The following is a 60,948-nucleotide window of genomic DNA, read 5'->3' as shown; positions in this document are numbered from 1 at the left end:
AGCCGGCATGGCCGCCGCCGCCGCCCGCTTTGTGTGCAGCGCGCGGGCCCCAGCCGCCCGCGCCTCGCCCGGCCCGCGGGGCCGCCGCTGACCCGCCCCGACTCTAAGCTCGGCGCCCGCCGGGCCGGCCCCGCCTCCCTCCTCCTGCCCTTCCCCTCCCCCCCGTCCTCCTGCCGCCGGGCGGGCGGGCAGCAGCCGCCCTCCGTGCTCTGCTCGCGCGCTCCTCGCCGCGCGCCCGCCCGCCCTCGCACCCGAGCCAGCCTGCCTGCCTGCCGTACTGGCGGCGGCGGGCTCGAGGCCGCCCCGATGCCCGAGCCAGGCCCCAGGATGAACGGCTTCTCGCTGGGCGAGCTGTGCTGGCTCTTCTGCTGCCCGCCCTGCCCGAGCCGCATCGCCGCCAAGCTGGCCTTCCTGCCGCCCGAGCCCACCTACACGGTGCTGGCGCCCGAGCAGCGCGGCCCCGGCGCCCCCGCCCCGGCCTCGGCCGCCGCCGCCGCCGCCACCGCCGCGGCCCAGCCGGCGCCGCAGCAGCCCGAGGAGGGCGCGGGCTCGGGGCCCGGCGCGTGCAGCCTGCACCTGAGTGAGCGCGCCGACTGGCAGTACTCGCAGCGCGAGCTGGACGCCGTCGAGGTCTTCTTCTCGCGCACGGCCCGGGACAACCGGCTCGGCTGCATGTTCGTGCGCTGCGCGCCCTCCAGCCGCTACACGCTGCTCTTCTCGCACGGCAACGCCGTGGACCTCGGCCAGATGTGCAGCTTCTACATCGGCCTCGGCTCGCGCATCAACTGCAACATCTTCTCCTACGACTACTCGGGCTACGGCGTCAGCTCGGGCAAGCCCTCCGAGAAGAACCTCTACGCCGACATCGACGCCGCGTGGCAGGCGCTACGCACCCGGTGAGCCCGGCGGCGGTCGCCAGGCCTGGCCTGCCACTGCGGGGAGGCGGGCGGGGGGGTCCCCTGGGGGCCTCTGGGGCGGCCTGAGAGGAAAGGGGCCCCTCGTCCGGGGCTGTGGGCGAGCAGAGACCCCCCCACCCCACCCGCCGCCCCGCGGCCGCCGTGGATTCTCTTTTCTTCTCGCTCCCTGGCTTTCTCTCACCCCCTCCAAAAACTCCGCCAGCCCTCGGGTTCCTGGAGAGTTCGGACTCGGAGGATTTTGCCTGCTTTGGCGCGCCCGGGTGCCCCCGATCCACCGGCTGGGTCTTTTGTGGTTCTGGTTACCGCAAGTGGCAACGTTGGGGTGCTTAAATACCGGGCAGAAACAGCTTGGTTCGCGTTTAGTTTGTGTGAGCTGGCAGCCAGAGGCTGGAGGTCCTCAGGCTGAAGTGACCTTGGGGAAGGCGCGCGAGTCTCATACCTCTGTTTCCTTCCTTGTAAAATCAGGGGGCGAGACGGGAAGACTTCCAAAAGACGTTCCGGTTGTAAAGTGCTCGGCGGGGCCGTGTCTGGGCATCCGTGGAGTCAGCCGCAGGGTCGGGTGGTGTGAAGTTTGCCTCCTGGTGGGGCTGAGTAGCTGGCACTGCGGGCAGGGAGTTAGCTCGTGCCTGTGGGCCTGGCACCTTCCTCAGAGCCTCAGTAAAAACCCAGGATGAGTTGGAATCTTACGGTACAGGGTTTGGGGAATCTCTTGACCTTGAGTTAGCATTCACAGGAGAACTACAAAGTATTTTATCGAGGGAGGGCCTTTTTTGTGCAAGGCAGAAATTGGGGGCGTGGTTTCGGGGCTAGACCTAGTAAGACCAGCAAACAAAACTTGAGTGTTAGTCCGAGTGAGGCAGAAGTCTGGTAAGTGGGCAAGTCGTGTCACCTGTTCGTGCTCCGGTTTGGGTATCTATGATTTTGCCCCAGCCACCTGGTACCAGGGATGGTGAAAATACCTGAGATCATGTCTCCTATGACATCCGATTGCTTCAGATGAAAGAGTCCCCAGAATAAGTTTAATTGGCACTGTTATGGCTATTGACACGTATAGTCTTTATCTAAGATGTGATTGCTCGGCTCATACAGACTGCCAACATTAGTGCTTTTTGTCTTCATTCCTGTTCATACATACGCTCATAAATTACCCTGTGCCTTTCTGGGAAGATGACTTGTCCAACAGGGAAGTACTTAGGATTCAATATGTTGCTTATTCACGTTCTCCTGAAGTCCTGAAGGAGTTCATTTGGATGATAGCTTTTTGAAAGTGGTTTAGGCTGAGATGGTACCATAGGCAGAGACACTGAGTCAGAATCTACAAGTTAAAAAGCCACCTGTTCCAGTAAAGGGTTTCAAAAGTATGTGTGTCACACACAATCAATAGATTGCTAGAATTTGCTGTTGGTAAAGGTATTAAAAATAAGGGTTGGCATTAGATCTTTTTAAAGTGAAACATTAAAATCCTACCTTGAATAGGTCTTATGATAAAATTTCTGCAGAACACTGTTCCTGTATGTGCCTGTCTGGATTAGAATGAAATCCTTTCAGATATGCGTGTCTGGATTAGAATGAAATCCTTTCAGATGTAAGGCTAACCCTTTGCCCTGAATATGCAGGTGTGTCTGTGTTACAACATATGTGAGGCATAGTTATTTCCTGGAGACTTGTCATATTTAATTTAATTAAGGGCATTGTTTTAGGTAAGGTTAAATTTTGAATTATGTGCTGGTATAGCTTAACTTTGCCCAGGATTTATTTAACTTTATACCAGAACTCATGTCTAGATTGAGTTACTCACCTGTAAAATAGGTTAGAACTTAAAGGCTAAGTGAGAATCTTAGGATTTGAAGAAACCTTTCAAATCTTCTTGTCCTGTGCTTTTCAAACTTTTTTGGATTGTGACCCCACAATAAGAAACACATTTTACATCTAGATCAAGCGCACACATACACATCTGTGTCTATATATCAGAAGCAAATGTCTCACAAAACAATATTTTTGCCTGTGGGCAATACACATGCAGACTATGCTTTTTTTTTTTTAAATAAATATATTTATTTATTTTTGACTGTGTTGGGTCTTTGTTGCTGCGGCGAGGTTTCTCTAGTTGCGGCGTGCGAGGTTTCTCTAGTTGTGGCGAGCGGGGGCTACTCTTCGTTGTGGTGCGTGGGCTTCTCATTGCAGGGGCTTCTCTTGTTGCGGAGCACAGGCTGTAGGCACACGGGCTTCAGTAGTTGTGGCACACAGGCTCAGTAGTTGTGGCTCGCGGGCTCTAGAGCGCAGGCTCCGTAGTTGTGGCGCACGGCCTTAGTTGCTCCGCAGCATGTGGGATCTTCCCGGACCAGGGTTCGAACCCATGTCCCCTGCATTGGCAGGCAGATCCTTAACCACTGTGCCACCAGGGCAGTCCCACTATGTTCTGTTTTATTTCATATTTTTTTTTTAAAGAAGAAGAAAAAGAATGCTGGTTGTGAAGGACTAAGTTGATTTCCCATATCATTTATGGACACTGTCCTTATGCACCCTCATTTGATGGAGAACTGGGGAAGAGCAGTAGGTCTCTTGACTGCTAGTTTAGTACTCTTTCCACACCATGCAGTCCTATTTATCAGATTTCTCTAGAGGTGCATTAACCTCTCTAGAGGTCTCAGTTATTCTAATAGGCTAGGAGTTACTTGACTCAGAAGCTAGGCAGTCCCTTAACCACCTCCTCTCGGCTCTCTGTAGTTTTTCTGCTCTAACCTTGTCTGGAAGATGCCCTCTTCTCTGCCCATGTACAGCTCCGTTCAGGTCATTGCCACGGCAGCAGGACCTCCCCTCCCTGCCCCATGTACCCATTGTTCTGCGGCTGCCTCAGATCCCGTTTTCCACCCCCAGCCTTCATGTCTTCCTTGGGGATCTTTCTCTTTTCTGATCTCCTGATGATGAGAGACACTCAGAACACTGCTCCGAACACTGATTGGAGAGCCCACCCTATCCTAAATCATCTCCATCTCTGCACTCAGGTGTTATTCCCCCAGGAGGAATGTAAGGTGTGTGTGTGTCAGTGCTGTGCATCCCCCAAAGTACCCAGCCCAGTACTTGCCCTCCCTCCTCATACTCACACCCGGCCTTTTGTATATGCCCCTTTCCTATGCCCTGAATTCTCTATCCTGACTGGATCCTGACTGGGTTCTTGGACCCTTGGTATTCCTGTGCACCTGGTACTCAGCTCCTTTACCTGCACTTATCACACTGTGTTGCTGTGTCCTGTTGTGTGACTGCATCCCACTAAGTTGAAAGTTCCTTGAGGGCAAGGACTCCCTGTCTTCTGTTTTCCCAACAACTGGCAAAGTGCCTTAAGATAAGAGACATTCATTAAATGTTTGTTTAATGGGTTGCACATATGGGTGCCCCATAAATAGATGGGATAGATTCAAATTTTCCTAATTTTCTTACAAAGAGTTGCATCTATTTTACCTCTAGGGTTTGGTATCATGGGCATAACCACAGGCAAAGAAAGGGGTTACAATGTGTTGGCTTGAGGTCTGATCCACTTTGTATCTATTATATGCCCATGTTTGCAACATTGAAGTATCTGTATTGAACAGAAGAGTCTAACAGTAACCCTTTTGTATTTCTCTTCATCCTTTCTCCATTACTATCTGTGCGTGCTCCAGTGAGCTGCCCAGTCCTTGATGGAGGACTTCAAACACAAATACTACCTAGTATTTCCATGGGTAAAGGTAGCAAATTCCCTAAATGATGAGCAGTAGAGTGGGCCAGTAATCTAAAATAAGGGTTTGGGGAGGAAGTAAATTCTAAGGCAAAAAGGTGGTCATTGCTCTTTGGCCAAGAGATGATTATTTTAAGCATTTGAGAAATGACTGAAAAGGGTGTAGAAGAGAGGTGGGATTTGAAAGAGCCAGGGAGAGCATGGACTCAGCATGGAAGAAGTAAGTTGGTGTTTTATTAGGTTCGTACAGCTGTAGCAAAGTACCATAGACTGGGTGGCTTAAAAGCAACAAAAATTTCTCAGTTCTGGAGGCTGGAAGTCTGAGATCAGGGTGCCAGCATTGTCAGGCTCTGGTGAGAACCCTGTTTCTGGTTGCGGACTTCTCATCGTTTTCTCACACGGTGGAAGGGGCAAGGGAGCTTTCTTGGGCTGGTTTATAAGGGCACTAATCCCATTCATATGGGTTCCACCTTCATGACCTAGTCACCTTTCAAAAACCCCACCTCCTAATAACATCACCCTGTGGGTTAGGTTTCAACATATGGGACATGTGCGTGCGCACGCACACACACACACACACACAATATTCAGCCTACCGGCAGTTGGTTTTATTTATTTTATTTATTTTTAATTAATTAATTTATTTTTTGGCTGCATTGGGTCTTTGTTGCTGTGCGCAGCCTTTCTCTAGTTGCGGCGAGCGGGGGCTACTCTTCGTTGCGATGCGCAGGCTTCTCATTGCGGTGGCTTCTCTTGTTGCAGTTGCAGAGCACAGGCTGTAGGCGCACGGGCTTCAGTAGCTGTGGCACGTAGGCTTAGTACTTGTAGCTTGTGGGCTCTAGAGTAGTTGCAGTGCACAGCTTAGTGGCTTAATTGCTCAGTGGCTTGTGGGACCTTCCCGTACCAGGGCTCGAACCCGTGTCCCCTGCATTGGCAGGTGGATTCTTTTTTTTTTGCGGTACGCGGGCCTCTCACTGTTATGGCCCCTCCCGTTGTGGAGCACAGGCTCCCGTCGCGCAGGCTCAGCGGCCATGGCTCACGGGCCCAGCCGCTCCGCGGCATGTGGGATCCTCCCGGACCAGGGCACGAACCCGTGTCCCCTGCATCGGCAGGCGGACTCTCAACCACTGCGCCACCAGGGAAGCCCGGCAGGTGGATTCTTAACCTCCATGCCACCAGGGAAGCCCCTCGGCAGTTGGTTTTAGAACAGAGAGAGACAGTTGAGAATCTAAACATGGTGGAGGCCTTGAAGGTTAGGGCATGTTTTACATTTGAGTTACTAATACACTTTATAAGCATGTTGTGACTCCAGGCGATTGAGGGAATGAATTGGAATCACTTAGAAATATCTGTAGAAAGGACACTGTGAAAATCAATGTCGCCTAATTGGAGGGTAGTGTCGTCATTTGAGCTGGTGTGATTAATTTGTGCAGTAAAGGCTGCCTGTTGGTTAAGGTGGGATTAGGTAGGCGGATTAAGCCTCCTCAGCACACATCCTTCAGGGGTCTTCTCGGATGTGAGCTGATTTAGGCTGCAGAATTGGGACCTGTGATTCAAGAGGGAGTGAATCAAGCTGATTCGAAGGTGTAAACCCAAACAAGCAAATAACCCAGAGGATGAGGTGTAAGTCAGACAGAATTTTGGCTGGAACATTTTAATCTAGAGAAACAGGAGAGTAGAGGCATTTATGATTCAATATGTTATTAGTGTTTCCCATCACCATTCACAGAAGTTGTTTTGTGCAATGACTGTGGACGAGAGAGGCATTTGGTAACACTGGCAGAGAAATTGACCTAATCAGATCAGAGAGAGGAAGGTAAATAAGAACTTGCAGGGAATTCCTTGGCGGTCTCTTGGTTAGGACTCTGCGCTTTCATTGCCAGGACCAGGGTTTGATCCCTGATCAGGGAACTAAGATGTAAGATCCCGCAAGCCGAGAGGCTGGGGTTAAGAAAAGAACTTTAAATGCCTAGGTACAAAAGGCAAGTTACAAGATACTTACTATTTCTTTCACTCATTCATTCTTTCAGCTAATAAACCATTAACCGTTGAACACACATATATTGATACTGTGATTGTACCAGACACTAAGGTTTGCTTGAGTATCGTTAATCTCAAACTGTTTCTTTTTTTTGTGAAAGGATGGACTAAATTTTAGAGGCATTTTGAATATGTAGCCATGTGTTGCTCTTTTATAACTTTTGCATCTCTGATTCATAGGATCCATACTTGGAAAATCCCTAAGTCATGGGAAGGCTGTCGTGGATGTCCTCAGGTAGTGAGAGCCTTGAAAAGCACCTTCTTCTGTTGGTTGTGAATGTTGTCTACAGTTATGACTCAGGATGGGTTTCTCCTGGGAGCAGCAAAACAGTTACTACTTTCCCGAGAGTGTTGAATGTAATGACCTAACTTCTTTATTCTCAGTTTTCTCAGAGGGAATTAATTCCACGGTGCCATTAAAGGAAGAATGCTCACGGTCTCTTCCCGAGTTTGACCGATTAGCGACAAGGAAAACAGAATGTGTTATGAACAATGTGTTATGTGAACGCACAATGATCTTTCTAGAATGGAAATAGAATATCAGCTTGCAGTTCAAGGCAGTCAGTGTGAAAATATCCCATCAGGAAGAACGCAACTCCTAAGAAGAGACCTTTTGAAACTGACATTGGTGACGTGTGTTTTGGGGGTTCACTTAGAGCCTTTTCTTTAATGTCCCCACCGCCCTTCTCCAGTGCCCTCGGGCTGTACCTGGTTCTTCAGGCTGCCCTCGCCATGCCATCAGGCAGGATTTCTTCCTCTAGCACAACCAGAATCCGCGCTGTCACCCCTATCCCACCAAAGCTTACTTTCCCATGGTTCTATTTTTTGAGGGACCTTACTTTCCTCTAGTAACCCAGATGCCAAAGATCTGACAAGCCTTTCCATGTTTCTGTGTTAATGGTCAATAACTGCTTAATGGGTTTTCTCTTCCTGTTTTTATTTAGGGCAATCTTGGAGGCTCAGTTTTCTAAAATTCAGTCTGAAAACTCTACTAGTGCAATAGCATATTGGTGGAAGAGCCCCCTCTTTTTTTTTTAAATTTTCTGAAGAAGTCTTTAGAATGATACTGTCGTGAGGTCACTTAGAGCGAACCCTTAAGTTCACTCCCGACCTTCTGCTACTGCTTGCACTTCCCTCCCTCTCTCCAAATTTAGTAACTACTGTACCCATATTAATAACCCCGCATAAGACTCCAGAGTCTGGCTTCGGGAATTTTACTGTTCATCGTGGTAGCAGATTTACCTTCTCTATTGGATCTTGCTTACGCTAGTGTTGGAGGCCATAAATCTGCTCCATTTTAAGAAGCTTCATGTACATAGAGAATGGACTTGAGGACACGGGGAGGGGGAAGGGGAAGCTAGGATGAAGTGAGAGAGGGGCATTGACATATACGCACTACCAAGTGTAAAATTGATAGCTAGTGGGAAGCAGCCGCATAACACAGGGAGATCAGCTCGGTGCTTTGTGACCACCTAGAGGGGTGGGATAGGGAGGGTGGGAGGGAGACGCAAGAGGGAGGGGCTATGGGGATATATGTATATGTATAGCTGATTCATTTTGTGATACAGCAGAAACTAACACACCATTGTAAAGCAATTCTACTCCAATAGAGATGTTAAAAAAGAAAAGAAAAGAAAAGAAGCTTCAGGTACAAGAATCCAAAGTCTCAACACAGATACACTTAGGAGATCGTGAATTGGATATCAGAATGATTTTTTTTTCAGGATTGCTTTAAATAATAGGTTTGCTGATTTGTAAAAGACTTAATTTGCGAAAATTAGACGTACACAAAACTTTTTGGACTAGGGAACTTAGTTCTAATTCCAGCAGTCCATCTAATCCATGATGTCACTTCCTGCAGGGAGACGCTCCACACTAATGGGCTTTACATTCCATTGTTTTAAAAGCAAGGGATTCAACTACAGTTAAGTCCGCTACATACGAACCCTCAAGTTGCGAGCTTTCAAAGATGCGAATGTGCATCTGGTTCTAGCAAGGAACCAGAACCTGTGCCATCCACGTCAGGTGTGAGTGACGTTGCAGCTCGCCCTCCGTCTCCTGTCGCTGACGATCCTTCAGCTCTACCATCCCCCACCTCCTCTCCCTCCTCCAGTCAGTAACTCTTCTTGCCTGTTCACTCGATGCCAGCCCCTGCATGCCAGCTGTTGTACTGTGCTACTGTACTTTTCAAGGTACCGTGCTGTAAGAGTCAAAATGTTTTCTTTATTTTTTGCGTTACTTTTATGTATTATTTGTGTGAAAAGTATTATAAACCTATTCCAGTGCAGTACTATAGAGTCAACTGTGTTAGTTGGGGACCTAGGCTAACTTTGTTGGACTTATGAACAAGTTGGACGTGTTTCGAACATGCTCTCAGACCGGAACTGGTTCATATGTAGGGACTTACTGTACATGGCTTCTGAGGTGCCTTCTTTACGTAAGGCTGTGTTTCATGATTTTCAGAGGAAGTGCCTCATGTTTTTGAATTTGCTTTCCCTGACTACACGGAGAAACTTGGTGGATTCAAGTCTCTACAGTGGATCTCAACCCTGGCTGCCCTTCAGCAGTTCCTGGTAGATTTTATCTTAGTGTGTGTGTGTGTGTGTATCTAGACACATGCATGTGTGTGTGTCTGTACATATATATGAGTGAGCATGTATTCATTCACATGTGTGTGCCTCTGTACGTGCACATGTGCAGCCAGGGTTGAGATGCAAGCACCTAGAAACTATAGTTAAAGACTGGCCACAATTACAATTGGTTAACACTTGAAGAAAAGAGTATGCTAGGGATGATTTTTTTATACGCGTATGTAGATGGTTTTAGTTGAAGGTCTTTGGTGGCCAGGAACCTGCTAGCGTGGACCAAGTCGGGGAGTAGTTGTTGAGAGGACACAGCCATGTTCATACTTGCAAGATTCCTGAGCCTCCCGGGGACTGAAGCTGGGGACTCGAAAGCCGTCTTGGCCCTTGGCCCTCACGCTCTCAGCTTCCTCTGTGTGAGCTGGTGCCTCCCAGCTCCTTCTCTCTGCATGCCTGGTCCATTGCTCTTTCTACAACAAGCCTCTTCCCTGTTCCTGGTCTCTGCGCATCACTTCACCCCAGCTGTGTTTACCCCCGACTCAGCTGCCCAGGAGCTGGTCTCCCTCTGGCTTCTAGATGCCTCGTTCCCATTCTTATTCTTTTGTAAAAAATTTTTATTGGAGTATATTTGATTTACAACAATGTGTTAGTATCAGGTGTACAGAAAAGTGAATCAGCCATACATATACATATATCCACTCTTTTTTAAGATTCTTTTCCCATATAGGCCATTAGAGAGCACCGAGTAGAGTTCCCTGTGCTATACAGTAGGTTCCCATTCATTATCTACTTTATATATAGTAGCGTCGTTCCATTCTTGATTCCCCCAGTTGTACCCCAGGATAGTGATGGCCGGGGCCGAGGCAGTGTAAGTGAACAGGGCTGCTCCCTCCCTGGGGATAAGGTGGGGCTGTGGCTGGGATGAGCACTGCCCCGCACAGCCATCACTAGCACTTCTGGAGGGGGTTGCCCGGGGCCGTCTCCACTCTTCACTCAGCCCCTGTGTGCCCCAGCCTGTGACTGGCCAGAGAGCACGGACCTTGAAGAATAGATCATAATTAAGAGACCTTAAACCAGGTCAGTAGACCAGTGACATGGTTGCCTCGTGACCTGCGTGTGGCTCCCTTTGTGAGCCTGGAAACGGAAGATTGTGGAAAAACAGGGCTCTCCTCTCGTGTTGCCTCCCCCCTCTCTGCCCTTTAGCAGATGCACCATCCGCCCTGCAACGGGGGCTGCTGTGCAAACGGTCTGTGGTGTGGACGGAATTCTGCACCGCCCTTGGGGCAAAGGAGACAGGGAGGCGGTGGGTGAAGGGGGCGGGGAGAGGGAGGCCCCCAGCTCTGCAGGGGCCAGTGGACTCCTGTGTCACCGAGTCACAAGAGATCCCCACCTTGAAATGATTTAATGATTCAGTTCTTCACTGAGATGATATACTGCTGGAACCGATTTGTGGCTCTTACATCAGAGTAGCTCAGGCAAGGTTAACCCCAAGGGTAACCTGAAGAGGAGTGTAGCTGCCAGCCTTCACTTTCTCTGATGTTTTTAATGGTCATGGGCAGAGGTTTTGGAGTCACACACCTGAGTTTAGGTCCTGCCTGGGCCACTTATTAACTGCTTGACCTGAGGCAAGTTTCCTAACCTTTCTGAACCTCAGTTAAAGTAATAACAGTGGTGGTCGTAGGGGCGCAAAATTGGCCACTGCAACGTGTGTCTCTTTGGCAGAAGGATTATCTGAGGCTGATTATTTGAAGAAACTGCAGCCACGGGAGAAAGCTTTGGAAAACCCCAGTAGAAGTTACCTTTCTGTAAGAGACATTTACACGTATAAGGGAAATCTCCATTTGTAAGGGTGTCTCCCCAGCTGCTCCAGGAAGGTGGAGGGAGGGGGCGTGACCTTATCTCTAGAAGCTCTTATCAGTGCAGAAGGTGAGGACTTAAATCTGCATAACAACCGCACCTTTGTTTCCTCTGCTTTTCCTGGTGACCTCCCAGAGCTGATCCCCACTGCAGTCTTGTTTTGCTTTAGCTGAAGACGATATCTAAGGTGCAGACTTCTGCCATTTCGGAGACTTACTCAGTTTTCCTGGGTCTTCCCCATATATGCATGTTATTAAACTTTTGTTTGCTTTTCTCCTGTTAATCTGTCTTCTTTCAATTTAATTAGCAGACCAGGCAAAGAACCTAGAAAGGAAGAAGGGAAAACTTTTCTGCCCCCTACATGGTAATAATAATAACCGTAACAATAACAACAGCGACCTCAGGTCAGATGCTCTAGCACACGAGGCTTTCCGAATAGTCAGGGGACAAAAAATGGGAAGCTGTTGTTGTTTAAGATCGTTGAGAGCATTAGAGCTGTAATCACCAAATGCTCAGATCACGCTGTAGACCAGACGCTTAGATCAGGTGTTAAAGAAATTGCTCCCTTCCCCCTTCTCCATACATGTAAATAATACCCCGGGCGAGGGAGCTTGATGGGCGTGGCTATAGAGGAACTGTAAAGGAGTTTTAGTTTTATTTGCAGCTAAGGGGGAAAGAGGCTCTTTGAATTTGTTCCTCTGACCTCGAGGACTCTATGTATGATGTTTTGGCTCCGGGGAGTGGTGTGCATTAGTATTTTAAATCGGATAGCACTTCATCTACCAAGGTGTTTATATCCCCAAAGGAGACCTTAAAAGGAGAAGAAACCTTACCTGTAATCCAACACCTTGCAATTACTTTGCAAACGCTTCCTGCTTTGCTCCCTTCCCTCTGCCCTGCTGTTTCCAGGCTTAGCTGCTCAGGAGCTGAGCTTGTGTTCTGGGCGGAACCAGAGACTGCCTCAGACACAGTCAGGGATGGGGAGAACGAGGAAGTGGAACTCCCTCTTTCTCCACCACTTAGGACATTCTGGTTGCTCTTTTTTTTTTTTTTTTTTTTTTTTTTGCCGTACGCGGGCCTCTCACTGTTGTGGCCTCTCGCGCTGCGGAGCACAGGCTCCGGACGCGCAGGCTCAGCGGCCATGGCTCACGGGCCCAGCCGCTCCGCGGCATGTGGGATCTTCCCGGACCGGGGCACGAACCCGCGTCCCCTGCATCGGCAGGCGAACTCTCAACCACTGGGCCACCAGGGAAGCCCTCTGGCTGCTCTTTTTTAATGGGACAGCCTTCAGTAGATAAGAGTTATCTTTTTTTTCCTAAAGTTGGCCCAGGGACCTGAATGCACATTTCCTCCTAAAATATGAATGCTCCGTGACGCCTTGTACCTCAGATCCCTGTTGAGTTTTCAAGGCTGTGTGAAATGGAGCTCATTGATGACTTCTACAATATTGATTTACTTCAGAGTGTTAAAGGACCGTGGCACCATGGTGAAACTGGAGACCTCTGTTTCCAGGAAGTCTAGGTCATTCACATTCAATGCTCAGACTGTTAACTGTTGCAGGACATTGACTTGCTGAATCACCGAGAGGAGCCCTACCTCAAGGTTACTTGTTAACCGAGTCAAATGAAAAAGGAGCACGACGAACCTCCAGTGCTGATTATTAGTTTGTTCCTTCAGTTTACATTTTTAAACGGTTAAAACGAAACCTGGGCAGTTACGCTGGGGGGAAAACATAAAGCAAGCCTGTATTCAGAATATATCTACAAAGAGTGAGTTTCCAGACGGTAATTATAACTCTGCCGGCCAACACCTCTGTTATTATAGTTGGTAATCTCATGAGAATTCCAGCTTACCCAAAACTGTTCTAAGTGATGGTCACAGACAGAACCAGACCACGTGCAGTGATAATTATATTGACTGCGAAGGTCTGTGATACCAGAGCAAGATTCTTGTGCGCTGGTTTAACTAAAACAGTTTGAGTTATCCCTAGTGTCATAAATAATGCAAGGATATTTCAGAATCTCTGTTTTTGGTTGCTATGTTGTTTAACGATTACTATTATCATAACATTCATACCATTTAAATTTACTTACATGTATATATACATACATGTAACCATTTACGTGTTTAATCATTTCTAAACATTTCATATAACAAGGCTACATAAAATGATTTTTTTAATCTTCTTTTAAATAAATTTATTTATTTTTTATTTTAGGCTGCATTGGGTCTTCGTTGCTGTACGTGGGCTTTCCTTAGTTGCTGAGAGCAGGGGCTACTCTTCCTTGCGGTGTGCGGGTTTCTCATGGCGGTGGCTTCTCTTGCTGCGGAGCACGGGTTCTTGGCACGTGGGCTTCAGTAGTTGTGGCTCACGGGCTCCAGAGCGCAGGCTCAGTAGTTGTGGCACACGGGCTTAGTTGCTCTGCGGCATGTGGGATCTTCCTGGACCAGGGCTCCAACCCATGTCCCCTGCATTGGCGGGCAGACTCTTAACCATTGTGCCACCATGGAAGCCCAGCTTCATCTACTCTTAATACATCTTTCTAGGGTTTTCTTGATGTTTTTAGTAGGAAAAACTAATGTATTCCAATTAAACATAAGACTCCAAGTTCATTTAAAAAGAATTTTAGGGCTTCCCTGGGCTTCCTGCGACAGCCCGCTCTCCACACCTCACATCCTTCTCCATACGCTCCATCCACTGCCCAGCTCTAGCTTACATCTGTGCGTACCTGGGACAGCGCTGTCTGGCCAATAATGAGCGCTTATGGAATATGTGTTGAGTAAATAAATGGATGACTCGGTGATTATGAGTTTACAGACTTTAGTGTAAGAAATGACTGGGGGGCCTTGCTAAAATGGATTCTGGACCCCACCCTCAGAGATTCTGATATAGTAGATCTGGATTAAAGCATTTTGTATCAGCAGGCCTGGTACAAAGGGTGGGTGGTCTGTATTTGAGGAATACTGAGACATTTAAGTTGCTTGAGGACCCCCAGAATGGCTCACAGGTGTATCATAATTGCTTCCTCCTTAGAATTTTTTTTAAAAAATTTAAAGTTTTGGTTGCACCATGCAGCATGCTGGATCTTAGTTCCCCACCTAGGATCAAAGCCATGCCCCCTGCATTGGGAGTGCGGAGTCCTAACCACTGGACCACCAGGGAAATCCTGGACCAGCATTTCTTGATGTGTAAAATGTGAGAGCACCATAATTACTTTTGCAGGATTAAGTGTGGTGAAGATTACAGTTTTAATTTGCATAATTCCTCCTGCCTATCTATTTCCACGTGTTTTCTCTCTGAACCGAACGAAAATGGGGCAAGAGTTTCTGGGGGACTTTTATAGGCATCTGTATCTTCTAAAATGCACTCTTTTATTATCTTTGAGTTATCCTCCCATCTTCACCTTTACTAAAGGATTGCAAAGTTAATTAACAGCCCAGACAATTGGAATCTAAACCTCTTAGGAACTGTTCTCTTCCATCAGCACCTCTTTTCTGGAAAGTGCTACTTGGAGTAAAAGACTGCTGCCTGTATGCTTATGAAAGAAAAATATGCCTTGGCCTTTCTGTGTCTTTACCTGGAATGCCCTTCTCTGGCCAGCACAGGCTGTTCAGGATCCGCTCCCAGAGCTCTGATTATATGTCTGCTCCAGCTCTTATCACCTGGTCTTTTGGTTTGTTCTGTCTGACTCTTGTACAAGAATGCCATCTCCTTGAGGACAGGGCCAGGCTCTGACTCTTCTGGCTCACACTGAGACCCCAGTACAACACCCTGTGTATTGTACAGAAGACCCTTCAGTGTCAGCCAAAGGAATGGTGAGAATCACTGAGGGGTGGTGTTTGTACTGAGGCCTCTTTCTTTTCAGGTTCAAGATTCAGAGTCTTAATCTCCTTTGATTGGGCCTCAGGTATCTGTGGGCACCCCAGCTTCCTGCTGAGGCCTCTTTCCTGGGTTGGGTGTGAATGTATACCCCAGCCCAGGGGAGAGAGAGGGGCGATAAGGGACCCTGGGAACTGAGATCCTCCCGGCAGCCCGCCATCCGATCCTCCTCATGGCTGGCCCTCCTTCTGGAAGACAGAGCTGTTTTCTTCGGAGACACCTGTCTGTGGGACCATTCCAAGAAAGGCAGGGGAGTACGTAGAGGCAATGGGGGGACGTTTGTCTTTTTTGTCATTGATGGGCCAAGAGTGAATGCAAGTCTGTCTACTATCAAAGTGAATTCCCACAGTCCTCCATACCTGTATTGATGGCCATCTCATGTTTTTCTAAGACTTGGAAAAGGTGGTTGTGGTTATTGTTATTGAGGAATATTTGTATATTTCATCTCAGCTGACAATTAAGAGAATGCAGACTTGGAAAAAAATGTCTTTCGAAGTCCACTGACTGCCTCTATCGCCTTCATTTCCTCATGGTCCTTGAGGTCTCTACACCAGCTACTTTGTTTCCCTTGCCATGTTTTTTTTTTTTTTAACTTTATTATGATATACAAGGCAAATAAAATATTAAAATAAACCCCATGTCTTTATTACCCACCTTCAACAGCTATCAACATTCTGCCATTCTTGTAGCATCTGTACTTCAACCCACGCCCCATCCTTACTCTTATTACTTTATAATAGGTCTTTTTTTTTTTTTTTAAGAAAAAATCTGCGTCATTGAAATGCACAGATCTTAGCTGTCTGCTTCCCCGGCAGTATCTTCTTGCTGTCTGTATTAGCACTCAGGCGTGTGGTGAGCTAGCTGCAGACTCGAGCTTTTCCTGATGTGCTGTGGTGTTACACCATTGGAGTATGGATTGCAATGTGAGAACAGGTTTAAGGGAGATATTAAATAGATTTAATATCCAACAGTTATCTAAGGAAAGGCACTGCAGTCTTGGCCCTTGTTTTCAATATCAGTGTTGTAAAGAGAATAAGTTGGGGGCCCCCAGGGGTATGTTCCATTTTATCTAGAATTAGTGGGGTACAGTTAAAAGATCACTGGTAAAAAAATTAAAAAAAAAAATAAATAAATAAAAGATCACTGGTGTGGGGCTAGGAGATGTAGCTTCTAGGCAACCACTGAGATACCCAGCTGTGTGGCCTGGATAGTCAGGCCATGTCTTTGGGCCTCATTTTCTCCATTTATAAAAAGGAGGTTTGCATTAAATGTCAGTTCTGGTTTAACCATCATTCATTGATTGGCTGTTTTGTGCTAAGCACATTTCACACATTACATTATTTAAGCATCAACGTATCCGTGAGGTGGGGACTGTTATCTCCATTTTAAAGATTTGAAAACTGAGGACCAGGAAAGATGAATGACTTGCCCAGGGTCACACAGAGTTGAAAGGCGAGCCAAGATGTGGACCCAGGCATCCTGACCCTGGAGCTCTTGTTCTAAAATCACGCAATATTCCCTATGTAACTAGTCTCCCAAGGTGATGGGGTAGGTAGGGGGTGAGCATCTTTCAAGGTGCTCAAGACAGTACATTGGGATGCAGAAAGAAAATACCAGAACTTATATTTCTGCTCATTATTTACTATTTTTCAATATATGTTTTTGTTTTAAATGTTCATAAGATTTTATACAGTGTTTTAAAACACTAATGTACATATAAATTTTTGTCTATCTACACACACACACACACACACACACACACACACACACACACCAGGAGTACATGCTCTGATTTTTATGAAAAAGGGTGCATGATGAAAAGTTTAGACACCAGTGCTCTAGATTAATACCGTTAGCTAATATTTTTTGATTTCTGTTCTCAGAATTATAGGATCTGAGCATGATGAGAAATTAATATTTTCAGAAATTACAATCCTTCGACAAATTGCCTGATGTGTCAGGTACTGGGCTAGATGCTTGCTACAGTCTTGCCTTGTTACCAGATCTTCTATAGTACCAAAAAATTTTTAGTTTGCATTTAAAAGATGACTTTGAATACCCTTAGGGAGGTGACACTGCCCCACTCCCGACACACACACACACACACACACACACACAGAATTCTGTACTTTTGTCTAACAGTATTCTGAAGACAAAAAATGTCTCCTGAACCTTTGGAAATCAAATGAAAGGAAGAATAGAAATGATTCTTTTCTACTGAGATGTCTACTCAGATTCCTTTCAGCACTTGGATGAGATGGTTCTCACGAAGTTGCCTTTTGTTTTATGGATCCTGATAAAATGAAGATGGCTGAAGATTAGTCAATAGAACGCTCGATAACTTTAGGTGAGCTGCATGGTACAGAGCAACGACAGTACAGCCAGACTGCCTGGGTTTGAATCCTGCCTGTGCTGGTTCCTCTGTGCCTCAGTTTCCTCTTCTGTAAAATGGAGAAATGATAGTAGTATATGTAGTAGTGTTTGTCATGAATAAGAAATGAGTCAGTGTAAAGTGCTTTATATGTAAGTTAGATCAAATGGGTTTTTAAAAAGCTGAAAAGGAAGAGGGAAAGAAATGAAAAAGTTTATAGTAGATAGCCTTCAAAGATTGGAGAAGTAGCAGCCTGCTGTATCTCTCAAGGGTTTTGTAATCTCCAAAGCACTATCACAGACACTGTCTTTGTTCCTGAGAATGGTTCTGTGAGAAAGATAGGACAGATACTGTTACCCCCACTCGATCCAAAGGTAGAAGGAAGTAGAGGGAGAGTAAATGACTCACATCACCCCACGTGGCTGTTAAGTAGTAAGTGCAAGGCTTCAGTGTATTTCTTTAGACTTTAAAAAATGTTCCAGGGCTGCCTCTCCTAATTTGTTGCCATTAGTAATTACTTCTGTAGTTTGTTTTCTAATGATTCTGTCAGTCTGTAAATAAAGCAGTCGTGTACAAACGGTCCGGCAACGTGGTCTTTTTGTATTTGACCCTTTCATTTTTATTATTTTTTTAAAAGTGCAACTGAGTTTTCTTTCTCATTTGTCTGTTTTTCATTCCCGAAATTGGTTTTAAGGAGCCATTATGACCTATTTTAAATAATAGAGCAGTGTTTTATTCCTGAGCATTTTAAGTTGGACCAGTTTTTCCTCCGGAATTGCAGGGGTTCTCTTTTTAGATGGGAAGTGAAAATCTTTAAAAAGCCATCTGATATTTATGGACCTGGCCTTGAGGGATAACTTAAGAATGGGGTTCTTATCCTCAAGAACTTGAATTACCATTGCAGATGGTTTCCTGGAGTCATGTCCCCTCCACGGATATAGGGTGTTTATCATACCCAGCTGCCCAAGAGCCTAGTACTTGGCAGTTTTCAATAAGGATTTACTGACTTAACCCCAGACTGGATCTGGACATGCTTGTGTCTCAACAACCACGGGACAACACGTAAGGTAAGTCCTCTGACCTTGTTGGAAACTTCTCTGCTTTGTGGATTCTTATCAGGCTCTAGGTCCCTTACAGTTTTTTGGAAGTGAGAAGGTCTCTTTAACCCTAAAAGGAGAGGCTCTTGCAGTAGAAGAGTTATGTCCAGGGCATCTAGAGGCTTCTCGGCAGAATGGATCCCTGGCTTAAGACACCATTCATACAGAAAATCATTTTAAATCCTTCCCCTCTTCTCCCACCCCACTAAAGTTTAGTCTTCTTGAATTATGGCCAGAGATACTAAAGGGCACGGTCATTTCTCTGGTTAACTGTGCTGTGTAAGTCCATTATATTTATCAACAGATTATAAGGTGTTGACCTTCCATTGCCAGGTAGACCCTTAGGGCATACAGTCAGATGATCCTCGGAAGGGACCTGAGAATTGATGTGATCTGGTGGACCCCTAATGCCAATCCATGGTGTAAGAAGACACTTTGACTTATTTTTCACAGCAAAATAAGAAAAATAAAGGCAATGCAGGTTTCCTGAAGCTGGATGTATTCAAAGTTTGGATATTCTGAGGTTTTGGCCACTCTTGCTTTGCTGTTAAAATCACCTTGAAAAATATTTTATTTGGCAACCTAAATCATTTCCCCATTTTACTGGAGTAGGGAAAGAAGGGGCAGTATGCCTGGTGTCTGAAATCTAGATGTCTAGGAGCTGGTCAATTAGTCTAACTCATACATTATTTAAGAATTTATTTTGGGCTTCCCTGGTGACGCAGTGGTTGAGAGTCCGCCTGCCAATGCAGGGGACACGGGTTCGTGCCCCGGTCCGAGAAGATCCCATATGCCACGGAGCAGCTGGGCCCGTGAGCCATGGTCACTGAGCCTGCGCGTCTGGAGGCTGTGCTCTGCAACGGGAGAGGCCCGCGTACCGCAAAAAAAAAAAGTTTATTTTAATTTCTAACATCAAGTGCAAAATTTGATTCATAATAATCTTAGGTTCTTAGTACACTTTTGTGATCTGCTATCAGTTAATTAGTTTGTTTAATGTTTGTTTTAATAATAAGTGTCCCAGAGCTTTACCGTAAAGGGTAAAAGCTAGGGAAATGACAGTAATTTACTTCTAACCATCTGGTCCCTGTCTCACTCTCACCCACCCCTGGCAACCGCCTCCAATTCCCAGGTAGCCAACCACCCGAATCCTGAATTTATCTTTGCCAATAATTCCTTTTTTATGTTTGAATGAATACCTGAATTAATATCTGCATATCAGCAGTCGAGTCCTTCCAAGAAGAACAGTTTTTCTTCTGTTAAGCTCCACTCTGTCTTTTACTTTTCTCTCCTTGGTCCCAATTCTTGCTTGTCATTTCACACAACATTTCTCAGATATTTGGACACCACCACGAGGGCAATGATGGCATCTCCTTCAGGTCTGAATTGCCTGCAGCGTCGAGCACAAGTGGAGCCTCAGTAAGTGTCAGCTGAATTAAATTCTTCTCATACTCGCTCATCTCTTTTGCAGGCTAAGTATCCGAGGTTCCTTGGGGCACACTTTGTGTGTGTTGCTTCCAGATTCCTCACCATCCTGGTCCTCCTCTGAATGCATTCCTGTTTAGCGACATTTCTGAGACAGGCCTAGAGTTAGACCAGCAGTACTTTGGATGGGGTTTGACCAGAGAGACGTGCAATGGAACCTTCCCTCCCAGGGCCTTGACCCACCAGTTGGTACAGCCTAACTATGAACAGGCAGCACGCATCTCTGAAAATATCGGATCAAGCGCAATGATAGACTTCTATGTTATATGGAAGATTTCATTCTTTGAAAATTCATTTTATAAAATTCCCAAATTGTATCTCAATTTCCATTTATTGCTAGCTTTTCATGTATGCTCTTTTTTTAAAAATTTATTTATTCATTTTTTTGGCTGTGTTTATTGCTGCATGCAGGCTTTCTCTAGTTGCAGTGAGTGGGAGCTACACTTCGTTGTGGTGTGCAGGCTTCTCATTGCGGTGGCTTCTCTTGTTGAGGAGCACAGGCTCTAGGCACGTGGGCTTCAGTAGTTGTGGCACACAGGCTCAGTAGTTGTGGCTCGCGGGCTCTAGAGCGCAGGCTCAGTATTTGTGGCGCACGGGCTTAGTTGCTCCGTGGCATGTGGGATCTTCCCGGACCAGGGCTCGAACCCGTGTCCCCTGCAGTGGCAGGTGGATTCTTAACCACTACGCCACCAGGGAAGCCCCATGCCTGCTCTGTAAGTGTTCTTTTTTCCCTTTACAATTGAACATATACTCTCAGTCAGAGGCCATTTGATGGAGACAAAAAAGAAAAAAAAAAATCAAAGCTTTGGTCCATCGAATACTTTTCATCCTTGCCTCAACTGTATTAAGTTTATGAGACTTGCGCTTATTAATCTTAGCTCTTTTCATTTTTTCCATTTTCCACTCGTTTGATAAAATATGAGCAAAACGTGTTTAAACAGAGGTTTGAAAATCCTTATTTGGCAGTTGACCCCTTTTTCTTCAGAGCAATTAAGTTGAATCCAAGTAGGAAGCCCCACCCTCTCCCCTTGTCTGGGTTCCTGAAGAGCTTAAGATGCCCTAGAACAGAGTCCTTAACTGGTTGTAATAAAATATTCCGATGATTTCACACACGCCGCTGAGTAAGGCTGCTGCTGGTCTAACGGAACCCCCAGCTGGTTCATCATCACCATAGGACACAGAAGTCTGCATGGGTGGTCTGTCAGGAAGGTGGCTTAGGTTAGGAAAGTGGGGTTGTTCTAGAACCGAGCATAGCCTTCAGAAGCGTTCTCCACAGCCCACTCAGACTTTTGCCTCATTCCAATCTTTTGATTTTTTTTTTTTTGGCTGCACTACGCAGCACGTAGCACATGGGATCTTAGTTCCCCGACCAGGGATCGAACCAACGCCCCGCCCCGCATTGGAAGCACGGGGTCTTAACCACTGGGCTGCCAAGGGAAGTCCCTTTTTGTCAATTTGAAGACTCTCCTGTCAATTTCTTTTTCCACCCACATGCACTGTTGCCAAATGAGATCTCTTGCTTGTTGTTTAATTGTTTTACACCACCTTTGAAGATTTTAAACATATTTATATTAAATTTCTTCCTGTAAGTTTAGGCCCCATGCTTTGCCCATGGTATCTCCTTGCCATTGACCTTGTTAATATTCAGTCTTGATTTTTAGATCCGATTCTTAAATGCAAGGACAGCAAATTAGACTCTGGTGACTTGGAGGACTGCGGCACCAGGCCAACCCAGTGCCGTCATTTTGCTTCAGCTGGAGATGTAGTTGATTTGTGAAGGGCAGAAAGAGGCACAGGAGGGGACAGAATAACTCTGAGAATCAGTCCGAATAACGCCTGCGTTTCATTTCCTCAGACCGCACCCCTCATTTATTCTGAAGAAAGTGCCATCGGGGTACCCGTGGAGAGTATGCTCCAGTAAATACGGTAGCATATATCGTTAGGCAGCAAGTTATGCCAGCATGCCGGTGAGAAAACTTAGTAACGCGTGGCATAAGAGGTGAATGACATTTTAATGACAGAAGTGAACATTTTTACTGAAATAACATATGCAGACAATATAAATCAAAGAGAAGAGATTGGGGCTTCCCTGGTGGCGCAGTGGTTGAGAGTCCGCCTGCTGATGCGGGGGACACGGGTTTGTGCCCCGGTCCGGGAGGGTGGCACATGCCGTGGAGCGGCTGGGCCCGTGAGCCATGGCCGCTGAGCCTGCGCGTCCGGAGCCTGTGCTCCGCAACGGGAGAGGCCACAGCAGTGAGAGGCCCGCGTACCGCAAAAAAAAAGAGAGAGAGAAGAGATTTTGGTGTAAAGTAATAGTGACCCCTCTTCCTCCTTACCCCCAGCACCCAGGAGCAACTCTAGACGGTGTTTATTGATTTCCTGCTAATAAACATAGGGAATTTTTTTAGCTATCCAGTCCTGATGACTTCTTTTTGCTAGTTTTGGTGTTTGGTAGTTATTTTTGGTTCTTCATTGGCAGTGTTCGTGATTTTAAATAATATACTTAAACTTGACGTCCAGCTCCATCCACTTTAGTCAATATCTGAACTCTTTTCACCTTCCTTTACCCTCAACTCCCGCTTACTGTCAGTTTGACCTTTACTGCTACAGTGTCAAGGTTGTCTGTTGTCCTAGTTCTGAGTATAGCTTCTGTTACTCCAACTTCCTGGATTTTATTTTCCCCTTTGTCGCTCATGGTCTCCATCTCTTTGTCTACTTTGATGTCCTGGGAGGTCTCTTCAATTTTAGTTTCTAGCCTCTGAGTTAAATTTTCTATTTTAGCCATCATTTTTCATCTCTGAGTTCACTTTTCCTCTTTGACTTTCCCTTTTTCGTTAACATACTGTTCTTGTTTTATGGATATATTTTCTCAGATTTGTGAGGTTTTTTTTTTTTAATGTATCTTTCTTCTTTCTTTTAAGCCTTAAATGCTGGTCCCATAATTGTCTGTTCTTCTGAGGACACATTTGGGTCTTTTGTGCTGCTCGCTTTCCTTATATGTTGGTAGTTTAGCTTAGTGGTTAAGAGCTTGGTCTCTGGCTCAGACTCGGGTTGAATCCTGGCTTTGCCTTTGGTCCTTATAAAGCACTTTAATAATAATAATGGTAGCTCCCTGTTTAGGGCTGTTGTTGAGGATTGAATGAGTCAGTACCTGTAAAGTTTTTAGAATTGTGCCAGGGATATAGTAAATGCTCAGTAAATGTTAGCTGTCATCATCATCATCATTTTTGGTTATCTGTTCTTACTGAAGGAAGAAAGATTGGATAATCAGGTTGGGTTTCCTCCACATGGTGTGAGCAGATCTGTTCCCCTCTCGGCCTCGCCCCTGAGAGGGATGTCAGCCTGGGCAGGTGAAGGAGACCCTCCAATGCCAGGATGAGGATGACTTGATTTGGGGGCACCAACTAGAAGTCTTAGCTCACCCAGAGGATTTAAACTCTGTGTTAGGGAGGGGAGTAGATTGTGTAATTCTCTATGCAGACTTTCTATAACTTATCTATTTTTAGTTTCATGCTAATTTTGAGCCAGAAGCCTTCCTGTGACTCAGGTGACCCCCGCCTTCCCTGCAGCCCTCTTGTAGTGTATTCTGGACAACTTCCTCTACCACACATTTCCATTCTCCTGTCACTAGAAATGTACTGAAATCTTCTGTGTCTTGATTTTGCCCCATCTTCCCATTGTCTCTGCTATTGTGGGTTTATTCCTTGCTGAACTTCTATACTTCTTTTTCAGTGGGGTTGAGAAGCAAACACGTGGGCTTGGGTCCTCATTTTAAACTAGAAGCCAAAGGAATCTCCTTCATTACAGTTTCATAAACCAGAAGTTTTCCTTTGCGCTACCAGTGTTGTTACCTGTGCTAGTGATCAGGGCTTCCCCATCACACAACCTCGGGGACACCACTCACTTTGTAGCCTGTGCACGTGGCACCCCCAGAGTTGCCCTGAATACAGCCCGTGCAGCTATAGGTGAGCCTCCCCACAGGTGAGACTCCTGTAATTTTGTCAGTGCTGACAGCCCTTTTGGTCTGTCTTGGTATCTAATACTGTGCAGGAACTGACTAGGTCTCGTAGTGAGGGCGTTTGCTCATTGAATCTCGTTGAACTGCCACAGTCCAAAGAGAATTTGCCAACGGGTCGCATCACACTGGGGACTCCAGAAGGACATCTTGCCAGTTTTCCAGAGTTGATCAGACTCAGCCAGGGCACACAAAAAGACTCTCGTGAGACACTTTATTAATTGTCAATAAGAGCTGTTAGGTAAAGCTGATGTTTGCATTGTTAGAACTCATTGTCTCCATGTAGGGGAAATTCAGAGAAAGCTAGATTACCAAAGGTTTCTTGGGGCACATGAAGTCACCACAGAAGGAGATGCTTTGGCTTTGAATGGTTAATAGTATTTGTCCCTCCTAATTCAGTCCCACAGATGATGCGAACCGGATATTTGCCGTCAGGGAGGCCTGTCCTCTTGGATTACCTGGGACTCTTAAGGGGTTCCGTTCGCTCAGAAGGCATCTGAGGGGTGTGTGCTGGGCACTGGTCAGAGACAGCGGAGACGGGATCCACAGTCTGGTGCTCAGCCGCAGGGCTTCAGAGTGGTCTGGTGTGCGTTATTTTCAGCGCCAAAACTTACACTTTGTGATGAGATGTTTCTAAAATATTTTATGTACTTTTCCATCCTGAGCAGAAAATACATCATTTTGATGACCCACGGTCATCGATATGGAAATTGGGTATTGTACTATACAGTGACTTTTGATTGATTGATCTATTTATACCTTGTCTTAGAATGTTCTATAAAATAACAAGGGAGATAAGTTACAATAAGGGAAAAATAAAAACATGGCTGGAAACAGAAAATGGAGCCAGAAATGAGATTTTAAAATGCCTTCCAGGGCTTCCCTGGTGGCGCAGTGGTTGAGAGTCTGCCTGCCGACGCAGGGGACACGGGTTCGTGCCCCGGTCCGGGAAGATCCCACATGCCGCAGAGGGGCTGGGCCCGTGAGCCATGGCCGCTGAGCCTGCGCGTCCGTAGCCTGTGCTCCGCAACGGGAGAGGCCACAACAGTGAGAGGCCCGTGTACCGCAAAAAAACAAACAAACAAACATAAAAATGCCTTCCACAGGCTCTGCTTGCTCTGTGCTGGAGTGTCGTTGCCCTTGGTGGGTCTGTGGGGATAGTGATGCCCCTACACTGGGCTCTCTGCAGTGTTTTCTTTTCATCTCCTTCTTATTTAAAAACTTTTTCTTTTTGTTTTGAGTGGGCTTCAAGTGGGGAGAATAGAGAAGCATGCCTTTACTTTGCCAATTTTTATGACAAGTCCCATTATTGGTCTTTAAATCCTGTACCAAATAGTATTTCCTTGTTAGCTTAGTTATATAACCACTGTTATTATGTTTTTATACTCTAGTTTCTTGGAGAATAACCAGTCAAACAAAGACTTGCAAGAGCTAGAAGCGGGTGTGTGTCCCCAGCACTGTTTAGTCTGTGGGGGAGTTTCACTCAGAGGTGCAGGCGCTACTGGATTTAAGGTCCTAGGCAAGTAGGGGACGCAAAAAGAAACAAAAACTAGCCAACCAAAACTTGCCCCAAACATTTAACCCATATATACAGAAAATGTTCTCTGCAGTTTCTACGCACTAACAGACCCTGGGAACGGAGAGTATCTGTGATCTCTTCCTCAGACATTCTCTGGGAATGATGGGCTCCAGCAGACCTGGAAAGGTCCCGAATTCCTGCTCCATGCTGTTAGCAAGTGTGGACAGCTGCATATTCTTTAAGCTCTGAATTCCATACGCTAGTTTAGCGTTACCATAGATTTGGCTGTTTTGCTGGGCAAGACGGCGATGATGATTTTACTGTTATTTTGCCTTTCAATACCTGGTGATCTCATTATGTTTTACCTAGTCTGTCATTGTGGTTTTGATTTTTCCTTGATAATTTCATGGACTGTTCCTCCTCTCTTGGTTAATTACTTCTATTTCTGTTGTTATTTGCATTGCAGTCAGACAACGTGTCATAGCTTTTATTTACTTTGATCCTTCAAATCAGCCCCTTTTCAGAACTTAGAGCTTTTCTTCATATGTCTAGTGATTTTCCTCTGATTGTCTGTTCCTTCAGGGTGTCCTAGAGTGGCTTGTTATTAGGAGTTGAAATACGTTCTATCAGAGGTGATATGTGACCCTGTTCAAATCTTGTGGTCCAAGGCAGAGAGAAACATTTAAAGCGCAAAATCAAAATATCGTTGACTCATTTGAAAATGTTCTCGTGGCTACCGTGAATCCTTAGGAAGACTTGCCTCGGTGTCTTCTCCAAGTCCTGGAGGAGCTCAGCTTTAATTCTTTCTTCTCCCTCCAGGCAAGAGATGTGAACTGCTTTGTGTGGGTCCGTGCGGCACTTAGGCAGAGATTTGGGTAGTTAGCCAGCGGAGGATGGGTTGTAGTATCTGGTTATTTGAAAAATTTGAGTTGAGAAATTCCAACTGTCTGGTTGTTTGGCAGGTGACACCTCCTGTGTTCGTTGCACCTTAGCTGAAGAATGTCCTCTGAGGCTTAGCCAGCCTCTGCCCTGGAAGGGTTGAATGGTACGCATTCTTTTGAGTCACTCCCAATCCTTTAACAGTCAATGTCCTAATATAGCATTCTTTTAAAAATTAGAATAGAATCACTCTCCATAAATAGAGGTAACTTTCCTGAGAGAACTGGGAAGGTATTGGGTGAGAAAGGAGGGAGGAAATGAAAGAGCACCTGTGAGAACAGTGGTCCAAAGCCTATAATTCTCAGGTCTACGTGCAGTGGGGTCTGAGACTTCCCGAGGTCGTGGAACCAGGGACTGGGCTGGCAATGTGTGTGCTGATTTCCACTGCACCACGAATTCTGGGGCTTCCAGTAAAGGTTCAGGTGCTTCATGATTTCGAGACATGAGTGTGGAGTTAGGGGAAGGGCCAGGTGACGTCCTTAAGTACCTTGGTGAAGGAGGAGGGTCGTTAGGTCTCTTGCACTCCTGATTTCATCCGGCCGTCACCGGACGGTGTGGGTGCTGCCACACCTCTCTAGCTGTTGTGGGGCTCAGGGCAGAGGGGCTTAGCTTTGGAGGCAAGCATTGGATGTGAGTTCAGAGCCAGGCTCTACCACCTACAAGCTTCATGGCCTCGGGTGAAAGCCACCAAACGCCCAGAACTACAGATGAAAACAACTGATGATAGCACCTTCATGGCACCGTGCAGGTTGTTGTGAGATTGAGAGATAAGGTATGTCTCCTCCCTTTCCCCCCCCCGCCGCCCCCATCATCATCACCGTGGTTCATCCTGGGTCATCCTGCTGTCTGCCAAGTACCTTCTAGTGTTGAACAGCAGCCAGACCCCCAGTGGTTCTTGGCTATTGTTCACAGGTAGATGAGATGCCAACCTCCCCTGGAGCGAGCACCTCTGGTCTGGCCTGATCGGGTGTGATTTATGACCCAAGCCTGCAGGGCAAAGTGGCAGTGATTGCGGCGGGGGGGGGGGGGCACGGGGGACAGGGTGGAGGAGGCAAATATGGGCCTAATCCCCTTGGAAAATGAGGTCAAAGGCCCTGTAATGCCCCCATGAAAATGCCTGGAGGTGTTGACCATGTGGGGACATTAGCAATCAGGTGATGTACTTTGGATTTCTGATCTGTCAACTGAAGGGAATGAATTAGGCCTGGATCTGCCTCCCCCAGATCTTTAAAATCAGGCATTCTCCTTTTAGAATAAAGAGAACCTACATAATCACACCGTTAGACTATAAGCTCCACGAGGGCAAAACCCAAATCTTTCTTGTTCATTCTTATACCCTTAGCTTGGAGCACCACAGATGCATAGCGGTCCCTCAGTGATTATTTGAGCAATAAGTTATCCCCTTCCCTATCTCTGTCCTGGGATAGAACCGGGTCAACATGTATGTATGTAACCAGTGGGAGTGGGGACCACTCAACTGACATATTTCTTATGCAAAACTCGATTCAAATATTCATTTTATGAAAACTTATAACCTTGCCCATAAATTTTGCTTTGTGCCAAAGAAGTAGCAAGTTTGAAACTGTAATAGAATCTTAATATTTTCATAAACATTTTGGCTATACTCTTTCACTTGTTTTTTTTTGATCTGAGGAATTCTGATATGTTGTAAAAGAGGATAAAAATTAGCTGCTTTTTCAAGATAAAAATGCATACAAACAGAGCTCTAGTATCGAAAGCATGGTTAATACTCTACAGAAGATTTGTATCATTTTGATTTCTTTCCAGTCTTGAGTGAAACATTTTTTGACTAACTTTGCAATTCTGAGGTCAAAACACTCCTTTTCCAAATTGCATTGACTTGACGGGAACTCACAAACCGTGGTAAATTGTCAACAGGGAGTCAAATGTATTAGAAGTAATAACGTAGGAACATTCCAGGACTGAGGAAAGAGATTGCCCATTGGTGTCTTGGATGGAATTTTAGAGAGACGGGGACTGTTTGAGGTCCAGTGGGCTTAGAGAGAAGAGAGAACCCAGCCAGATAAGCCAGTTTGGAACAGGGGACCACTGGCATGATGGGGTGATAAAAACTGGAACAAGAGAGAATCAAGGTAAGTGCCTAGGAGCAGACATATGGAGCTTACAGATCAGCCTTGCTCAGAGGGGTGGAATACATTTATTATGCTCAGAACAAAGGAAAGGAAGATGGATCCAGCTGAGGTTCTAGGAGCATTGCCTGAGTTAGGGGTACCCCTAACTGTGTCTGATCCTCCACTCTTCATCTCCCATCCTTTGTGTGTTGTTTTTTTTTGTTTGTTTGTTTGTTTGTTTTGCGGTACGCGGGCCTCTCACTGCTGTGGCCTCTCCCGTTGTGGAGCACAGTCTCCCGACGCGCAGGCTCAGTGGCCATGGCTCATGCATGGGCCCAGCCGCTCCACGGCATGTGGGATCCTCCTGGACTGGGGCACGAACCCGTGTCCCCTGCATCGGCAGGCGGACTCTCAACCACTGCGCCACCAGGGAAGCCCTCCCATCCTTTGTTTTAGCATCTTAATCCCAGTGTCCGCCGGTGGGTCCTGAGGTCCTATGCCCCACATAGCACATGGGATCCGCTTCTTCTGGTGGCCTGGCCTGCTCTGCCCTCCCTGAATTTCCGTTGGCTGGTTGGGGATAGAGATCACCCCCACCAGGCTCCTTACTGTGTATAATAAATGCATCGAGTTGTTACCGTCTGCAGTTTCTGCAATGACCGAACAGTTGCATTTCAGAACGAAAACCCGGGTCCACATCTGTCCCTGTTTGGAACATCCTTGGCATGCAGCTTGCGTGAAGTCTGTGTGTTTCCGAAGTGATTAAAATAAGAGACACATAGTATTTTATATCCTGCCAAAGACAAGCCATGACCCCAAGGGGAAAAATGTAGGACACCGAGGTAGAGAGTATGGATTGACGTGTGGGTTTAAGGGGAGAAAACTTGCCAATTTCTTACTTCAGAGCCCATGTTATTACGGGCTTGTGTGGCCTGCAGAAAGAACTCCAAAGACTGGGTTATGAGGATATCAGAACAGATTACATGAAGTGTATGGAATGGAATGTGGCAAGCTGGGTATTTTTTAAGAATTATTTATTGATTTATTTATTGGCTGCGTTGGGTCTTCATTGCTGCGCGTGGGCTTTCTCTAGTTGTGGAGAGCAGGGTCTGCTCTTCGTTGCAGTGTGTGGGCTTCTCAGAGCTCAGGCTCAGTAGTTGTGGCGCACGGGCTTAGTTGCTCCGTGGCATGTGGGATCCTCCGGGACCAGGGCTCGAACCCGTGTCCCCTGCATTGGCAGGCGGGTTCTTAACCACTGCACCACCAGGGAAGTCCCGAGCTGGGTATGTTTGAATTAGTAATGTTACGGTACACAATGTTCGTAGTGGCCAAATGTAGGCTTCCTGTTTACGATAAATAAGGACACGGCATTCGCCTCTATGTTTATATGCTACATAGTATTTTGATTAAAATGTAATGTTGACGTTACCTCAAGGCCGTATTTTAGGCTGACTTGAGGAAGGAAATGAAGACTCCGTGTGGGTAAGACCTCTGAGTCTCACAGACACTGTCTGCTATTTGGAGGCTACGAGGCTGGATCCGGCACCTACAATCCCAAATCCTCTGTCCTTGACAGACAAGGGGGGGATATTTCTGAAGGCAGCCGACCTGTCTAACAACAGCCCTTGAGTGTTCAAATATAGAATTGGAATTCTGTCCCGGTGTTATTCAAATGAAAGGCGCAGCTAAAAAGAGAGGGGTCTCTCTCCATCACCACCTCCCGAACTGGCGTCCTTTCGCGATGTTCCCGAGGGAGGCCTTTCATGTCCAGAAGAGAAGGGTAGCAGTACTGTTGGGCTGTGCTAAGCAGTGGTTTTTCTTTGTTTTGCTTTAAAAAAAAAAAAAGAAAAAAAATCCAGGCAAGGTGGAAAGATAAAATGGAAAGGATAACAAGGTCTTTGTGCCTAGTTTTTGTGCTCAAGTAGAATCGAGCTGTCACTGGATCCCAGCTTCGTAATAGCCACTGAGCTTCCCTGAAGCTTCCCTGAAGTTGGATCTTGAGTAGAATATTCTACCAGATTTGTAGAAGAACACAGTGTTAGTGACATGCATATCTTTAGAATCTTTTTTCACGTTACTGATAGATTTTAATGCCTTTGGATTCTAGAGAGTTGACAATTTAAAAAAAGCAAACTATATTTACTATTTATTTTTATTTTTGTAATAAAATCTATCTCTCTCTTTTGTTTTTTTTTTTTTGGCTGTACCACACGGCTTCCGGGATCTCAGTTCCCCAACCAGGGATCGAACCTGGGCTCCAGAAGTGAAGGCGCCAAGTCCTAACCACTGGACTGCCAGGCAATTCCCTGAAAATCTCATTTCGAATTCAGGAGAGCTAGAATTTCTCCCTTGTACTCTGTAATAAGGAAATAATTAGGAGAAGTCAGATGTAAGAGGATTGTTCACTTTTTTTCCCCTCTTTTTGTGACCAACTATATATAACATAAAATTGATTCTTTGAACCACTTTTAAGTGGACTGTTCTGTGGCATTGGGTCCATTCACATTGCTGTGAAACCATCACCACCATCTGTCTCCAGAACTTTTCATTGTCCCAGATGAAAGCTATGTACCCATTACACAGAACGTTCACGTTTTAAAACAGTATTTATATCAGACATGCTTAGGCTGGTGCTCCGGACGTGCTAATTCCAAATTGTTTTACCTTTGAGTTACAAGGGGGTGATAACTAACATGATTGAGCCGCAACACACCACACCAGCCTTGATAGGTAGGAGCCTCATTTGACGCACGAGACAACCAAAACCCAGAGCGTGATTCTGACAGTTCCGCCTGATTCTGAAGCTGTGCTGCGCCCCCTCCACTAAGTGATGCTTTTGCCAGCTTGGTTGTAATTCATGGGATTCATAATTCTTCCGCCAGTCTGTCCATATTCTGGAGCCATAATGTACTCACAGCAGCTGTCTTGGTAATTACAGTTCTGAGTTAAGTTTTAACCTCTCTCAAAGCTTGAGTTTCCTTATCTTAAAGGGACCCATCTGTGTGATCTCCAAGGGCCTTTCCAGCCACCTGTCCTGTGGTTGGAGTTATTTCCATAATCGGGGCTGTGAACTTTTCCCGCTTTTAAGAAGGATGACAGGGGAGAAAATGGAAGGTTCTGGAAGCCGAGTGAAGAGTAGGCAACACAAGGAAAAATGACAGGCACAAAGAAGGGATTAGACTGAAGAGAAAAGGGAACTGAAGATGTCGTCAAGGAGGGGCAAAGGGCTGCACCGGGTCTGCCCAAGGCAGATGTTTTTGAGTGTACACAAAACATTGAAGGGAGCAAACAGTGCCAAGCCCTAGCTGACGAGCGAACCAGCATTCTGGTTTCAGATTAGGTGTCGTCGTGGGTCATGTTCAATTCCCAATCGTGCCATGTCTGGATGTGGACACAGGAAAGCAGCCCAGAAGGGGGAGGAGAGGGGAGTCCATGGAGTTTCACTCATTACCTCATTTAATTGTCACCACAGGCCTGAGGCAACTCACACCCCTTTCCGGCCCAGGGAACAAGACTGCACAGAGGTCGGATCACCGTGCAAGGCAGAGCCGGGCTCCAGACCTTGAGTCCTCTGATTTCAAAGCCTACTCCTCTAACCCGCTGTGCAAATCTCCACCCGCCATCCCCGCCCCCAGACAGCCACACTGTCGTGACTACACACTCGGAGTTGCTTACCAAAGACTCATGTTAGCCCAGTTTCAAGAGAGAACGATGTAAGCTCCGCCCAGGTCAGAACGCTGGGAGCCCCCTGGCCAGGCGCGACCAAGTGCCGGGTCTCCAACAACGAACGGTAGCTTCAGGACTCAGCTCGCTTTGCTCCCTCTCTCAGCTTTGCTTTCCTGTTTGTGGTGATTCTTGAAGAGGTTCTTTCTGTGTGGTGACAAAGGTGATCTCCCCCAGGCTTGGCAGAAGAGGGCATAGACGTCCTGGAGGGACTCCCATTGACCCGTCTTGGTTCCAACTCTGCTTCTCCCAGAAGCAGTCACTCTGGCCAGGGGGTTCTGGAATGGGCTTGTGCTCATACCTGCAGCTCCAGTAGGACATTCTTGGATGGTCACCTACTGGGGACAGAGAGCATTTTTGACCTGCTGTATCATTTCAGAACATCTCTCTACTGGACATCTCAGCAGCTGTAGCGTCGGAACTAAAGGGATTTTGTCAAATTCCATTTGCAAGTCAGTGTGAGCCGGGGGCAGACACACCTACCATCTAGTGTCTTGTGTGCTACAGCTGTTGTGAGAATGCACCTTACGGTGAGATAAGATAATTAGGAATTGATTCTTGGGTTTCTAGTTCTAAGAAATGACTTTCAGCCTTGGCCCTCAAGTGGAAAATTAAATTCGATTTTTAAAAAATGTTTTTCCCTGTCCCAGAGATTTCATGAGCTCTGTCCCTTAATCTCGGCTGTGTTTCTTGGGTGTGAAATAGGGAGATCCTTTAAGGCTTTACTTTGGTCAAGGGTCTGTGTTTAATCTGTATTTGGTATGGATGGAAGTGACATTTATTAAATGGCTTTTTTTATCAGATGCCTGTACCAGATGATTTACATAAGCCGGCTCGTGTGATCCTCTCAAAAACTGTAGGGTAGGTGGTATTCTAACCATTTCACAGGTATTTATGCAGCTGTAGGGGGTAAGGTAGCATTTTTTAGCTTTTCCAACATGTTAGATAATTACAAAATGCCAAGAGCCCCAGTTATCATTAGAACAATTTCATGCACAAGTATACTCGAACAAGTTCAAGCAAATTATTCTATTTTCATTGTAACAGAGCTAAAGAGAGTTGATTTTGTATTCTTTTTTTTTTTTTTTTTTTTTTTTGTGGTACGCGGGTCTCTCACCGCTGTGGCCTCTCCCGTCGCGGAGCGCAGGCTCAGCGGCCATGGCTCACGGGCCCAGCCGCTCCGCGGCATGTGGGATCTTCCCGAACCGGGGCACGAACCCGCGTCCCCTGCGTCGGCAGGCGGACTCTCAACCACTGCGCCACCAGGGAAGCCCTGATTTTGTATTCTTTAGGACTGTAACTTTTCCTCTGAAAAGTAGTTTTTTAAAAAAATTAAATCATGCCAAGTCTTGTTTAGTTTTGCTTTGACCCAGAGAAAGAGTATCGTAGAGGAGAGAACAGTCTTGAATGTCATAAAGAATTACGTTGTTTTGAAGGTGCGTTTAGACCTGCCACAGAAAGCCCTTCCCTGCACCACCATTTGGAAGGAAACTTCTCAAACCTAGGATAGAATGAAACACCGTACCCGAGGGTGGATGCTGTTTTACAAAAATTAGATAACGCATGTCTTGATATGTTTTGAAGTACATGAGTACCTACAGGAAAGGCTCCATTGACTGAGCATGCATTGCCATACCATGCCTGCTGGAGAGTTATGTTCTGCTGGAATGGCCTTGTTCTGTGCGTTGTGTCATTGTCATCACAGTCCGTTGAAGAAAAGGGCACAGTATCTTTTCGTTTACAGACGTAAGTTTTGATGTGTCTGATCTGTCCATCTCCATGGGACCTGGGCCGCTTGGTCCCCCAGAGCCTCTGCCTGCAGCCGTAGGTACGCCTGCAGCTGCTGGCCTGGACAGATATTCCCAGACTCCTCCTTCCAGCTGCTCACCTTCCTGGCAGGAGGCACAATGAGGGGCACTCAGGGGATCATCTGTCTATCTAGCATAGACCCCAGTACAATTCAGGAAGATTTTTCTTTTTTTAAAAAAAAAAAAAAAATTTTATTTATTTATTTTTGGCTGCATTGGGTCTTCGTTGCTGTGCGCGGACTTCCTCTAATTGGGGAGGGCGGGGGCTACTCTTCATTGCAGTGCGTGGGCTTCTCATTGCGGTGGCTTCTCCTGTTGCGGAGCACGGACTCTAGGCACGCGGGCTTCAGTAGTTGTGGCTCACGGGCTCTAGAGCGCAGCAGGCTCAGTAGTTGTGGCCCACGGGCTTGGTTGCTCCGCGGCATGTGGGATCTTCCCCGGACCAGGGATTGAACTGTGTCCCCTGCATTGGCAGGCGGACTCCCAACCACTGTGCCACCAGGGAAGTCTCAGGAAGATTTTTCTTATAAGGAACCCGGAGAGTCTGACTCGTATTTGCCTTCCTAGGATGCTCCACAGTTACCTGGAACTCAGTGTCTTCCCAAGCTGAATGTATGTTCTAACAAAACGAAATTCCAACCACCCATGATATCCCTCTCAACTTCTCTCTCTGTGCCCATTTTCCAACCCTCAACCGCAGAATTATCTTCAAGTCTCTCCCTTCCCCGCCACGACTTGCTACATACACACCTGATGCGAGCCACTCAGAGCACGTCTCGTCCAGACGTTCTCTTCCTTCCTGCGGCACAACTTGTCACGTCCCCATCCTCTCAGGGACCCTGTGCACACTTCCCAGATGCTTCCAGAGTACGCGCCACCTCCTTCGGATGGCCCTCTGCTTCCCAAGGTGAACCTCTCACCCCAGCCCGGCCAGCCTGCCGTCCATGTTTGCAGGACGCTCTTCCTCCCCTTCAGCTCTTGCCTTTCCTCTCTGGATGTTTTCAAATATCCCCTCCCTTGTGACGGGCTTCAAGCTCGACTTCTGTGCTTCCTGATTTCCTGGCCCCCAGTTTGGACCATTCCCTTCGCTGTGCTTTGATGAGCTCACTGACCATAATATTCATGTTGCCTAAACTTACGCTTGGTTTTAGTGTTATTGCTTGGTCTGAATCTCATTTCCTTCTTCATTTCCTCAAAGATGAATAACCCAGGAGCTCATATTTATCCCCGTTACATTCACTGATGCTTCAGGTGAAGGAGGCTACTTTTTTTTTTTTATTAATTTTTATTGGAGTATAGTTGCTTTACAATGTTGTGTTAGTTTCTACTGTACAGCAAAGTGAATCAGCTATACGTATACATATATCCCCTCTTTTTTAGATTTCTTTCCCATTTAGGTCACCACCGAGCATTGAGTAGAGTTCCCTGAGCTATACAGTAGGCTCTCATTAGTTATCTGTTTTATACATGGTATCAATAGTGTATATATGTCAATCCCAGTCTCCCAGTTCCTTCCACCCTCCCTGCCCCCTTGGTATCCGTAAGTTTGTTCTCTCCATCTGTGACTCTATTTCCGCTTTGCAGATAAGTTCATCTGTACCATTTTTCTAGATTCCACATACAAGTGATATTATGTGATATTTGTTTTTCTCTTTCTGACTTAACTTCACTCTGTATGACAATCTATCCAACCCTTTCTTTTCTCTCCAAGTAAATCTTCCGCTCCTGCGATTAGACTCCCCACTGCCTCATCACAGCCCCTGAGGCCCTGAGCCCCTGTCTGGACTGTCCTCACTCCTCCCCACAACCTCGAAAACCCTGGGGCCCTTCAGGTCCATTCAAGTCCTACCGCCTGCGATTAGACTCCCACGCTCTGCAAATGGCACTATTTCGTTGAAGGAGGCTACTTCTCAGGTTGCATTGGCGCATTTTATTTTATAAGCAGTGTTGAGAGAATACTTGAGCATGCTCAGATTTTTGGAACTTGCACAGTTATATCATTATCTTGCCTTTAAATGTCCTTTTTAACTAAGTTCCCTCGGTCGGAAAAAAGGAAGCAAAGCAACTGACATCACTAAGCTTTAAAACTTTTAATTGTCTCAAGCAGTGCTAATGCAGCACGCACTCACTCTAAAATATGTTTCTGGGAATTCCCTGGTGGTCCAGTGGTTAAGACTCCCCGCTTCCACTGCAGGGGGCTCAAGTTCGATCCCCGGTCGGGGAACTAAGATCCCGCGTGCCTCACGTTGTGGCCAAAAAAATAAAATGTGTTTCCTTTGCTTTTGCCACTGGAGTTAACGACCAATAGAAATCTGTTTGTGAAACATCAGTGTAACATTTTAAAAAGTCTAAACCGACAAAGATGTGTTTTTCAAAAGGAAAAATAAGCATGTTCCAGGGGATTGATACTTTTTTTATCTTCCTCACGATTAAAATATAAATCACACATTTGTTAAGCTTTGGCTACGGAAAGTAGAAGATGGATTTCCCAGTTCTGAGCCTGAAGGCTAGAGTTCCACAGGCCGTCTGTGTTTTCAGCCGGCCATGTTTACCCACCTGCTTCCCTCCCAGCCAGTCCTTTTACTCTGAGGCTTTGCTCTGAAGTTTATTAGGGTTTCCCAGTATCCTCAGACCTCATCCTTCAATTAACTTTCACGTTACCTTGTGTATTTATCTTCGTTCTCTGTCTAAAGATATTTCCACTAGGAGTTCTAGCTCTGAAATATTTAAAATATAGACTTCAAAGTCAGTGGAACCGTGCCAAGCATGCTTCATCTGAAGATATATGGAAATGCTCTTGACACAGGGCAAAGTCAGGGCCCATTAACTTAAACAGGATGCAGTGTGTCTTCGGGAGGCTCAGCTTGGCCGTGTTTGTCGACAGAAGAGCAAAGCCTTACGTTCAAACAAAAACAAACAGGTTTTACCTTATGAGTGGAGGGAGCGTTCCCGCTGGACACTGTCCCCCTGGCGCTCCCGGCCTCCTCCGTGGGCACCTCCTACCTCAGCTCCTGCTCTTGCAGCTGATGCTGCTGTACCTTGGGTACGGGCTGTGGAGGCTCCTGGGGACATGTCCTGTATGCTGAGTGGGAACCGAAACCTAAATTTGTGTTGTCAGCCTGAGCTCAGCATAGCTGGTGACTGCAGGAAGATGCTAGACATTTGGAAGAGGCAGGGAGCAAACACTGTGGGTTTCCAAGGGGGTAACTGTACACCTGGCATTGCCTGTTATGGAAAGTAATCATTCAGGGTCGTGGCTTTCCCCTAGCAAAATTTGGGAGACTTCAGTTCCTTGTGTCGTGTTTTAAGTAAATCTTACGTAATGCCTAAAGTAACATTAGTGCTTACTAAATATTACTGTCATCCTTCATGGACTGACTCATTTTTGCTAGGTTGCAGACAAGAGGTCGTTTCTGCTCCTGTCCAGATCCCAAAGAAGGTAATGAACTTGGAGTGGATTGTCTATCCATTGGAATGATAACTATATATGAGATCTAGTTTTAATTTGTTCAGAAACAGCCTTTGGCCAGAATCACATTCCATTCAAAGCAAGATATGCCTCCAGTGTACCGATCCCTGAGCCTGGGTATTGTTTTAGTTTTTTGGTTTGTTTTTTTTAACGACCATTTTTAAAGTCTTTATTGAATTTGTTAGAATATTGCTTCTGTTTTATGTTTTGTTTTTTTGGGCCACAAGGCTTGTGGGATCTTAGCTCCCCGATCAGGGATCAAACCCACACCCCCTGCATTGGAAGGCAAAGTCTTAACCACTGGACCGCCAGGGAAGTCCCCTGGGTATTGTTAATGTTCCCAAAGAGATAAACAGTTTTATTTACTTTGGGGAGCTCAAAACCTCACTGACATCATAGGACATGCCACAAAACGGTTCATCACATACAACCTCATGTTGACCTGGTGCACAAGTGAATGGCTCAGGAAAGAAAACCCCACAGGTAGACTGGGGTGGTTGGGAAAAGTGTCTGAAGGTGGTAGGACTTGAATGGACCTGAAGGGCCCCAGGGTTTTCTGGGTTGTGGGGAGGAGTGAGGACAGTCCAGACAGGGGCTCAGGGGCTGTGATGAGGCAGTGGGGAGTCTAATTGCAGGAGCGGAAGATTTACTTGGAGAGAAAAGAAAGGGTTGGAATAGTAAGATGGGGCCACGTTGTGGAGGTTACTCGAAGGACATGGGTTTTTATCCCAGGGATAGTGATTTGCCGAAGGGTTTGATGAGCAAAGTAACACAACGAAAGTTTTTTGGAAGATCTACCTGATGGGAAGTTGCAGGATGGATTGGCATGGGGAGTGACATAAGTGTGGCAGCTTGTATAGATAGAACCGGGGAGAAAGCAGGTCTGGGAGAGCAGAGGAGAAGTCAGAAATGGGACTTGATTAGGCCTGGAGATTCCCAGGTTCTGCCCTGGGAAGAAGGGAGAGGCCAGCATGGAAGCTGCTAAGTGCAAGCAGTTAGCAAGAGTCAGAGTGAGCGGTGGGTGGAAACGAGGTCAGTGGTCAGGAACTAGGATACCCACCCCCTCACCAGCCATAGAAAATGATCCACAGGAACCAAAAGGATAGGACAGGACAGGTGAGTAGTTTGAGCAGTCAGGGACCCACTGGAGCAGGGTACGCACCATGGGGATGGACAGTCAGTGGTGGTGAGGATTCCAGGAAGACCTCTGAGGAACAGACCCTGGGTACCAGTGGGGATGTTCATCATGGGGCAGTGCTCATTCTTACACTGAACCGACAGGCAGCTACTGATCGATTGACCACAAGATGCCACCACAGAGCAACGGAAGTGGTGTCAGAAACATGATCCTCTGGAAACCGTCTCCAAGACAGAAGTGACAAGGCTTAGTGACAAAGTCTATGTGAGAGGCAAAGACTGAAGTTCATCCTAACTCTTAAGCCTGTGAGGTAGAGGGTAGAATGATAGGTAGAAATGGAAAGATTTGGGGAGAGACTAGGAAGAGTCCGGTCTGGGAGGTGTTGAGTGTGCAGTGCTGGGATGCTCAGGAAGAAATATCAACAGAAAGGAGAGGGGCCGGGGGCTGGAGCAGAGGTGAGATATCGGGAGTGAATCAACACATTGTAGAAACCCTCGCCACCCGTGTATTCCATTAACACGTATTTATTGCATAATTACTATAGAACAGACGCTGTGCTATGCTAGGGTCTGGCACTGGGAGAGTTCAACAAGGGACTACATAGGAAAAGATTCCAGAGGAGGGTGAGGACTGACCTTTGAGGGATGCCCACGTAAGTGTGGGAGAAGAGAGAGGAGTGAGCAAAGGAAACAGAAGAGCGAGAAGAATCTGGCCAGTGTGATACTGGGGCAGCCACAGGCGAAGAGCATTTAAAGAATGGCATGGTCGTCTCTAGCTAAAGTTGACTGAGCACCGCTCCCTGACGCAGAAACACTTCACCCTTCACACCATCCCTTGAAAGGCAGCAGGGCCTTCGCTGACCACCAAACCCACCACCCACCTGGGAGCCCTCTCTCGTCCTGACCCCCAGGGTCCCACATAACAACTCACGCGGCGTGCCTTAGTTACTGCGCTGCATTTTGAGTTTTCTAGTATGTGTTTATCAGAACCCACCCTGACTTTTGCCCCCTTCACTCTGGGTCATCCAAGTATTTCTACGAATTTACAGGTGAGCTGTTGCTTGAGTTTTCTCTTTACTAAAGTCTTTTCCTCTGTGGGCGTTTTCTTCCTCCTTTTTAAACGGCTGGTGCCACATACGTGTTCTGCAGATTTTTTAAAAAAATTTTTATTGGAGTATAGTTGCTTTACAATGTTGTGTTAGTTTCTGATGTACAGCAAAATGAATCAGCTCTACGTATATATATATATATATATATATATATATATATGTATATATATATTATCTCCCCTCTTTTTTTTAAATTTCCTTCCCATTTAGGTTACCACAGAGCATTGAGTAGAGTTCCCTGTGCTATATATATATAGTAGGTTCTCATTAGTTATCTATTTTATACATAGTATCAATAGTGTATATAAATCAATCCCCATCTCCCAGTTCATCCCACCCCCTCCCAGTTCATCCCACCCCCCCCTTCCCCCCTTGGAGTCCATACATTTATTCTCTGTGCCTGTCTCTATTTTTGCTTGGAAACAAGTTCATCTGTGCCATTTTTCTAGATTCCACGTATGAGCAATATTATACGATATTTGTTTTTCTCTTTCTGACTTACTTTACTCTTGCGACAGTCTCTAGGTCCATCCACGCCTCTGCAGATGACACCTTGGGGCTCTACCAGCTCCCTGTCTGACTTCTGAAACCCCGCTGCCCAGTCTGTGCCTAGGTTTGCTTTTGTTTATTTCGTTTTCTGGTCCTACCTGTCCCACACATGCAGACTTCCTGATTCCGCTGCCTAACTAACCCCTTGATACAACGTCCAACAGCTTTCACCCCCTCCACCTCCTCAGACCCGTAGCTCATCCTGACCTCAGTACTTAGCTCTGGGACTCTTCCCTGCTGGTCTTCCCTATGCAGCACCATATGCTATGTCTCGAGCTCCTTAGAGAGAAAAAATGTTAGTTCCAAGACCTAATGGGTTCTGAGCCCTCTCTGGCTCATCTGTAGACTCTGATGAGAAGCATCATGAATTTCATCTTCTAGGCTGTACAGTGAGTCCCCCACATACAAACGAGTTCAGTTCTGAGAGCGCGTTCGTAAATCCAATTTGTTCGTAAGTCCAACAAAGTTAGCCTAGGTACCCAACTAACACAATCGGCTCTACAGTACTGTACTGGAATAGGCTTATAATACTTTTCACGCAAATAATACATAAAAGACAAACAAAAAATAAACATTTTTAATCTTACAGTACAGTACCTTGAAAAGTACAGTAGTACCAGCTACATCACCGTTGCTTTTACGCTTGACTCTGGACATCCTGGGCTTGAACTAAAGAAACTGTACTACTGGAATCTGTACAGTGCCGTACAGTAAAGTACACAGAAGCACAGCCACTTGTAAAGGATGCACGCATGTGGCAATATACACCAGACACGTGAACTAATGTATGTGATCGGTTCGCATCTTTGAAAGCTCGCAACTTGAGGGTTCATATGTAGGGGACTTAAGGTACTTGGTGCTCTGGCCGTTTGGGTAGAGCCATGGTCTCCGTGGTGGGAAGAGGATCCATCCACTGCCTGCCCCCACCCCCACCCCTCTCCTCTGGCAGTTCTTCTCACCTAAGTCTGGGGGCTGGGGATTGATAAAAGCAGGATGGTCAGGAGGTCCAGGATTCTGGGGGTTGTAACACTGGGAATTGAAGACCAGATGGACTGTGCTTGGGTATGGGACTTACAGAATCAGAATTCTAGCCTGGGAGAAATTTGAGGGATTAGAGCTTATGATCGAGTCAAAGAAGGGCTAAGGAACGGTACTCAAGAGGAGACTCTTAGAGATGGAGACCTTTTGTTTTGTACGATATTGATGTTTAAGATGCTGTGAAACCAGGGCCTCTTCATTGGCAGCCTTGGAATTCTGATCATTAGTATCAGGACCGCCAGACCCAATTATAGCTCTTGTATAGATACATGTCTCAGCCGTTCCATATAGCCACATGCCAAGGGTCAGATCTGAGTGTCGGGACCTGCCGTGGGTCCCCAGGGCCAGCTGTGGCAGTCCTAGACGTACCCCAGCAGGAGATGGTGATGCACTAACCTGAGACTCTGCTATAAGATGAATGCATTGAATCTCACTGGCTAAGAATGGCTTTTCCCTAGAGATCCACGTGCAGACAACACCTACTTACACATTTAAGTCAGGACCGCAGATTGCGTGAGGAGGTCCAGGGAGAGTCTGCTAAGAACGTGTGTCTGTCTGACATGCAAATATAGCTGTAGTTGACTCATAGCAAATGAAGGCCTTTGTCCACATGGCTTTTACCCTGGCCTGACCTTGAATCTCTTACCTCATCTGCTGTGACATCCTGTGTCCTAATGACTCAGATTTAGACCTGGCTTCTGCTTGTCTCCCCATACTTTTGTATACATTCCTTGCCTCCCCAACTGGCTATAAGCTCCTTCTGCACCCCCAGAGGTTCCATGCCTAGTCCAAAAGAGGTGCTCAGTAACTACTTTTTTGAATGCATTATTTAAAAAAAATAGGTGACATCTTCCAGGTGTAGAAACGAATCCACAGTTTGCATAATCACCAAGCTAATCGGTCACTGCCAGAAGTAAGTTTAGATCTTTAGCTGAATTGGTCATGTAACCGTCCACTCCTTTTCATAATTTGTCTTCATCCTGACTTTGGATACTGGATTGGCAACAGAGGGGAATATAGTTTTTAGAATTTTACCTGATGACTGAGTTATTGAGAAGGTTTTGAGGGGAGAAAATAACGAATTTGGTTTTAGACACGTTGAGTTTGGAATTTATCCATCACAGATAACAGTATTAAATTCATAGCCTCCCCACTCACTTGACCTTGGACAAGTTACTTAACTTTTACTATCAAGTTCCTCAGATATAAAACGGGGACAAGAATATCCCCCTCCCAGGATCACTGGAAGATGGAATGAGGCGTGAGGTCAGGGCCAGCACTGAGAACCAAGGCGGGCGCAAGGGACATTGTATTCGATCCACCTCCCTTCCCTTCAGGCAGGGGGGGCATTCTGCTCTGTCTCAGGACAAAGGCCAGGGCTGGAAGTAAATATTTGAGAATAAGCAGAGAGTTAATAGTTGAGGCCTGGGATTCAGTGAAATCATTTGGAGACAACATGTAAGAGTGCAATAGGAAGGGGACTTCCCTGGCCGTCCAGTGGTTAAGACTCAGCGCTTCCACTGCAGGGGGCATGGGTTCGATCCCTGGTCGGGGAACTAAGATCCCGCATGCTGTGTGGTGCGGCCACATAAAATTTAAAATAAAACAAAAGCAAAAAAAAAAAAGAATGCAGTAGGAAGTCTACAGCAGGAGGAGTGGAGTCAGGGAAGGGGCCAAGCCCGCTGGTGGTGGGGACGGGGGAGGAACTAAGAGCAGCTCAATGTCTCAGAGGCCCAGGAATGGAGTTGAAGAAGAAAGACATCATTCTTAGCGTGAACTGCCGAGGAGAAGTCAAGTCGGATGAGGGGGCTTCCCTGGTGGCGCAGTGGTTGAGAGTCCGCCTGCCGATACAGGGGACACGGGTTCGTGCCCCGGTCCGGGAAGATCCCACATGCCGCGGGGGGGCTGGGCCCGTGAGCCATGGCCGCTGAGCCTGCGCGTCGGGAGCCTGTGCTCCGCAACGGGAGAGGCCACAACAGTGAGAAGCCCGCGTACCGCAAAAAGAAAAAAAAAAAAAAAAAATTGGATGAGGAGAGGGAAAAAGCAGTTGGACCTGGCATTTCTGATAGCAGCTTTCGGGACATTGTGGGAGGAGAGGGTGGGTTTCAGGGGCCTTTGTTAGGGTTGAGGATGCAGTAGGGAAGCAGAGGTAAGAGATGGGGCCGTCATTTAAAGGATGAAGCACCCGTGAAGACAGGCCCTTTCTTAGCTTCAGAGACTTGGAGACGTGTGTTGCGTTGGGAATAAGACTGGAATTCGGCGTGGGTGGGGATGAAATTCTCAAAGTCCTGGGAGGGTGGGAATCCAACGCTCAGGTGGAAGGTTAGCCCTGGGATGGAAAAGCAGTGCCTCTTCCAGACACGCCGGGGAGCAGGGGGAAACAGCAGAGGAAGGAGAGCTGGTAGGCGTAGGACGGGAGGGACGGCATCCTTGTCTCCCGATTGAAGTCATCCACCCAGCGACTGGTGTGTTTGTAGCTGAGCAATGCGGAAGTTTACTTGTAAAAGCCTGCCTTGCGGATTGGACGCGTTGAAGAAAACATTGTTTGTAGGCCGATGCTGCCGTTCCTCCCGTCCCTGTATCTTGCCCACAAAGGTGGTACGAGCGAGAAGAAATCACTTTTAATGTTTTGCTATCGTCGTACCCGAAAATAGCAAATTCTAAGTAAAAATGCAGAAAATCCTGCCTGCCTACGTGTCATGTCTGCCTGCTACAAAACTGTCCTGTTCCAGGTTGGGAGGGTTTAACATCTGTTTTACTTTAGGATAAAGGTTTTGGACTTTGGGATTGTTGATGTTTTTGAAGAAAATACTTTGCACTTAATCCTGCTCTTTTGTGAAAAGCTGTGATCTTTAAATGCCCTGTATTTCACACAGACTTAGTAATAGATTCCATTTACCATCTCTCTTTTTATCCTTTATCTTTTAATTGAATTTGAGAGGTAAAAGGTCTATAGGATCTGGTCTGACCCTTTTTACTCAGTATCAAACAATGGTTAGTTTGAGGAATCCACAAACCCGCTGGAATTTCTACGTATGGAAGATCTCTAAGTAAGGGGAATTTACATTTTTAAAAAGTCCCAAGAAATTCAGATACTTCTCATTTTGGAACCATTGGTATAGAGGTCATCAGTCTTCTAGCTTTTTTTTTTGTCAAAAACAACACCCTAGTGGTACCATGAAAAGGACCCTCCACTTCAACATCCTCATGTGCAAGCGGTGGGTGTTGGAACAGAGGCCTCTTAGAGTTTTCCCGAAAATCTTCCATACCTTCAAAGAATTAGCCCCATCCCCCACCTCCCAGGCATCTCATGTGTTGTCAGACAGTATAATAAACAGTCTAATAAACAGGGAAAAACAGTGGGAAAGTCCTCAATGTAATACTGACAAATCTGAACACTTCACTAGCATGTTACAGTTTTCAAAGCCTTTTAAATACAGACACTGTAAAGAAAGCTTGCTGACTCTATGCAAAAAGGTCCGGCAATACCGTTTCCTTTATTTATTTATTTTACCAAATCACTACCTAATAATTACCCGAATTAGAAATGAAAATTTGAAAGAAGAAACATTACCATTATTATCATTTTAATATATTACACTCAAGTCCCTTTTCCATATATAGATTTTGTTGGAAGGAACATAATTGTGACCCTGCTTTTTGTAGGCTGCTTTTTATGGAATATTTCAACATGAGTTTTCCCCACATTAGCTCTTGAGACATAATTTTTAATGGCCTCGTGTTTCCTTAGGAGATTTGTTTTTAGCACAAAATCTATCATGAGTTGTAACAGTTTTGAGGAGGGTTGTCTCCATATCTGAAATATCTGGTGAACTTTTAAAAAATATTTTTTGTTGCGAAATATAACAGATAGAAGTAGCCAGATAGAAATGTTCGTAAGATGTACATATCCGGCTTAATGAACTGTAAAAGAAACACTCGTGACAAGACACAGACTATAGGGACTTCCCTGGCGGTCCAGTGGTTAAGACTCCATGCTTCCACTGCAGGGGGCAAGGGTTCGAGCCCTGGTCAGGGAACTAGGATAGGATCCGGCATGCCGAGTGGCATAGCCAAAAAAAAAAAAAAAAAGACATAGACTATAACCAGCGATCCATAAGGCCCCCCAAAATGACATGCTTCTTCCCAGCCATAACCCGTTCCCCTCCCCCATCCTTAACCGCTATCCTGGTTTTTAGGGCTTCACTTCCTTGCTTTTCTTTCAGTTAAGTATCCCTAGACAGTGAAGTTTAATTTGGGTGGGTTTAAGTTTTCTGCACATGGTGTTGTATAGCATGTGTTCTCTTGTGTCTGCCTCTTCCGATTAACAGCAAGCCTTTAAGATTCATCATCGTTGCCCTATGATATTCTGTGGCACGACTTCACCCCCATCCACTTATCCGCCCTGCTGTTGACACCCCTTAAGGGTTGTCTCCAACCGCTCACAAATGGTCTTGAAGACATTTCTAATCTGTGTGAATATACCTGGGAGTTGAATTGCTAGGTCACTGGGTACGTGTTATTATGTCTTCACTTTTACTTTTTGTAAAGGGCTTCTATCAACTTAACAACCCCATCAGGAGTGAATGAAAGTTCCTGTGGTCACATTTTTGTCAACACTTGATATTGTCAACTTTTAAATTTTTGTTAGTATCACATTGTGGTTTTCATTGGTGAAATTTCATTTCGTTTTTACTAATGAAGTTGAGTTTCCCTCCCTCCCTCCCTCCCTCCCTTTCTTCCCTCCCTGCCATTTAGATTTCTTCTTTTATGAAATGCCCATTTTGTAAAATGCTGCTTTTCTGTATTTGGTCATTTTTTCCCCCACTGATGTGTTCTTTATATTTTGTAGATGTGAGCCCTTTGTTGGTTATATGTGTGGCAAATATCTTTTCCCACTTGCCTTTTTACTTTCTTACTGATGTCTTCTGATGACCGGATGTTCTTTATTTTAATGTCATGCCAGTTGTCATATTTTCCCCTATTTAATGGCTACTGTTTTACGTGATGAAGTTTTCCAGTGAAAACGTCGAGTTGCAAAGTGTTTGTTGTCATTAAGGCTACAAATGTCTGTGTGTCAAAGGTGGAATTTGTTGAGATTGGTACTGGGTGTGTCCTGGTGCCTGTGAGTGGAAAGCTGAAAGCTGAGGGTCCTTCAGTGAAATACTCAGGCTTCTCCATAAGGCGTTTCAAGATCATGATCTCAGAGGATGGACAGATTCAGGGCCCTCAAGAGAAAAGGCTGTTCCAGTAACCACACACCCACCTCTGCTCCTTCAGTCTGTGCCCATTCCTCCGTTACTTATTCAGTGTGGCCCCCAAGGTCCATGGAGCAGGATATAAAACACAGTATCAAGATACTGAGAAAAACACCCGTCAGAATGGCCATCATCAAAAAATCTACAAACAAGGGCTTCCCTGGTGGCGCAGTGGTTGAGAGTCCGCCTGCCGATGCAGGGGACGCGGGTTTGTGCCCCATTCCAGGAAGATCCCACATGCCGCGGAGCTGCTGGGCCCGTGAGCCATGGCCGCTGGGCCTGCGCGTCCGGAGCCTGTGCTCTGCAGCGGGAGAGGCCACAGCAGTGAGAGGCCTGTGTACCGCAAAAAAAAAAAAATCTACAAACAATCAATGCTGGAGAGGGTGTGGAGAAAAGGGAACCCTCTTGCACTGTTGGTGGGAATGTAAACTGATACAGCCACTATGGAGAACAGTATGGAGGTTCCTTAAAAAACTAAAAATAGAACTACCATATGACCCAGCAATCCCACTACTGGGCATATACCCTGAGAAAACCATAATTCAAAAAGAGTCATGTACCACAGTGTTCATTGCAGCACTATTTACAATAGCCAGGACATGGAAGCAACCTAAGTGTCCATTGACAGATGAATGGATAAAGAAGATGTGGCACATATATACAATGGAATATTACTCAGCCATAATAAGAAATGAAATGAAGTTATTTGTAGTGAGATGGATGGACCTAGAGTCTGTCATACAGAGTGAAGTCAGAAAGAGAAAAACAAATACCATATGCTAACACATATACATGGAATCTAAAAAAAAAAGGTTCTGAAGAACCTAGGGGCAGGACGGGAATAAAGACGCAGATGTAGGGAATGGACTTGAGGACATGGAGAGGGGGAAGGGTAAGCTGGGACGAAGTGAGAGAGTGGCATGGGCATATATACACTACCAAGTGTAAAATAGATAGCTAGTGGGAAGCAGCCGCATAGCACAGGGAGATCAGCTCAGTGCCTTGTGACCACCTAGAGGGGTGGGATAGGGAGGGTGGGAGGGAGATGCAAGAGGGAGGGGATATGGGCATATATGTATGCACATAGCTGATTCACTTTGTTATACAGCAATTATACTCCAATAAAGATGTTAAAAAAAAAAGATGCTGAGAAAATACGTTTGACTATAACAATAGTACTCATTAGTGGGATAGGTTATCCTATGTGATTCTCATCATTCCGCAAATTTGATCAAAGAAGGTAAGGGCGAGTCTGATGCCATTTCAATACGGAAGTCTTCTGCTTTATTTTTGATTTTTAGTATTAATCATCTCTTAATCCTCTGTCCTTCAATAACTACATTCAGTTTTCATTTTCCTCTTCCTCTTCCTTTTTTGATTTATGATCTATTTGTTTATCATTAATAACACAATATCCTGCCACGGGACGGCCACTGTGGAAAGAGCCTACACTTCACATGTGCGGTTTGGAGGTGCTCTTACCTTCAGGTGCCTTGTGACCCCCACACCCCACCGCATGCAGCATCCCATGGCCCTCGTGCTTTGGGATGTCATAGCCTACTTTTGATGCAAATTGTGGGGGGAGAAGGAGACCCCTAATCTTATTTTATTTTTAATTTTTTTGTGGTACGCGGGCCTCTCCCATTGTGGCCTCTCCCGTTGCGGAGCACAGGCTCCGGATGCGCAGGCTCAGTGGCCATGGCTCACGGGCCCAGCCACTCCGCGGCATGTGGGATCTTCCCGGACCGGGGCACGAACCCGTGTCCCCTGCATCGGCAGGCGGACTCTCAACCACTGCGCCACCAGGGAAGCCCCCTAATCTTATTTATACTTCCCCCTCCAAGGGACTTTGAACTCTCAGTTAAATTCGACTGAAATGGACCTCCTAGTCCATCAAAGAAGGAATTCTGTGGCAGTTACAGTGGAGGGAGGTCCCTGGGGTAACTTTCCTCCAGTAAAAAGCATCACCCTGGGTGATGGCCTGCTGATGCACTAGAACAGCGTTCGTTTCTCACATCTCTCATCATTTCATCCTGATTGAAGGGATTTATGTTTTAAAAGCTATGGTCTCTGACATAGGGATTTAAGGCACAGAATGCTGCAGACATGAGTTCCTTCCTCAAACCTTCCGTCAAAACTCCTTTTGCTGACCTTTATTTTTTTTTTTGCGGTACGCGGGCCTCTCACTGTTGTGGCCTCTCCCGTTGCGGAGCACAGGCTCCGGACGCGCAGGCTCAGCGGCCATGGCTCACGGGCCCAGCCGCTCCGCGGCATGTGCGATCCTCCCGGACCGGGGCACGAACCCGTGTCCCCCACATCGGCAGGTGGACTCTCAACCACTGCGCCACCAGGGAAGCCCAACCATTTTTTAATAACCTGTTCTTCCAACTGAAATGAAGCCCAGGCAAGAACGTCAGACAAGACGTGCATCTTGGGACCCCCCTCCACAGGCACAGTTGTATTAGATGGTGTCAAAGTTCAAAGGGCTGGGGCCACACAGAAACTTCCCTTTAGAAAGAGAGGGTGCCTCCTCGTTCTGAGCAGGTGATTTCCTACCTGCGTCTGGGGAGGAGAGAGCATCTCTTTTTTGTTGGTTGGTTTGTCTTCGATTTTTACATTCCTGTTTCCTCTTCCCTGTAGGATTCTTAATAGTCCCTTACCTATCTCCCTGGTCCCTTTTTATGCTCTGTCATGCCCTGCATGCTGCAGGGAGATGAATCTTCACGAAGCACAGCCTTGTTCCTGTTCCCTTGACCTGAACGTCTCCAGTGGCCCCTCACCTCCTCCAGGACAAGCTCTACCTCCTTATCTTCCCCCTGATGGCCTGCCCAGCCTCACCTCAGCCCTCCAGCCCCCCAAGCTGCTCCCTGGACTCCACCCCGGCCCTGTGTGACTTCATGCTGCTTACTGACGGTCCTTTTTATCCCCACGTGTTCAGCTCCTATCCGCCCCTCTCGGCACAGCCCAGATGTCGCCTCTCTATAAAGCACAGAACAGCACTTACCAGCCAGAAATAGCCATTCCCTCCCCAGATTCCTTCCTAAGGGCCCCCATTTTCCTGTGAAGTTTGAGGGAGCCTGAGGGGGAGGCAGCTCAGTGAAATCCTGCCACCCGGCTCAGCTCTAGACTGACAGTTCTTTTCACTGAAGGCTGTTATCAGAAAGCATGTCCTAGGGATAAACCATAATGGAAAAGCGTATTTAAAAAAAAGAATGTATAGGATTTCCCTGGTGGTGCAGTGGTTGAGAATCTGCCTGCCAATGCAGGGGACACGGGTTCAAGCCCTGGCCCGGGGAAGATCCCACATGCTGCGGAGCAACTAAGCCCACGTGCCACAACTACTTGAGCCTGTGCTCTAGAGCCCGTGAGCCACAACTCCTGAAGCCCGTGCACCTAGACCCCGTGCTCCGCAGCAAGAGAAGCCGCTGCAATGAGAAGGACGTGCGTTGCAAGGAAGAGTAGCTCCCGCTCGCCGCAACTAGAGAAAGCCCAAGCACAGCAACGAGGACCCAATGCAGCCAAAAATAAATAAATAAAGATTTTTTAAAAATTAAAAAGAAAATGTATATGCGTATAACTGAGTCACTTTGCTGTATAGTAGAAGTTGGCACATTATAAATCAACTACTTCAATTAAAAATAATAATGTAATAATAATAAACTACATTACCCAGCAAAAAAAAAAAAAGAAAGAAAAGAAAGCACATCCTACTGCCCTGTAAACTACAGTGGGTATTTATGCAAAGAAGTTGGAATCGTTGGGTTATAGCCTTCAACTTCACCAGATAATATCACATTATCTTCCCAAGGGCTCATACCAATTTTTTTTTTTTTTTCTCATACCAATTTATATTCCTGCAGCAATGTCACAGACTTCCACTTTTCCATGTCCTTGCTGTATCCCTTGACATTGTCTGACTTTTTAGTTTTTGCCTTTCTTTTAGCTGTAAAACAATCAATTGTGGATTTAATTTGCATGTTCACATACTAACGAGGTTGAGCATCACATCGTTTTTTTTTAAGTTTTTTTAATTTTTTTATTTATCATTATTTATTTTTGGCTGCGTTGGGTCTTCGTTGCTGCGCACGGGCTTTCTCCAGTCGCGGCGAGCGGGGGCTACTCTTTGTTGAGGTGCACGGGCTTCTCACTGCGGTGGCCTCTCCTATTGCAGAGCACGGGCTCTAGGTGCGTGGGCCTCACCAGTTGTGGCACAGCGGGCTTGGTAGTTGTGGCTCACGGGCTCCAGAGCGTAGGCTCAGCAGTTGTGGCGCATGGGCCCAGCTGCTCCACGGCATGTGGGATCTTCCCGGACCAGGGCCTAAACCTGTGTCCCCTGCATCGGCAGGCGGATTCTTAACCACTGCGCCACCGGGGAAGCCCGAGCATCACATCTTTTTACGTGTTTACTAGGCATCATGTTTTCTTTTCTGCGATATGTCTTCATTTCTTTTGTCTGTCTTTTTCTTCTTTATTTCTACGTACTCTTTATATATTCTGGATATCCTTTGTAGGTTCATATGTAGCGTACCTGTTTTCCTGGGATTCGTCTGTTTTGTTCCTCCATCACATCTGGGGTGCTCGTCCTTCTGCTTGGGCCAGGGTAGCTCACCATCACGTCTCCTCCCCACCAACGGGAAGGGGAGGGCATGGAGCCTTCCGTTTAAAGTTATGACCTGCAGGTTGTCCCTGTCACTTTTGCTCACAGCCCACGCCCACAGCTGAGTTGTCTGCACACCAGGCTGCCAGGCAGGCCAGGAGATGAAGCCTGTATTCCACACAACTGTTTACCCAACTAAACCTTGGCGGACAGCGGAGGGGGAGACCGTTGATGGATTGAAAGACTCGGAAGAGTTAAACCCCAAGGAGAGGCTATAGAAAATATATTTGCCTTTAATTGTCTCCCAGTACCTTTTCCTGATGATAAATGTTCATTTCTTTGGTATTTTATTAAAACCTCACTTCAAGGACTCTCATTATGATCTAGCAAACACGCTTCTGTTTTTATTTCAGAAATACATTTAGGATGGTCAAAGAAACTCAGGAGGGGAGAGTAGGAAATGAAATGACTCTGGGAACACTGAAATAAAGCTTATGATGCACTCATATAGTTAATTTCCAGAAAAAAATGTCGTGTTCATTATTTTTGCAAAAATTGTGGAGGACAGAATCTCAGTCACTTAGTCCTGAGATAGGCCCCTAACATTTTTGTGGCGTTCACATCCATCTTCAGCTATGGGGTACCCGTGAGATGATGTGGTTCTAAACTGGCAGGTGCGGGAGTTTCGTGAGCTCATGATACTGTGCTGTTGGTCTCACTCTCTCTTTCTTTCACACATCAGCTAACGGCCCGTGCCCTCTGATCTCTCCAGGTATGGCGTAAGCCCCGAGAACATCATCCTGTATGGTCAGAGCATCGGGACTGTCCCCACGGTAGACCTGGCCTCCAGGTACGAGTGTGCAGCCGTAATTCTCCATTCGCCTCTGATGTCTGGATTGCGCGTGGCTTTTCCCGATACCAGGAAAACGTACTGCTTTGATGCTTTCCCCAGGTAAGCTCACTCCTGTCCAACAAGTGCTAAGGCGTCCAGTGACCCAACTTCACATCAGATGCCACCGTTAATTGTGGGCTACTAATAAATGTCTCCTGAATGCAGCCGGACGTCAGCCCCTGTGCTGTGCTCCTCAGGGAACGTGGGGGTGGATATGACATGTACACCAGCCGGAAACCTGGTCCTCTGGGCTGGACTCACTTGTAAAAACAATCTACCAGATGACGTATAAGGACCTTGCTTGTACCGATATCCAGGATTAATTGGTTTAGCTGGATGTGCAGGATAAAAAAAAAAGTGCCCACATGTCTTAAAGGAACATCTAGTTCAGTGTTCTTTCATTCGCTCAGATGGACGTGTATTGTTGAATCACGAGAGCTAAATGCAGAATCTGTGATGAGGCCATTAGCAGTGGTCTAGACACTCAAAGAAAAACCGCAAGCGTCCCCAATTTTGAAATTTCTGTTACGTTTTCAGTCAGGCCGATAGGTAAGAGAAAAAGTGACGTGAGCTATTTGCAAGCTGGTAATGGGCTGCAGGGACCGTGTAAGTGGATGGTCCTTCCCCTCCCCTCCCCACCGCCCCAGACCAGTGCGACCACTCATTCCTCCTGCCGCCCACTTGTCCCTGAAGACCCCCTCCCCTGCAGAGGGGCCGGCACCCTCCGCTGGAAGCATGTGCATGAGAGCCCACAGCCGGGCGCCCTCCTGTCGGCGCCCCAGGGGCAGCAGAGCCCCTGCCACCCCAGTCCCTGCCGTTTTCTAGTCCCCTGATAGAAGGAAGAAAAACGGGCAGCTGTATATACATGCAAAAGCAGCGAGCACACTGCTTTCTTGAATACCTCTCTTTGAAAACTTCTGCTTGTTTTTTAAAATCAAAGCTGAGGAAAGTATTTACTAAAACCTATTTGCCCATGGTACGTTGCTAAACGGGCCGAGGTTCTGACAACAGGACTCACACGGCCACACTGTAGAAAAAGCCTCAACAGAAGAATGTACAGTTTTCGGATTTTGATTGACCCATTCATTGCTGTCATTCTGTTATTGCTGGGAGAGAAAAAGAACATCATTTGGTTACATAAACATCTGTTCCACAGACTGGCCTGTTTCACAAGAAGAAACTTTCTCTTAACACCTTGGGTGAACTTCATTTCTGTGCACCCTGTACCAGGTTCAATGAAGTTCAGCTTCATGGGAAAGTTGAACGAACTGCAAATTTCCAGTGGCGTGGCTGAGAATGCTAAGTAGGGCCCATGTGCGACTCAGATGTGGCCTTATTTGCGCTGAATGGGTATTGAGAGGCCAGTTTGTTGAAAGGGACATATTTAGCATGTTTGCGGGAAGCTATGCTAGGAGTTACCCTGGCAACAAAATGAATCGGTTTTCCCCCTGACTCTTAAATTAGCATATACCTTAAAGTACAGCCACGACAACTAATTATAGCTTATTCATTAATAGGAAACCAGCAACTAGTCTTTACTGGGTTTGTCTGATCTGCCAGTCCACGGCTAAACATTTCACGCCTCTTATCTCACAAGACTCATTTTATAGTTAGGAAACTGAGGCTTAGAAAGCTAAGCGATTTAAGCTGCTTAATTAAGGTTGGTGAGTGGAAACAGCCAGAAAAGGCCATTCATCCTTTTCAGTACCATAAAGTATTAATATGATAGATTTCAAACCATTAACAGTCACATGGACTTTCATCATTAATTGAATTTGGGGAATGTTTTCTTACGGTGTCCATTGCTACCAAATGCACACTTGCCTCTGTGTCCCTCTCTCTCTCTTTTTAAAAAAAATTTATTAATTTAATTTATTTATTTCTGGCTGTGTTGGGTCTTCGTTGCTGCGCGTGGGCTTTCTCTAGTTGCAGCGAGTGGGGGCTGCTCTTCATTGTGGTGCGTGGGCTTCTCGTTGCGGTGACCTCTCTTGTTGTGGGCACTAGGCACACGGGCTTCTCATTGCGGTGACCTCTCGTTGTGGGCACTAGGCACACGGGCTTCTCATTGCGGTGACCTCTCTTGTTGTGGGCACTAGGCACACGGGCTTCAGTAGTTTGTGGCACACGGGCTCAGTAGTTGTGGCTCATGGGCTTAGTTTCTCCACCGCATTTGGGATCTTTCCGAAGCAGGGCTCAAACCCATGTCCCCTGCATTGGCAGGCAGATTCTTAACCACTGCGCCACCAGGGAAGTCCCTGCCCCTGTCTTTAAAGGAAGGCACTTTCCCATTTCTTTTTTAGTATTAAAAAAATAGAGATAAGGAGTCCTGATTATTATTTGGTTGGTGGTTTAATTTTCTTTTACCTCCTTTACATTTAGAATCAGATGGTGGCATTTAACCTCAGGTACATCCATCCTCCAGGTTGCAGAGTCTCCTAACTCATGCAGCATGGAGCTGTCAGTAAATAGATTTTTAAATGGAATATAACTGGACTATTGCATTCTTAGAAGTCACTTTAAAATTTAAATATAAGAGGAAAGTAGATTTCTAAACAAGATTCCTGATCTGCAAAATTGACCCCTTCCACAGTGGCCCTGATCTTGGCAAATGACATGGCTGATGAAATTTTGCAGTCTTCCCGGATGTCTTGAGGTGACCGGCAACTTCCTGAGTTGTTAATAAGGCTCTGTGACAGCTGTTTGTAGATCTTTGGAATGTGTAATGGATGTCAGAGCTCTGTACTATCACCACAGCCTCATGTCTGTCCTTTAATGATCTCTCCAAGCTTCAGTTACCTCCTTGGTTTAGCAGAGATGGTCCTTCCTCTTTCACTGTGGCTCATTGGAGATGCAATGCGGTTCTGTATGTGAAGTGCAAAGCACCTGGCTGTGGTCAATGCTGAGTAAATGTTAGCTATGACTTTTAACAAAATGATCCCTACGGGTAGTACCAATTTGATCCCTCTGTAACTTTGGCTAGGATCAGATACAGAAAGTCAACAGTAAAGGGGGCCTCTGGCAGGAGGCCAGAATGGACAGAGGGTCGCCTGCCTCCATGTGTTTGCAGGTGAAATGACAGTTACCACTGTCAGAGAAGTTGCCTACACACGCAGCCCAACGAGGTTTACAGTCTTCTTAATTCCTCTTTGGGAAACGCTCTCAGAGTCTGCAGCACATTCTTTTGGAGATGCCCAAATATTCATCCTTTGTGGGTAGCTTTGATTTTTGTAAACAGTCAGAAATCATTCAGAATTCAATCTAGATGTTGTACATTAAGTTTTCAAGCTAACTAGTATGGTTTTTATTTTCAAATGAGGTATTTGTTTCTATGAAATGAGGTTTCTGAGGATCTTGTTAATCGATGCTGAAGGTGGCTTACACGGAAAGAGTCCTGAAAACTTGAGTGGCTGTGGATTCAATGCTCAGATTTCAAAAGAGACGTCCATTCTGGTATGTTAAGGTCTAGCTTGTTTATTTAAAAAAAAAAATCCTCTCTCCAAAATATGAATATATCAGAAATATTCGTTACTGGATTGCTAGTCTGACGACATTTAGGAGTTCTGTTTTTAATAAAATCCTTTGACAGAAACACAATGTGGCTAAATGCAGTGTGGTATCTCAGTTGGATCTTGGAACAGAAAAACTTCATGGAAAGTGGAAAAACTTCAGTGGAAAAACTCATGAAATCCAAATAAAGTCTGGAGTTTGGTGATGTACCGACGCTGGTTTTCGGTTTTGAGCAATGTACTATTGGTAACGTGTGGCGTTGGCCTTACGGGAAAGGGGTTGGGGTGGATAGGAGCTCTGTGTTATCCTTGTACCTTTCCTGTAAATCCAGAATTATTGCAAAATGCAAAATTAACTTTTTAAAAAGTGAATTACCAGAAAAGTGAGGGGGGAAAACACCCTCGCGTGCTTACCTCCCTTGCCTGTGGACACCGACTCGGTTCCATTAAGTGTGATGTCTGTCATCTGTGAGCATAACTAAAGGAGTCCTTTTTCTCCCCCTCCCCCTTTCCTGTCTTGCAGCATTGACAAGATATCTAAAGTTACCTCTCCCGTGTTGGTCATTCACGGTACAGAGGATGAGGTCATCGATTTCTCCCATGGCCTGGCCATGTACGAGCGCTGTCCCCGGGCCGTGGAGCCCCTCTGGGTCGAAGGGGCTGGCCATAATGACATAGAGCTTTATGCACAATACCTAGAAAGGCTAAAACAGTTCATATCTCACGAACTTCCTAATTCCTGAAGAAGATGACTTGATTTTACCTCATCTACTGTGAACACAGGAATCCTCGGTTTTGCACATGCTTTAACTGGATAGCTGTCATGGCGGGATAACCACGAGGAAGTGCCCAGCTTTTCAGGCGTCCTACTCAAAGAGCTGAGGGCATCTCGGTCTTTCATATCCAGAGGTTCTACTAACTCACACATCATGTCAAACTGAACAGTTGTGATTCCCAGCTTCATCGCCTTGCAGAATGGGAATGAGAGCTGAGTGGGGGGACCGTTTTCTCCTGCTGTAAAAGATGCTCACACCCCTTTCTATTCCTTACCCACCACGTAGGATTCATTTATGCAGGACTCAGCCTCTCTCCACCCGTGTTCTCAGTATGTGAGCTGCAGCTCTCTTTCAGCCACTAGATTCATGGGTCCAATCCATTTGTGAAGCTGTGATAGTGTAACTGGAAACCATCGTGATGAAAATTCCTTCGTTAATTTTTGTTCACACTCCGATCTTTCCCCCAAACAAATCAATTAAAGGGTAATTTACTGGAACTATCATGAACGACTTCATCAACTGGAACCATATGAATATAACTGGAATATTCTTAAAAGGAAACTGGGGTTTTTTTTTAAGTGTAAATTTATTACTAGTCCACAGAGTTTTAATATTTTGATCGTCTGGTTGGTCCAACAAAGAACCTAGCCGACCTTCCTTCTGTAAAGTCCTCCTTGTAGGCTTTTTTAAAGTACTGTACATATATGCAATTACATTGTGCATAGATTCTTAATGGGTAGTTTTCTTTTGTCAGGCCACAACAATGAACTGCAGATTCCTTGTTTGTAATGTAAATGATTGAATACATTTTGTTAATACGTTTTTATTCCTATGTTTTGCTATTAAAAAATTTTATAACATTTCCAAGACAAAAAATGACAAGTTTATGCTTTGAAAAATTTATGTAATTAAAATTTCACTCAACTAATCTTTTTAGTTTAGGAGTTATTTGGGTTTTGACACTGGAGTTGCGCCAGTAAGCATCAGAAGTGTCAGATGCTTAAAATTGCTACACTACTTGTGTTGGTTGGGGGTTTGGGTTCTTTGGTTTAATTAAAAAAAATTTTTTTTTTCCAAATTTAAAAGCCTTAAATGTACTGTAAGCCTCAGATTGTTGTACAGCTGGATTGCGGTTGATTGCCAGTTTGTGTACTGTTGCTTGGATGCGACACAGCGGTTGGTCACGGAATAAAGGATGCATGGATCAGAATGTGCGGGCTCATGCAGTTTTTTTCCTTTACCTCTCCATCAAAGAAAACATCCTGTCTAGATTTAAGAAGAAACCCTCGGAGCTTACAAACGTCACTACCTTTCTCAAAGTGTATATGTTTTTTTTAACTTTTTATTTTATATTGGAGTATAGTTGATTAACAACGTTGTGATAGTTTCAGGTGTACAGCAAAGTGATTCAGTTACACATATACATGGATCTATTCTTTTTCAAATTCTTTTCCCATTTAGGTTGTTACATAATATTGAGCAGAATTCCCTGTGCTATGCAGTAGGTCTCAAGGTGTGTGTTTTTGTTCTCTAAAAGACCATAGATAGGGCTTCCCTGGTGGCGCAGTGGTTGAGAGTCTGCCTGCGAACGCAGGGGACGCGGGTTCGAGCCCTTGTCTGGGAGGATCCCACGTGCCGCGGAGCAATTTGGCCCGTGAGCCACAACTGCTGAGCCTGCGCGTCTGGAGCCTGTGCTCCGCAACGGGAGAGGCCGCGATAGTGAGAGGCCCGCGCACCGCGATGAAGAGTGGCCCCCGCCCGCAGCAACTAGAGAAGGCCCTCACACAGAAACGAACACCCAACACAGCCAAAATAAAAATAAATAAAAATTAAAAAAAAAAAAAAAAAAAGACCCTAGATAACTTTTGAAGAAGCCAAGATGTAAAGCCTGTAGCAGTAAAGTACAGGTGGCATCCAAATAGAGAGGGCAGTGGATTCTGGCTGTGATGAAGGCAATCTCACTGTGACCCGGCTAGGAGGGAGAACAGGCCTGTTTCTTTGGAAAACCGGAGCTGAGTCTTTTCAGTCCTTTGATCACTGACTAGAAAAAGAGCAACTGAGGGATGCTTGTTTTCAACTCTCAGAACACCCCTTCTGGGCACGCAGGAAGAGAAATGGTGGTGGAGGGAAGGTGTAAGGGCGTGGGCTGTGCTCCCGTGAGTGTGTGTCCCAGCACATTGCAGGCTACTTCCTGGTCTTAGATCAGTACCTGTAATGGGGGATCTTGGAAGGATGGGGCCCTGCTCGCCTAGGGGAGTCATCAGTGAAGCTACAGAGGTGGTACTGTCCCAGAGGTCCAGGAGACTTAGAAGGGAAAGAAGCATATCCAACAGCCTGCCTTTGGGGTGTGAGAGCACCTAACCTAGTTTCCAGAGACCTGATTTCTGATCCCGTTTGTCTGCTGCTTGCATCTTCTGTAAACCAGTTCCCCCTTTTCTCCCTCCTGAACTATTTAGTAAACTTACTTTTGTCTGCCAGATTTCAGCAGTTAATGGGAAACAATAATAAGATTGACAATTACAGAAGCTAAGGTGGCAAAGCCCTTTCAGTTCATTGTTTTTATAACTTGATGTAGGTGGTTTATATCTATTGGAAGTAACTCATGTTTTCTGACTCCTGACTCTTTCCCCAAAACCGGGGAGGGGGTTTTGTCTACTCTTTCGCAGAGTTTGACATGGGGACAGCCTTACTCTGAGGATGGCGTGTGTGATGATAGTGGGAATCCCAAGAGAGACCCCATTCATGCCAGTTTCAGATTACAAAACATACTTAGTACTGAACCTGAAAGATCTGGCCACTTCTGTTTTCTGCTGTAAGATGGATTTGGGGTGAGGACCAACTCTCCTTGTGGAAAAAAAAAAAAACCAGCAAAAACAAACTAGCACTACTAAGTAAAATGGAAAAATCTTAGACGCATGAACTGGTAAGAAAATAAAGGCTATGTAGGCCAAATACTAGGTAAAGATGAGAAGCTTTGAAGCCAGTTTTCTCTTGGAAGGAATTTCCTGGACTAGGTTAACCTGAGCATTGGTTTTCCAGTCTGGTGGAGCTCAGGGGACAGTAAACAAACCCTAGAGCGCCCTCCACGGTGGGGAGACTAATTGGAAGCTTCCCTTTTTAGAGGAAAGTCATATGATCATCTCCACAGACACAGAAAAAACATTTGATGGAATTCAATATCCCATTCATGATTAAAAACCAAACCAAACTCATATCAAACTTGGGCTAGAAAGCAACTTTATGAACAGATTATCTCAAAACAAACTGAAAAACCAATCATTGTACTGAGTGGTAAAACAGTGGAAGCATTATTCCACTTTAGATTGGGAATTAGCCATAGGACCATTCTCACTTCTGCTCAAAATTACACAAAGCCCCTAGCAAATGCAGTAGAGTCAAAGAAATGAAAAAGGTATAAGACATGGAAAAATAAAAAGGATGAATATGTTCTAAAGCCAAATTATTGTGGCTGCACAACTCACTAAATTTACCAAAAATCATTGAAATGTACACTTAAAAGGGGTAGATTTTATGATATGTAGATTATGCCATAATAAAAGATGTTTAAATAAATGAAAAATAAATAAAACTCAGATTATGATGTCTGGATGAAACACCGGACAGCTACACCAGAAAGTATCTACAAATTATTAGATGTAATAAGAATTTAGTTAGGTTTCTGGACACAAAAATCAATATAGAAAAGTCAATCTTATTTCTATAAGTCAGTTAAAAATGTTTTAAATTCAATTAAAAACAAAGATACCATTTACAATAGCTTTTAAAAATATTAAGTAACTGGGAATAATCTAACACACGTTAGACATACTCTGGAGAAAATCGTAAAACATTTTTGAAGGACATTAAAACCTCCGTTAATGAGGGTTATACCATGTTAATGGATAAGAAGGCTCCTTTGTAATATATTCTTCCCAAATAGACCTATAGGATTAATAATGACTCCAGTAAAAATCCCAACAGGATTTTTTGTCAGGAAACTGACAAGGTGATCCTAAAATCGGTATGGGAGAACAAAGTACCAAGAATAGCCAGGGCAACTGAAGACGAAAAAGATGCAGGCACGTGCTTTACCAGATAGAAGAATTCCAGGTGGGAAGTCTCAAGACTGAAAAGGCTCAGTCTTTCAGATTCTAGGGTCTAGAAACCTTCATGACCCTGACTGTAGCCCCTGCCCACAGCTGCTTCAGGATTCTGCACTCACCTGACCATAGCTATATCATGACTGCTTGAAGCCACAAAGGAATACATTTCTAGGTTTGATTTATTAAAAACTTCCATAGTAAAAGAAAAAATAGCATAACCTAGTGACAAACTGGGGTGACATTATAAAGCAAATGACATAATGTAAAAATATATTTAATAATCAAATGATGAGGTACTCTATCAAAGCACAGGATGTGAAGAGACTATCATAAGAGATTATTGTCCATACTAATCACATATAGATTCAATCAAATAATCAAATGACTATATCAAATATATATACATTTGAACAATGAAATGCCATTTTAAATTATAAACTTGGTACCAATATTTATTTGAAGAGGTTGCTCAGTAT

At 45.7% G+C, this 60,948-nt stretch overlaps 1 protein-coding gene across 1 annotated transcript; it reads left to right on the top strand.

Moving 5' to 3' along the window:
* The first annotated feature begins 265 nt into the window (after positions 1-265).
* On the top strand, positions 266-57,575 carry ABHD17C (abhydrolase domain containing 17C, depalmitoylase). The gene is made up of 3 exons (XM_065872015.1): positions 266-896; positions 51,968-52,147; positions 56,117-57,575. Exons 1-3 carry the CDS (start codon positions 307-309, stop codon positions 56,334-56,336), a joined length of 990 nt encoding a protein of 329 aa, XP_065728087.1. The 5' UTR covers positions 266-306; the 3' UTR covers positions 56,337-57,575.
* The last annotated feature ends 3,373 nt before the right edge of the window (positions 57,576-60,948 follow it).

The sequence above is a fragment of the Phocoena phocoena genome, chromosome 2 (assembly GCF_963924675.1).
Source record: "Phocoena phocoena chromosome 2, mPhoPho1.1, whole genome shotgun sequence".
NCBI classification, from domain to species: domain Eukaryota; kingdom Metazoa; phylum Chordata; class Mammalia; order Artiodactyla; family Phocoenidae; genus Phocoena; species Phocoena phocoena.
The sequence above is the reverse complement of the archived record's forward strand: the minus strand, read 5'-3'. Positions and strand labels throughout refer to the sequence as shown.

Coding starts and splice junctions, on each gene's coding strand:
- ABHD17C (XM_065872015.1), top strand. CDS start 307: ATGCCCGAGCCAGGCCCCAGGATGAACGGCTTCTCGCTGGGCGAGCTG. Junction 897..51,967: donor TGGCAGGCGCTACGCACCCG/GTGAGCCCGGCG, acceptor TGATCTCTCCAG/GTATGGCGTAAGCCCCGAGA. Junction 52,148..56,116: donor TGCTTTGATGCTTTCCCCAG/GTAAGCTCACTC, acceptor CCTGTCTTGCAG/CATTGACAAGATATCTAAAG.